The sequence below is a fragment of the Astyanax mexicanus genome, chromosome 2 (genome assembly GCF_023375975.1).
Source record: "Astyanax mexicanus isolate ESR-SI-001 chromosome 2, AstMex3_surface, whole genome shotgun sequence".
Classification (NCBI taxonomy): domain Eukaryota; kingdom Metazoa; phylum Chordata; class Actinopteri; order Characiformes; family Acestrorhamphidae; genus Astyanax; species Astyanax mexicanus.
Window position 1 is genome coordinate 12,921,694 of NC_064409.1, and position 72,089 is coordinate 12,993,782.

At 38.7% G+C, this 72,089-nt stretch overlaps 1 protein-coding gene across 1 annotated transcript; it reads left to right on the forward strand.

Annotated features, from left to right (window-relative positions):
- The first annotated feature begins 13,689 nt into the window (after positions 1-13,689).
- Positions 13,690-40,673, forward strand: LOC103041372 (leucine-rich repeat neuronal protein 3). Its single transcript, XM_007252707.4, has 2 exons — positions 13,690-14,034; positions 37,028-40,673. The coding sequence occupies exon 2, from the start codon at positions 37,394-37,396 to the stop codon at positions 39,515-39,517; it is 2,124 nt and encodes a 707-aa protein (XP_007252769.1). The 5' UTR covers positions 13,690-14,034; positions 37,028-37,393; the 3' UTR covers positions 39,518-40,673.
- The last annotated feature ends 31,416 nt before the right edge of the window (positions 40,674-72,089 follow it).

Consider the following 72,089-nt stretch of genomic DNA (forward strand, 5'->3'; position numbering starts at 1 on the left):
TGTTTTGCCATACTGTATCATTATTATTTTAAATAATCCTTAATTTACACGGCCAATTACCCAACCCACTCATTAGGACTCCCCCTATCATTAGTGATGCCCCAACACACCAGAAGGATGAAGACTAGCACGTGCCTGTTACGCAGCCTGGTTCTCCTTCCACACTACCGGACTCTATTTCCCAGAATTCCCCTGATTATGACATCAATAATAACCCTTCACCTTCACCCAATCACGTTACGCTCCGACGCTCTGATTCACTAAATTGTACTAAATTACTTCCGGTTCATTCTTATCTAGATCCTGTATTTAAGGCATCCGTTTGTAAACAAACACCGCGAGGTATTGCCGACTTATGTTGCGTACTAAGCGTTTTCCTGATTACTGTTTTTGCCTTCTCGTTACGACCCTGTTTTCGGATTATCGGTTTATGTCTTTTGTTTTGCCCTTATTGGATTTGTTGTATGGTTGGACTGTTTCTCGGTTTTGAACTCGGACTGTATTTTTGACTACGTCTCTGGTTATCGGTGAGATCATTGTTTACTTGGTTATTCTGTTAGCAGAACCTGTTAGCCTTCCTGCTAATAAACCTGTCTGTATTTTTAACTCGGCTCGCGTCACTCCTCTCTACCTGGCGTCACAGTGCCTCTTCGGATATTTGTGAAGTCAGCCACCGCTTATTTTAGAACTGCTGCTGATTTGCCGAGCATTGCCGAGTAGCATCACAGCGCAGCGACTCGGTTCTTATACATCAGCTCACAGACGCCTCGTGCTGAGCAAGTGTTGTGTTTAAACTCTGCCCACTTGATAACAGTGTTGTCATGTGGTTAGATCCCACTGTTCTGATTGTATAAAAAGTAAACTTGTCTTTACTTGATTTTATTAATATGATAGTGTTTTTATTAGTAGTGTGATTTAATGAATACATTTAATCAGATTAATCACAGCAATATTTTGTGATTAACTGTAATTAATCACACTTGTTCTTCTTAAAACGCAAGTTTTTATAGTGGATACTTAAACATTAATAAAATAATGAATGTAAGAGATGTAAAAGCTATATTTATATTTATATTAGTGCTGTCAGTTACAATACTAGTATATACTTATATGTTAGAAGGGAGATAAAACCAATGCACAATATATATATATTGAATTGTAACCCTTGTATGATGATACATATCACATACAGTACTGTGCAAAAGTTTTAGGCACCTGTGGGAATTTTAGTAAAGAAAAAGCTTCTTTTTTACATTACATATGACAGACGCTTTTGTCTTATCTGTGAAGTAAGTGTTATTAAGCTCAGTAAAACATTATCATTACAATAAATACAAAGAGCAATTTTACAAAAAGCAGAGCTTTTACAGCCCTGTTTCCCTTATATCATCTCCTAGTCTCTTCTCATCTGAGTTTAATAAGGTTTTTTTCTAGTTCTCATCAATAAAAATACCTGGTTTGGTAAATTGGTAAATGAGGTAAATCAGGTGAGCTGCTGACGGAACTGAACATATATATTTATATATATATATATACAAACTTAGGTAAAAATGAGAATTCCTTGTTACATTTTACTGTATGTATATTTATTTGCATCTGTTCAAATCATATGTGTTCCTTTTGTCAGGTAAAAACACTCATATTTCTGAGATAAATGGATTAGTGTATTTTTGCTTTGGCGCCCAAAAATTTTGCACATTACCGCACATGTACAAATCTCCAAACTCTTGCCAGCTCTTCCACAGCCCTACCAAACACATAACCTGAACATTTGCCATAACCTTACGGAATGGGTTGTAAAATGGTTGATATATTCCAAACAATATTAAGTTATGGACTCATTAGCATAATTATGGAAAGAGAAGCGTTCATTTGAATGAGTTTATGAAGGGCAACGGGTGTAATTTCCTCATTCGCTGGCTTCTGCTGAGTGGGAGGGTGGAGGGATATAAAAATAACTTTTAACTTGGCACAAGATGGCTTAGTATCATGGGAGTGTGGAAAGTTAATGAGAGAGTGTGTATCTGTGTGTGTGTGTAGTGTGTGTGGAGCAGTGCTGGCTGGTGGCAGGCACAACAGAGTCTTAACTAAACCAGCCCCCATGCAGCATCTTGTTTTCTGCACACCGGGATGACAGACATGCAGCTGTAATGCTCAGACTGAGAGTTGGTAGGAGAAGTGCTCGGCAAGTCCACTCATGTGCTTCCACTGGCACCTTATTCAGCTTATCTACAATTTCACAGCAATTCAGATGCAGTGAGAGGTGCAGTATGGGATTGTGTGTCCCTGACAGATGTGGCAGTGATGACGGAGCAGTGCTGTATTTCTCTGAATTATAGACTTTCTGCCTGCAGAAGTGGATTACGGTGATAAGACGATGTGACCGACATGCTGCGTTCAATTTTTTTTCAGGTTTTTAATACACAGCTTTACATTCTGAACTGAAACGTCCTCTATATTACTCTGACTCTGGAGTGGTTCACAGCATCCATTTCTGTTGTGGTAAAGTTTTGATGCAATATACCACATTTTGCCTTCAAAGGTAGAAACTACAAATTAAAATAATGTCATATAGAGTTTTTTTTTTTTTTTGCAGAATATATGCAGAACTTTCAGTCCTCGAATAATGCAAAGAAAACAAGTTCATATTCATAAAGTTTTAAGAGTTTAGAAATCAATATTTGGTGGAATAATAGAGGTGTGCCAAAAAATCGATTCACATAAGAATCTTGATTCTCATTTACTACGATTCAGAATCGATTTAAAATGTCCCAAAATCGATTCTGAGGGGCGGGTTTTAGACTGATTTTGGGCTGGGTATTTTTGTTGGACCTGGCAACCCTGGGGATAGCGCTTGTCCTTTCAAACGGAGATCTTCCAGACACACACAGAGCGTAGGTGTTTGAGAATCACCGGTAAGATGGCAGAACAAGCACTATATTACATTAGATTAACGTGTAGTTTCAATGTTTTATGGCAGAATGCTTCATAACAAGCATAAAAAAGATCGCTAGTAGTTAGTTTCAGTAACTGTTAGCTAGCTAACTAGCTAACTTTCCAGTTCCACCTTAAATAACGCTACAGGTGGCAGCGGGCTGCAGCATTTAAGGCGGAACGGAAAAATACAATAAGCTAATCAGAGCTAATTTCAGCTCCTCATCACAGAGGAATTAAGGAATGGACCATATGAATTAATTTCTCCACCTCCTGCCCCCTTTCTGAAGAAATACAACGACCTTAAATTAACTAGTTAATCAGCAGCTGCTCCTGAACTTTAGCACTCCACTGCTATCATCACATCAGCCCAGCAGCGTCACCTACACACCACCGCTAGTAGCCTGGTAATAAAGCAGTGTTATTTATTATTTATTTATTGTTCATTAACGTCATTGTGATATCCCAGTGATTCCTCTGTCACTGAGGACCCACATTCCTGCACATTTTATTGTTTTTGTAACACATTACCTGCTCCAGGACCAGTGTATATTATGGAGGGTTTTTTTTCAATAAGATTCATAAGCCAGAAGCAGAAATTTTTATAATTCAAATCGTTTTGAATCAAAAATCGATTTTGAATCGAATCGTGGCCCCCAAAATCGGAATCGAATCGAATTGTGAGATAGTAAACGATTCCCACCCCTATGGAATAACCCTGGTTTTTATGCATCTTGGCATGTTCTCCTCCACCAGTCTTACACACTGCTTTTGGATACCTTTATGCTATTCACTCCTGGTGCAAAAATTTAAGCAGTTCAGCTTGGTTTGATGGCTTGTGATCATCCATCTTCCTCTTGATTATATTCCAGAGGATTTCAACTTGGTAAAATCAAAGAAACTCATAATTTTTAAATGGTCTCTTATTTTTTTTCCAGAGCTGTATAATGTACATGTCATGGTGTGCACAGAATACAGACACTCGCAGATACAGTAAAATGGGTCATTTATTAAAACACAGGGCAGAGAGACGGGTAGTTGTACAAAAACACTTAGAACACCGGCAAACAGAAGCAACGTAGGAATAACCATACCATGAGTGAGAAACAGTTCAGAGTTCAAACACGGGGAAGCCAACATCAGAGATAATCCAATAATCAAAAAATGTGAAACAGTCCAGGTCATACACTGAAAAATCCATAATCAGAGATAATCCAAAAATCGGCGTTGAGAACAACAAAAGCAAGGTCATACACAAAATATCAGAGACAAGTAATAAGTAACGCTTTGTAATGAGGTAGAACCAACAAAACGCTGCACCAAGGAGTTTGTAAAGCGCCCTTAAATACCCTGGGGTAATCAATAGTCTGGGCTTCCTGTCGGAAGCAGGTGAGGTGTCACGTGCGTAGGTGTGTGCGTGATGTCAGCGTGTGGTGCGTTCTGGGTAGTGAAGTTGTTGTTGGCTGTTGGCTGTAAACATCCGTTGGAGCTCCGTTTGGAAGGATCAGGAGTGCCTACAGCACCAGACGTGACAGTACAAATAATGTAAACTACTGGATATTAAATATTTAAGAGTTTAGAGCTTATGCGATGCAATCTGCTGTCACACAGTAATGAGCACATATGCATAATGATAGATGTCAGAAATCGTTTAGTACTTAGAAATTGTGTATTGTATAATATTTAATGCTCTATTTTTCGTGTGGATATGATGAGAAAGATAAATAAGACATAGATTTGAATACAGCTTAAAGCTGTTGCTCCACTTCTAGCTAAAATAGATTCTTGATTCTGATTGTTTTTTCTTTTTTTTCTTTGACTATTTATTGCTATATTATCATGTTTATTGTTATTCCTCCTGGGCTGTATATTAGTATGCACTTTATTTTATATATTTAGATATATAAAGGTCTTTCCTTGTTGGACAACAGACTAATCTATAACGTATAACAGTTTGAGAACTTGAAACACTGTGTTTTTCTTGTCAAGAGGCCAAAAATACATTTTCAAAAATGTAACAATAGTCCTTTTTTTTATTATTATTTGTGTCTACCATGACTCCAGTAAACACCGCAGCATTATTTCAGCTCTGCTGTTCTCATCGTGCAGTCAGTCGTCAGATTTGTAGCTTTGCTTCGGAGAAGAAAGGCAAGTCTGTTCCTAGAAATAAGGCCCAGATTTTGACAGCCGGTCCAGACTGGCCTCTGCTGAGATGTCACACGAGGCAGAGTTTATGAAGTTGACACGAAATAGCACTCTGACAGATGCCTCAGATTTAACAAAAGAGAACCAGACGAACACCAAAAGAGCAGTTACTTTATATTTGCTGTAAAAGCATTTATAACTGTGGTACAGCACTCAATAAATTGCACTGGCCTCAGAGGTTCTGTCTGGCACAAAACGGACGACCGAAATGTCAACAGGACACCACCTCGTGCCCCTGCAGCATTTGCTAAAAGTTTTCATAAACAGAGAGAAGAGCTGGCTGGGAGAATAATTTCTCTGATATACACAATACATGAATACTTGCTGACGTTATCCAAACTATAGTTTCAAAGACAAATTCTACACATTTTTTACAGCATGGCAGTATCCTGCCATAGAACTGGAGAAAACATATATTTTAGTATGACCCTGTTTGGAGTGTCATCATGAGTTATATGTCTGTTTTTTCATGGAGAGTAATGCTGAAAGGGTCTCCCAGTAGAGGTCTGCATTTCCTGAGGAACACCTGGGACTCCCTGCACAGTCTCTGGGGCATGCGTGTAAAATACAATGGGCGTCCACTCAATAGCGTATCGCACAGCTTGATCTAGGGCGTGTTGGTGTGTGTTTGTTATTGTGTGTTTGGGTGCCAAAAATACGCCTTGAGTGACTCGAAACACTACACTAATACTAAGTGCTGATTCTCTTAATAAATCATAGGTGTGTTTTGGGAATGTAGGTGTAGGTTAATGTGAAATAAACCAATCAGTGTTCTAGTCGTTATTCCCTTTATGAGCCAGGTAAGCTCTGACTTTGGTACATTCATATCTTAACAGCACTGTTCTTTTGCACATCTCAGTAGAGGATACTGACCTGTGGGTTCATGCTGTAAAGATACACCAGCAGCTCATTTAAGGGAACAGTAATGTTATTTTATTCTTTATTTTGTTCATTGTTGATGCAAAACCTGTATTTGTGCACTGCAGTGCATTTATTTGTGTGTTTAAATAGCAGGGATGTACACACACTGAGTGCATATGATTGCGTGGCTGACTGTTGACTGTTGTCAGGGTTTTAATCACTCAGTGGTGCACCTGCATTCTGTTGAATCAGAAATCACCCTTTGTCCACTTTTGAAAAAAGAATGTGTCCCTTTAAAATGAAGACAAAAGCAGTATCTAAAACATTGCCTTTATGTGTTGGTGTCCAAAATTTTTTACTGAATTTTTAGCGAAAATTTGAGAGAAAAAATAAACTAAACAACCAACACAAAAACAATAAGATCATTCTAAATATGAATTATAGTGCTACAGAAAAGAAGTTGTGTGTGTAAATAGTCGGTCACCTTTTTATATATATAATTGAATGTTTAAAGGGGCTATTTACTACTGTATTTTCCATGCTGCTGGTTCCAATCCTGGATCATGGTGCTTGCCATCAGCAGCCAGAGTCTGAGCGAGTATAACAATGGCAATGCTCTGTCTGGGTGGGTAGATGCTGCTCTCTCCTCTCTTCACTATCATCCCAGTATGATGGTGGCTGATGTATCACAGCTGGGGATCTGGCGCTTTCCTCCAAGTGTGCATGCTTCCTAGTGATCAGCAGCAGTTCAAAATACAGTAAAAAGGTGATGGCTGACTTAACATTGTTGGAGGAGGCGTGTGCTTATCTTCACTCTGCTAGTGTTGTGGGAATTACTAGTGATAAGGATAGGGATGGAATAATTGACCTTCCAAATTTAGGAGAAAATGATGTATGTTTGAGATAAATGCTAAGAAATGACTGTCCACTGGCTACATTATTTTGGAAGAAAAAAGTTTATTTGTGAAGTATGTCAAACTGCAAGCAGGGTCAAGCCAAAATGTCATAGGGACACATGCTGCTGAATTTTGGCAGGAGCATGTTGGAGTGGGTGGAAGTGGGACTCTAAAGATATCATATCTCAGGGTGTGTTTGTTAAAACAGTGCTGGTTTGTTCGAATAAAAATAAATAAAAAAAGTACTTTTAATCACTAAAACACAGTCACAGTTTTCTCACCCTGGTGCCACATGCCAGCCCGAGTCATGTAGAGGCAAAAGTGACTTCTACTACCCGCAGACCTGAACTTTATGCCAACCCACAGGGTCATCAGGCTCCAGTGGCGCCAGACAAATCAGTAATTGGCTTTATTTTAAAGTCTTGAATTAAGCCACTGTATTTCTTGTGCACTGGTGACGTGATGTCATTCGACAAGTATACGCCTCAATACTTCTTTATTATACGCTATTGATTTTACATACATCTTTAATATATGCAGGGTAGACTGCTGTTTCACTTGTCATAGTGCTACACATCAAATTTAATTGGCCACTTGGAAGCTGACCAGTTCGGTTGGTTTCACTTGGTCTTGTTTTGTAGATGGTAATGGCTGCCATATAGCTGAATGGGCTGTGATATCTCTATGTGGAGCTAAGAGAGTAAACTCAGTAATAGGGTAGTTACGCTTTGGTACACAGGGACAACACAGCTAGAAGGCCCAGAAGTCCCAGACAGTGCTACTGATGTTGCAGGATGACCCTCACTTTTCTCTCATCATTTAGCTTGATGCTAACTAGTGCAGATGTCAGTTAGCTGATGTAACAGAGCTGGCAGAATTGGTATTCTCCCCCAAGTAACTTAAAATAATCTTCAGCTAGTTTAAAATGCTGCAGCCTGGGTCATTACTAAAACTAGCAAATTCGACCATATTAGCCCAGTCCTATTAGTACTGCATTGGCTTCCAGGCAAATTCCGCATAGACTATAAAAATCTCCTGTTAACGTATAAGGCCCTATACGGGCTCGCTCCTGATTATTTGCGAGACCTCATCTCCTATTATGGATGATGGAATAGATGGATGCCAGTGTTTCAGGGTGACTCCGTCTCTATATTACCTTCTGGTTCTCTGCCTTTAGTTAGGTTGTTTTATTCAGATCAGCCAGAGTCATTAGATCATCACACTCTGATAATGTTTTATAATCTCTGTTTTACATAAATCCAGTTAAAACTAATTCCATCTCTCTGCTTTTCTGTTTTCTCTGTCTATCTCTTTTATGTGTATCGAGGTGCCCTGTTTCTGATGTTGCCCAGCCTGGCTCTCCACTGCCCGCTAAATTAGTACCTGTTACATTAGCTATAGCTAGATTATCTTTCTGTACTGTTGTTTTGTTCTGTTATTTGTTTGTTATTTGTTTGTACTGAGAGGGTCGACCCAAAGGGGGATGGGTTACTTCAAAGGTTTCTTCCTCTTAATATCGTCACCACAATAATTGGCATGTCTGTGATGCTCCTCATAAGAGTCGTGGACCTTTTTTTTTTTACTCTGTAAAGCTTCTTTGTGACAACTTCTGTTGTAAAAGGCACTAAATAAATAAAATAAAAAATCAATGATATTGTAATTAGGGGTGGGACAATACATTGATATTGCGATCTATCGCTACATTATTGATTTGTGTCATTCAATAACAATATTTTTATTGAAACATAGGCAGTCTTTGATTTACTAAAGTTACTGATTCATTCCTCTATGTGGTAGCACTTATCAATTGAATAGTGTAAACATGCAGTGAGGAATAATTCCTAGTATTTTCTCCTTCTGTTTGGTTTGGTTTCACACAGGCACAAATCTAAATGCACCAAAATACAGACCAATAAACCATGCGAGCACATTGTCTCTCTTATGATTTTGTTAAAAGCTGTCTGGCATGGGAGCAAGAAAGTAAGTATGACGAGAAGATTCTAGGTCTTTAGGGTGATTCTAGAGGAGGTGGTCTCGGTCTAGTCCCAAACGAACTCTGGAGCAGTTATTTTGATCCGCACCCGAGTGCGATGACTGTTTTCACACATACTAAATGAAACCGCACCAAGGGTACAAGTAAACCAGAGTTTGCTGTGAAAACGCCCTAGACCTGTCTACGGTTAACACAGATTTATTTAACAGTTAAGCGGTTTAGGTAAATGATGGATGAGTTCTAGACAGTGCAGTTGGTGTTGCAGGTTGACCTTCACTCTCCTCCCATCATTTAGAGCAATGCTAGCCAGGTCATGCGTCTCATAGCTGATGTAACAGAACTTGCAGAATTGGCATTCTCCTCCAAGCAGGCAGATTTAACAGATTAAGTAAGAAATAATACTGTAGAAAGAGTTTTTTCTATTCCTTTTCCATATTTTTATGCCACCCAGTTCGTAATAAGTAACAATACAACGAACGAACAACAAAGGAGTTGTGAATAGCAATTAGCTGTACAGCTAACGATAGCCAGAGGCTGATAGCCTGGGGACAATTCTAGTTTCAGCATTGTGTAGCACCTTATTATTATTATAGCACACACATATTTAGTCATCTGTTAAGCAGATTAGGTTGATTTCATGTAGCACAATGCTAGTCATGCATCTCATAGCTGATGTATCAGAGCTTACAGAATCGGCATTCTCCTCCAAGCATGTTTAGCTGTCCAATACAATGTGTTACAGGCATGTTTAACAAATTAAGTAATGGTAGAAAGAGTGTTTTTTTAACCTGTTCTAGATTTTTGTGCCATCCAGTTGGTAATTGGTTACAATATAATGAAAGTGCAGGGAGTTGTGAATAGCAATTAGCTGTACAGCTAACGTTAGCCAGAGGCTGATAGCCTGGGGACGGTTTTAAAACATTAAAACTGTTTTAGTATTGTGTAACACCTCACTACTATGACTAAACACACATATTCAGCTGCTAAGCAGCTTGGCTAAATGAATTCAATGGCACCTTTAAGGAGAATTGTCTAAGAAAAATGGCTACAATAACCCTGAACAACTAAGAGGACACCAGTTTGTAAAACAATCTCTTAGAAATGCTCCAGGGACTGGAGGTGAACAGCCACTAATAGGAACAGATATCTATTTTCTTGCCCCCCATGCCCTTCATTACATTGCTCCAGCCTTCAGCAAGGTTTCTCCATGATGGACAGGTTGGTTAAGCCAATCAGGCACACACAGTAATTTTTTCACCACCCACATGTCTTAAAACAAGGCCAAGGCTGTGACCTAAATGGATTCCTGTTTATGTTTTAGGGCAATATCTTATCAGGTACATTGGTCATTGAGTATAAATTAAAAAAATGGAAGACAAGGGGGATTTTAAGGGCATTAAAATCTACCGCAATACATTAATCTTTTCTATAGAACAGTGTGGCTTACTACTTAAGAAAGTATTCTGAGTCTCTTTAATACTAAGCAAATTCATTTTAATGACATCTCACCCAATTACTGTATGTGTTTGTTAATGTTGATGATTGACAGTAAAAAAAGAACCCACATGTATTTATGTTTCTACATTATTTAAAAACCTAAGATGCTTTCTGAAGCCTAAGCTTGTAGTTTAGTTAGGACCGGTCCTGGTTATGACTGTCTTATGAACTCTTCTTTTCAGTACCTTATTGATCTCATGTTTAAATGTCTAACAAGATTCGTGGAGATGTCACACATAAACATCACATAATGATGTTGTGTCTTTTCTTAACATGCTAATAAATAATAATTATATAAATAATAATTTTACTAATAAAACTAAGGGCCATGAAGGATACACCAGTTGCATCCTCAAAATTCCTCTGTATAAAAAAGTGGAGACCAGGGTGATTTTGAAAGCACTAATATCTGTCACAAAACACTAGTAATTTCTATTGAACCATAATGTTTTGTGAGTCTCTTTAATACTAAGCAAATTATTTTTTTATAACATCTCACCCAATTACGTGTTTGTTTATGTTTGTGATTTACAGTGAAGAAGACCCCACATTTATTAGTGTTGCTACATTATTTAGAAACTTAAGATGCTTTTCAAAGTAACATTTTGATAACATGTTTGGAACAGTTTAACTGTTCATGATGGCTTCGTTGTGATTTTTTTTACCTATAATTTTGGAAAACTAAGGGCTATAAAGGATACATCAGACACCCGTTGTATCCTCCAAATTTTCAGTTTCTTTCTTGAATGCATACGAATTGTCTGACAGTTTGGAACAACTTTTCACTGCAGGATCTTCTGCTGGCATCGCAGCTGAACTTGCTTTGTTATCTGCCATTTTTCTATTATGCTGCATTCACGAGCATGTCAGGCGGTATTTTTTCTTGAAGGTGAAAGTCTTTCACACGACTTAATTGCATTCATGTTCATGTGTTTGTGTCGGAGATTTAAAACTTTTTAAGTAAGATTTTTATACTTACTAACATATACAGGTGCTGGTCAACGAATTAGAATAATTTGAAATAGTGCTATCATGAAATTCTTTGAATGCATTTTTTGTGTAGAAAGCAAATCAGGTGTTCACCGCACCTGTCCTACTCGTTAGACTAATCACAGAACTGTCACATTTAACTGTGACACTGTTGTTTTATGGAATTAGAATAATGGAGAAACCGTTTCATTGAATTAGAATAATTTTTATTATAATTACAATCATCACTTTCTCAGTATTTTGTGGCTGCCCCCTTGGCTTGTATGACTGCCTGAAGTCTCCGCGGCATCGATTTGACCAGCTTGTCGCAAGTTTCCGCACTCACAGCTTCCCAGGCAGCGGCGATGTTCTGCTTCAGTTGCTTCAGCGTAGTAGGCTTTCTGTCGCGAATTTTCCGCTTGACGATGGCCCAAAGGTTTTCAATGACATTGAGGTCAGGCGAGTTGGCCGGCCATGCCAAAACTTCAAGCTGTTTTTTAGTGAACCAATCTTTGGTCGACTTTGCCGCATGAGCCGGTGCAAGATCCTGTTGAAATATGAAGTCTTCTTCGCCGAACTGTTCCTCAACAGTCGGAATCAGGAACGTTTCCAGAACATCTTGATATACGGCAGCATTGACAGTCTTCTTGAGGAAGCAGAGTTTCCCTACACCTCGAGCGGACATGCATCCCCAGACCATAACGCTCTGGGAAAACTTGACGGATCTTTTCACGCACTCGTGGTTGTAGGTTTCGCCACCACGACGCCAGACACGAGGACCTTGGTCACCGAAGGAGATGCAGAAGTGTGATTCGTCACTGAAGACCACTTTCTGCCAGTCTTCAGCAGTCCACTCGCCGTGTTCTTTGGCCCACTTCAGCCGTTTCTCCATTTGTTTCTTGTTCAGCATCGGTTTTACTGCTGGAACGCGAGATTTGAAGCCGAGTTCGCGCAGACGACGGTAAGTGGTTGATCTGGAGACGTCAGCGCCGGTCTGCTTGTTCCACAAGTCGGTGAGCTCGGAAGTGGACTTGAACCGGTTGCTGACTGCGATCTTTCTCAGCTGCTTGTTGTCGCGAGCAGAAGTTTTTCGGACGCCGGAACAGTTGGTGCGCTTGCTGCAGTTTTTCTTGAGAGCTTTGCAGACGGAAGACTGGCTGATGCCGAGCTGCTCAGCAATTTTAGTTTGGGTCAAGCCTTGTTGGCGAAGGGCTTGAATTTGAGCCACTATTCCAGTTGAGAGGTCGCGCTGCTTACCCATGATTGATTTTACAACTTAGAAATTCTACTCAACCCTGACTTTATACTGCACAGTGAACACTCTTCACAGAAAACAAAAATTCGAGCATTTATTCTAATTCAATGAAACGGTTTCTCCATTATTCTAATTCAATAAAACAACAGTGTCACAGTTAAATGGCCTAAATGGGCCTTTTGGAAAGCTCAGCTGAGCAAATTTTTTTCCAGGTAACGAGTTCTGTGATTAGTCTAACGAGTAGGACAGGTGCGGTGAACATCTGATTTGCTTTCTGCACAAAAAATGCATTCAAAGAATTTCATGATAGCACTATTTCAAATTATTCTAATTCGTTGACCAGCACCTGTAGATAGATGTCTGTCTCGTAGCTGTCTAAAGCCCTATCCGGATTTGATTTGTTTCTCAGGGGGGCGCCTGTGAAAAATATTTCACACTTCTACTCAGTGACAAACAGCTATTTTATTAAATGTGAGGAGACAAAACTAACTTTAACGTAGGACCACAGAGGACCCCCCCCCCCCCCCCCCCCCCCCAAGAGAAAAAATTACCCCAGAACCCCCTGAAAAACTAATCCTGTCCGGATAGGACTTATCTCACTTTTAAAATGATGTCTACAATGCTGAAACATTTGATATTATTCTGTGTTAAAAAATGTAGTGCATTTTTTTGCATGAAATTTTTTTTTTTTTTTTTAACATTTATTAAACTCTGATTTTGCTTGAATGCTCCATATGAACTTTTTATTTTGGAAACACTGAGTTCTCTCTATTAGATATTCTCTTCTAATAATTTGAATAATGAAAAATAAATTATTTGTATTAGTAATTAATAATTAGTAATTACTAGTATGACAGAAGCTTCAGAAAGTCAATCCTATCGCTATATATTATAAAACTACGGTCCAGCATCCAATTGTAACTGAGGAGCTTATTTGTGAGTCTGAACTGCTAACCAATCGCAGCGCGGGTGGCGGGAAACGACCGGACAATCTAAACACGCGGGTGATAACTACCAGCCAATGAGAGGGCGGGGAAGGCGGGGCTTGCCTCAAGACGGGTGGGAAATCGCGCGGCTGCTCAGTGTGTACTGAGCGCCATCGCTATTGGCTGCGGTGATATTAACGACCGTTAGGCTCGCGGCAGCAGCATGTCAGTGTGGGAAAGCGATGGAGAGGGAGTCGCTCCTGTAAACAGCGGGGAGAGAGTGGAAAACGAGGCGGGAAGGATTGGAAAGAAGGCGTTTAAGTAGTCCAACGTCCTTTTGGGCTGAAGCTGGGCTGTGGAGAGTGAAAAGCCGAGACGGGTGTCGTTTCTTCGGCGGGAGAGAGAGGCTCGCGCGGCTGCTGCTGCTGCTCCGTGGACCTGCGCCGCACTGTATGAGGAGAAACGGAATACATCACTTCTCTGCGTTGAGTCATACCAGTAAGTTCAAAACCCACAAGCTAGGTTAGGGTTAACAGGCTATTTTTCTCCATTAATTCGTTTTTTGTAGATTTTTTTTTTACCGCATAGCTCTTGGGAAGTTCGAGAAAACGGCAAAAGCAACCGTCGTTTTTATTTAAATTAGAAACATTTTAAACGCATGCGTATAACCCAACTATATTATCTATAGAGCTGCGTATAGCTGATACAGACTGTAGCGTTAGGCAGTGTTAAAAGTCGAGGAGGGCTCTCTGCAGTAGCAGGTGAAGCTTAAGCATGTATATGGGTTGTCTGTGTGTGTGTGTGTGTGTGTGTGTGTATTGCGCGCGCGCGTGTGTGTGATAGCTAATACTCAGACCCGAGACGCGGAATCCGTGTCGTCTGCGCCACCCCGCATTACCTATCTATCTTCATATAGCCATAATCACGCATCAGTAAGGCTGCAACTAATTATTAGGTTAGTACGCTAGGTTAGTCGACTAATCTATCGATTATTTTTACGATTAGTCAAAGATTAAATCTGTCGTGCCCTCCATCTCTGCTCCCGTTTGGATAAATCTTCTGTTTTAGTTAGGACTGCAACAAATGTTTGTTTGTTTAATTAGTCGACTAATCTGACGATTATTTCTTTCCTAAAACAATTAGTATTTCTGCCATGCACTCATATCACCAAATTGATGTGGACACAGCTCCTGTTTCAATTCGGAATGCAACTAATGATTATTTTGGTAGCTAGTTAGTTAGCCAGTCGAATAATCAGACGATTATTTTCAATATTTTACCATTTTCCAATTTGTCAAGAAACTTAGTTAGTTAGTTAGCTTTCTCATTTGCTTTAAGGTTATAGCAGCAAAACAGTTGAACATTAGCTAGATTTAAATCGTACATTTGATCCAGCATCCATCAGATGTTTAAATGTAGAAAGAGTTGATATTTAGTGAGAAAAATATGTTTTTTTTTGTTTTATGTCTTGAGATATCAATTACCAAAAATGTAAATGGTAAATGATTTCACAGTACTTTTTTTGTTTTGTTTTGTTTTTTACTTTTTTTGTGCATAGCAGTTACAAAGTAACAAGTAGTTGACACTAAAATTTTACATTTGGAGCCGACAGTTTTTAAAATAACCGAAATTGTCAATTATGTTGACTAGTTATTGCAGCCCTATGCATCAAGCAACAGCTTTAATGGCTTACTTTTATGTCACCTACCATAGCTAACAATCTAAGGAATAATCATAATTAAACTTCAGCTAATAAGCTTTATTTAATTAAAAGCAGATCTGTAGATCTGTAGGGACTGCATACTGTAGCCCATAGTACTAGATCTATGCAGTTTGAATGCAGTGTGTTGAAGGCAGACCTTCAGGATGAGCAAGGCTTCAGCCTCTAAGCCTGATGCAGCCAGAGGCTCATCCTCTGAAGGAAATCAGCCCCAGGCATATCTTGGTATAGCTATCTAGCTATCCTTTCCACTTTAGTCTCAACCACCCTGTTGCAGCAGCCAGTGTATGCATCCGTCTGTACTACACAACCCCACACCCGCCTCCCAAAGGGCTCCATCTATTAATATTGGAGAACGTGTGCATCTCTTAACGATGAAGAGAATGGAGTGCCATTGCATTTCTGATCCATTCGCCTCAGGTTGGGGGGAGAGGGGGCTCTACAAAGTGAACGCATTTGCATTTATTGCTTTGGCATAATTAGTGGTGCCACCTCTTATGCATTCGGCACTTCACACAGCCTGTTAGCCACGTAACCCTACCCAAGGAGCCTGTCCTCCCACACCGCGTACTTACGGATTAGGTAAGAGCAGGCGAGCGAGTGAGCAAGCGAGCGACTGCAGGCAGCTGCAATGTGTGATGCCTCTCACTCTCTCTCTTTCCCTTTCTCTCTCTCTCCATAGGAAGGCCTTGTAGAGCTCTGACAGATGTGCAAATTACACGCAGAGCGATGTGCGTGGATTCTGTCAAAGCCATATGACCTCCTATAGCATCCAGGCCTTGTTCTGATTCTCCTTCATTAAGCTTTCATATCACCATATGCTTTGTGCTGCCACTGTTTGCTGGTATTGGATAAGTATGAGTGTGCAAAGGGGCATTCTCAGCATGTATAGACATATATGTGCACTATGTCTATGTCTAAATGCTTGTGGACAGCCCTTCTAAAGAATACATTCAGCTGCTTTGTGTTGAATCAATTGCTGGCACAGATGTGCAAGTGTACACGCACAGCTTGTCTATAGTATTGACAATAGAATTAGATTTTCTGAAGTAGATAAACATGAGCCCATTGCTGCTGTGATTATTGATAGGAGTAGGCTAGTGAGATTTAAATCCCCCCTAATACTGGAGCTGTGGAGATCAGTGGAATGTTGGTGCTCCATCCAATTTTCTTCTGCTTTTGGCAGAAGTTGAGGATGAAGTGGACTGACTGGTGGTGGTCCCTAAACATTCCTGAACTCACTAAAGCTCTTTTCAATACTGATTCCTGTAAAATCCTCCCAGCAATGCTCCCAAATCTAGTAGAAAGTAGTAGAGGCGGTAGAGAGAGTTACGCCAACAAAATCAGAATACTAAGGCAGGACTTTTTTATGTCCTTGGTTTTAAAAGAAACAGTGAATAAGCAGATCCCAATATTTTTGTGCACAAAATGAATATATAGGTTTGCTTGTGAAAAATGGCAATCATCAATCCTGCATCTCCTCCATAACCAAAGAACCTGATGAAGGACTACAGCATCGTGCCAGGATCCGCTGAGTAATCACAGGAGAACAACGTGGGCCGCTTTTAAAGATACAGATGCTGGCGGCCCGCCTGCTTTGCTGAAGCAATTAACAAACATTAAGGCACGCGACGCGTCTCTGGTACAAGCAGTGCCGAAGCATTTTTCAATCGATTTCAGCCTCTGGTTTGTTTGGTGAGCTTCTGAAAAGCTCATGCGCCATACAGTGGCCTCCTACCACACAGCACACACCACAAAAGCAGCGTGTGGGCGTGTGTATTAAGAGCAAATTTATAGAGTCCCTGAGTGTGAGTGTGAAGAGAAAGAAACCGCGTGGGCTTTCCAACCTACCACAGTAGCAGAAGGGGGAAAAACATGGATAGAAAGGCCTTGAAACGTGTTAATGTTCGTTAAATGAGCCTAACATGAAAAAAAGTAATAGCTTGAGCAATATGGTAATTTGAACCAGCCACGGCGTTGTAGACCAACACATTCACCGCACTGTGGATTTTTAGCACCCTGTTGTGTACTTGCTTGTTGTGGTAGACACTTTTCTTTAAGCAGCTTCTTGCCTCAGAAAGTAAATTAGAACATAAGAAGAGGCAAAAACAAATAAACCGTCCAATCAAACAGTCAAACGCAGAGAAAGGTGCCCTGTCATTGTTTCAAATGGTTTGCCATGTATTACAACAGAAGTATAGCTTTTTGATAAGAAAGGAGCGCGGTAGCAGCATATGCCGTTTGTTCTTCTCGAAGTGAATATAGAGCGCAAACATCAGAGAGCCACTGCTGCGCCTTCCATCTGCTCCTGGATCACACTGGTTTCTACGGTAGAAAGACGTACAGGGCTTGCTGTCTGCACAACGACGCTCAACCAGCAGCTCATTACTTAAGAACAGACTAAGCGGAGACGCCTAAATCAAACTCAAGCATGTGCTGGCTGGCACACTGATTGTCGCTCCCTCAAGAACCTTGAGCCTTGAGCCAATTATTTCCATTTACCGTGAACCGTGCTAAGCAGTACCACAGGGACATCTCATGGCTTTTGGTTAAACTGGTTGTTCTGTGTGCTGGATTAAATGTGTAAATGTTCTGTTCTTTGCCCTTGAATTTTGTTCCACACTTTTTTCAGAGAAAGAAAGATCTCTTGGGCAAACATAGTCCAGAAACACTGAGCTAAACATTCATGAATTAACAATATGGAATGATATATAATATTGTATACATTCTAAAATGAATAGACCTGTCCCTGAACTTGTCCAAGACTGTTGGAAAAAAAAATAGGACTGTCAACAATGTGGATTTATGATTGGAACCATAAAATAAAAATAAAGAGCTATTGCCAGCTTTCATTTCAGCAGTGTATAAAACAATTGATTCTGTCCACTGAGGCAGCATCTGCTTGCCCGTGACCTGTTGACCGGTTATATATTATTCATATCAAGATAGCTGTGAGCTTGAAATACATCTAGTATCTAAAATATGAGCTCAATTTAGCTCAGACTATAGACCAGGGATACACAACGATATCAGTTTTGGCAGATAATATTTAAGAAATGATTAGCATTGCACTTTTCAAATCAAATATTTGTTGTATATAGTATACAAGAATGTTGAACATGCTAAAACATCTGCCATGCAAAAATAGATTTTCTATTTGTCTGTCATTTACATCTATGTTTGATCTAATTCCATTTTTTATATATTGTTATATATACAAGATTTTGTATAAGCATAGGCAAATACACAAGTAAAAAAAACTACATTTGCTCAAAATTCCCATATTAGTGGAGCTCTCTTATGAACCATTTTGTCCTTTTCTGTCCAAGTAAAGCTTTTTAAATGTGGAATGTGACAGAATTACACAGTCTCTATAATGAAAAAAAAAAAACATAAAAATAATCGATTCCTTCCTTTTCTTAGTTAGAAAGTTAGAGCTTGTAATTATCATTTTAGTATCATCATTGCAATGTGGGCATGCACAATAATCACACTGCAGGATGTGCAATGTAATGTAAGGAGAGGTTCATTAAATATTACAACTTTTTTTCTGCTTGATGCAGAAAGAGATTTCACACTGTTTACATTTTCAGTGGAAATTATAAGTGTTTTAATTTAAACAGCTTTTTTTCAGTGATGAATGATGCAGAACAGAGGGTGTTTAAGTATAAATACACATAACTGTGCAAAAATTTTAGGCAACTGTAAACAAGTTTGTTAATAAGTGTTTATTTATAAACTAATATTAGACAAAATACTAATAACATTTGTATAAAATGTAGTAAATTTTATTTACTATTTCTGCATTCATTAAACCATCTTCAAAGCTCTTAATTAAGTCTAGTACCTGTTTTGGTAAATCAGAGCTCAGTCATTTTAAATTTGGTGAGCTACTGAAGGAATTGGATTAATGGAATGGGATTGACTCACTGGAAGGGGATGAATCCGTGTATCATTCGTTCATTTGATATTCAATTGAGAATCAAAATCGGAAAATTAAAAAACCAATTCGTTTTTTCGTTTTTTCGTTTTTGAATATAATACCAAAAAACGAATAACGGCTTGTATTTTGTATTTTTATTTGGTTATCCAAACAAAAATTGGAAATTTAAAAAACGGACCAGGAGCCGAATTTGATTTTGATTTTGAACTTGACCCATTTGTGTGCCCCGGAAGTTACTGATTTGTTTATTCTTGGTGGGTTTCTGTTGCGCGGGAGTTCACTGCAGTGTTATCTACACAGTCTGTATTGCTGTAGGCTTTGGATGGAGTTGAGGATGGAGAGTTTTATCTTGTTCAGAGGAACTAAACGCGTTGCAGTGAAAGAAGACGATATGACAACAGAAAAAATCGGCAGGATCTTTCAGGTGTTTGTCTAACGTTCCGTAGCTAAATGTCATATTTAGTTAATGTTATTCTGTGAATTGCCGCCTACATACTTTTTTATATACGTGACTAGCTGGCTAACTAACCTAGCTAGCTAGCTGGTTAGTCTATACATGGTGTAGTAAACTTCTTCCCTCACTGTTTTCATTTGAAAAGGTACACGGTCCCAGTGTCTACATCACTGATGACAACAACGTAGCTGTATTTCCTGGAGCTGATGGCAATCAAAATCAAAATCAAATTCGGCTCCTGGTCCGTTTTTTAAATTTCCAATTTTTGTTTGGATAACCAAATAAAAATACAAAATACAAGCCGTTATTCGTTTTTTGGTATTATATTCAAAAACGAAAAAACGAATTGGTTTTTTAATTTTCCGATTTTGATTCTCAATTGAATATCAAATGAACGAATGATACACGGATTGGGATGTTTAGGAGAAATCTGGAACTCAACCTATTCCCCCGCTAGCTAATAATATCTCAGTTCCTTTCTTACTTTCTTAGTAATTATTGTAACTTCTTGCTGTATTTATGTTTATTATGTATTATGTCTTATTGCTGAGAATTTCCCCTCGGGGATCAACAAAGTATCTATCTATCTATAAATGGCATTAAATAATGTGCTTAAACTTTTGCACAGTATTGTATGTACTAGTCTAAAATACATCACTGTTTAAATCTAGTGGATAGAGATTGTTAGGGCTGCGCAATATATTGTTTTAGCATTATTTTCCATGGCACCTTATGTCTGAATATATCTGCCCAGTATCATTTATTTTATCATTATTATCCATAGACAAAGTGCATTAGTAATATCATTACATGCTGGATCACTGGCTTTTGGAGAAATCTGGTCCTGGAGAAAAAAGTCCTGGGCTGGATAACACAGTATATTTTTAAATTTGGTCAGTGTAATGAAATTCCAGTATCGATATGAACAATATATAAGTCACAAAATAAAACGTCAAGAAGCAAAGAATACCAACAATGGATGTCTGAACCAACAACTTGTAATATGCTGTATAATTAACCTCTGTCATAGACAGAAGCTGAAAATAATGTATAGTTTAATATCAGAAATGGATTTATAGGGACTCATATCCCTGTTACTGAGGCATTTTATGTCACAATAATTCATTAATTAATTAGAACTGTTCTTACTCTGTGAACCCATACCAAGTTGTCGTAAGTGAAGCTCAAAGGGAAACATGTAATAAAGGTGATTTACATTATATGGGCCCTTTAATACTCTGAATTACTTAATACTTTAACTTGTTTTCATGCCTGCTGCTGTTGCTCGAGTGCAGCTGTGAAGAATTCCAGCGTGTGTATACAAAAGCGGAAACTCCGGACGACGGATGTGGAAGCTGCGAAGTGTGGGGTCCATCGGTTAATTTGGAACATCGATTCTGCATTAACCGTTGACTCACTGCTGATTTGCAAGCACACAGGAGCAGGTGCAGGGGGGGAGCTCTTCTTGCCTTGCTCAGGAAGCTTCATTATGCACACACGTTGCATAGTGGAACCTATTTAATGGACTCTCCTCTTATCTTGGAAATAGTGTAATGGTAAATCAATAAAGCGAAGGGCAGGGGGAGGACCACTGGCCTTACTATACCACCCACCGAGAGGCTTATCCAGTAGACCGGCAGGAAACTAGGCCCAACTCTGCCTGGCCAGCACAAATGCCACTGCTAACGCTTAGCACACGGAGAGAGAGAGAGGGAATATGGCTTCACTCACATGTCCAGATGCTGCAAATGTACTAGTATGCTGTTTAAATTTACAAAGTTTCCTTTTCGCACCAACAGCTTAAAAAAAAAACAAAAAAAACCCCTCTAAATATGAAGTAATGCAGCAGCATGGTTATATCCAAAAATATCATTAAATTACAAATGACATGAAGATGAGACGTTTGGATGTGTGTGGTATTAAGGTCCACTTATGGCATTTGTAAGAGTTTCTGTATTAAATCAGTCAAAGTTTCCAGCTTGTTTTAGAATTTAAAGATTTTGCACATGAGCTCTCGTCATGAGTGTTCTCGTTGGCTGATCTGTTTGTGTCACATTTAAAAAGCTAAGCAGACTGAAAGTGTTACTTATAATTATAACAGACTATAACAGACTTATAATTATAACACATCTGCATGCAGATGTATTTTTTTTGGTGACATAATGCATGCACTGTTTCTGACACTTGTACGTTTTGAAACTAACAGTGTTTAAACGATATACTTGGCGATATAGGAAACAGAAAAATAATTAATTAATTTCAGGAATGTAGTATAAGAGTATAACAGTATAATCATAATGTGGCAAAATAAATAATATAGCATAAAATAATATTATGCAGCAAAGAATATTGCAGAATATTTAGTGCATGCATATAAACTGCAAACTAAAACAATTATACAATAAATACACCTAAAGCTTCACAGTAAATAATAGACTGCTTTTAAGACAGAACATCTCTATTATCACGATATGGATTTTTAATATCATGATATTTCTGTCACGGTATATTGTATACGATATAATATTGCCCACCCCTAGAGGTTAAAGTAAAAGAAAAATTAGCCTTTTCATGACATGGACCCAACAAGTACAATGTCAGTCAAACAGTAGTGCATGTTACACTTTGTTATACCTAGTGTTACAGATCTTAAAGAACCACTGTGGTAGCTTTCAGTGTATTAAGCAGTTCAATATAAATATTGGCATTTCTATACACAGCTACCCTACAACTATTGAACAATGACTGCACACAGTCCTACATCTGATCCTCCATGATTTCATGAGTTGAAATGAAAGCAAAAAAATTATTGTATTAATGTATTAGTGTTGCAAATACTTGTTTACTTTCAGTTATTTCGCATAACAGTAAAAGTTAAATATAAACCAATGATAAAATATTAGATTGTTAACAGATGTGAGTCATAGCAATACTTTTAAATGCACTACATTTCCCATAATGCAATAGCTATTATTCAGATTTGCACACTGCTTCTCTGTAGTAGAATGTGCTCACACTTATAATGCCATGTCTGGAATGACACCGTTGTGGAATTCTGTTAACTAAAATATATAGTGATCTGGATTTTTACTTGTATGGAATATTAAACAGCGCACAGTTTCGAACATACATAATGCAAATCCAAATTTCACTTGATAATGGTTTAAAGCTTAAGGTTTCTGGGTTGGGCTTGGGTTTTTTGGGGCAGACAGAAGCTGAAACCATACAAAATAGTATGTTTTTTAAAAGCATCCAAGAAAGAGCCAAAAAAAGAGAGTGAGATTGGTTAACAAGCACTTGATCAAAATTTCGTCTGGACCATCTCTGCTATACACTGTTTCCTGTGAAGCAGGAGGCAATTCTGCTGCTGCCCTACTTTCTAGTTACATGTGACCTTTATGTCTGTGGAACAGATCTGAGCAGAGAAGGTGTAATGTCTCCCCCTGAGGATGCACCATATCCTCCTGTTACTAAGCCAATATCACACCGCTCCTGTATCACACCCAGCCGGACTGCTCTGCATGCTTTTTAAGCAAATTATCCTCGATTCACTTAAGACTGAATATGGATTACCACCGAGCCTCCAGTTGAACAAGCACATTTTTTTTCCTTTATCAAATCTATCTCCCACCTAAGTCCAAAGCAATAGGATTTAGGAGAGGTGAAAAAACAAGCTTCTTCTAGCTCCCCTAGAGGGCCCTCAGGGGCTCGGAATGGCCCTCTAGCACAGTGATTATCCCCAGCTGGTCCACAGGCCAGGATTTACAGCCCAGGATTGGCCAACCCAAAGCAAACACGGGAGCCCGCCTGCCACAGCTCAGCCTGAATTACTCTGGCAGGGTTAGCAGGTCTGCTGCCCACTCAGCTCTCTTATTCAAACAAGGCAGGATATCGTACGGACCTAATCGAGACAGCGCAAGCCGCCACATTATCAGTGCAGGCACAATAACACGCAGAATCTTATTCTCTAGCTCCACTAGCCCCTGGTTTCTCAGACTGATGCTCTAGTGCATCAGGAGTGCGATTAGAGGCATCCATCTTGAGATTCCATTTGCTCTGGTATTAACCGAATTCCTCTCTGTCTGTGAAACCATGAGTCGCTATGCAAGTTATTGCCACTTAAGTCCTACAAGCAACAATGTTGTTCCAAGGCCTTTAGTCTGTGTGTTCTCACCAAAGCTTAACTGAGTTAAGGATGATTTCCCTCATTTGTCTCCGGCCGCACTGTTTCATTTTAAAAGCCTTGACTGGCTTTAAATTGCACTAATATTTGAAACGAGAAGAAGGAGCCAGTGATTTAGCGATTCACAATAAGGGAATTCTTCTGATGCCAAAATCTGGATCTCTTTTTTTGCGTGTGCATAGGTGCCAATAGAAATATATTATTAACATTTAGAAAATGTAAATGTGCCTGGATAGTTTAATTTCATTGTTTAAATGACATTAGAAACTGTGCTGTCACACTAAAACCTTCTATCTTCAAAAAGGCAATTTAAAGGAGAAGGAAATAACCTTCTTAACTTGTGTGGAGGTCAGTGTAAGAAGGTTTTATTTTAAACATATAGCATTTCTTTTCGTTCAATCATTATGAGATGTGGCATAATATAAAGGCTGACAAAATTTAAACTATGTCCAAAAAGTCTAAAATTAGGGCTGAACGATTTTGGAAAATAATCTAATTGCAATTTTTTATCTATAAATTGCGATTGCGATTTAAAATGCGATTTTTTTTGTCTTCTCAAGTATTTTTCAACAACAAAAGCAATAAATCAATCTGTTTAATAATAAACAATGTCAGATTTATTTAAAGCACAGATAACAATAAAGCAAAAAAAAAAATATGTTTTTCCTTTTCATCATTTGTTTTTTTTTATAGAAAAATAAATATATAAATAGCTTTTCCTTTTCACCATTTTTTTTTAATTAGGAAAAACAATAGATATACAAAATTTAACTTACTGCTCTCCAGCTAGTAACATCATGAAAAATTAAAGTGCAAAAAACATAAAGAGAATCTGCTTTAACCAACTCGTTATTTTCTGTATTTGAAGATGCAGCACTGGTCGTTGGCATTTTAGCCTTGCAAATACCACACAAGGCTTTGTGGTGTTTTTTTAAATGCTGTAAAAGGTTTGTAGTGTTACCTCGCGTCGTAGCAACAGTAGCAAGGCACGTTTAGCACAGTACCTGACGTTGAGCAGCATCTTCTTTTTTAAAGCCAAAGTAATTCTACACAACTGATGTGTTCCTTCGAGCCTGGAGCCATTGTGCAACAAGGGCGTGTTCACACCTGTAGTTCGTTTCTAATGAGTTCGTTTACTTGGAGCGTTTTCTCGCTCTGTTCGGTCTGGTTTCCCACAGGCATAAATGTAAACGCACAAAAATGCGCATCAATAAACCACGCGAGCAGCCTGTGTCCTCTGATTGGTCAGAGCTGTCTGACACGGGAGTACATTAAATATAAATATACGAAAAAAGTAAATACAGCGAGAAGATTTTGTGTTCCAGCGCAAACATCTGTGCTTTAACACTGAACGCTGAAACGCTGCACTTTCAAACACAGTGTTTCTGCGCGCAGCGCAGATTTATACATAATAAACAGAGTTACGTGGCTGTGAGCTATGAATGCAGCGCAGATTTATACATAATAAACAGAGCAGTGAATGCAGCGCGTGCATGGACACAGTGTTTGTTCACAGCTGTGGTAATTAGCGTTATCTAGCTAATATATTTAAATTTTTAAACTATGCTTGCTTTTTTAGCAGTTTAGCTCAAATAAATGGCTTATATTTAATAGCTGGATCCGATCGAGACCGGATCACGTTCTCACCACAAGCGAACCGCTCCAGAGTTCGTTTGGTACTGGACCGAGACCACCTCCTCTAGCTGGTCTCGGTCCGGTTCTTTTGATCCGCACCCGAGTGCGATTACTGTTTTTACACCTGCTCAATCGAACCGCACTAAAGTTACAAACGGACCAGAGTTCATTTTAACCGGACCAAATAGTGCTGGTGTGAAAACGCCCTAAAGTGCGCTGTGTTGGCTTCACTTCTCCACCTCCCTGCCTTCTGCTCGGGTATGCTCCGCTCGTCCTCGGCTTGGCTCGCTCCCAAGTCACGTGACCAGTCAAATCGCAGCCAGTGCGGTTAGAGAATCGCGTTTTAAAATATCGCGAGATTATCGCAAATGCAATTAATCGTTCAGCCCTATCTAAAATGGAGGTGTTATTTTGTAACACATTTGTAGAAAGTGCATATTTAGCGGGCCAGCATTGTTGCGGGTCCAATTCCCCAAAAGCTTGTTAGTGTAAAGATAAACTGTCTCTAATATCTAACAGTCATCTTTGTTCTAAAATAATTTTGATTGACGCAGCCCTGGTCTTCCAGAGTGCAATAAATCCTTTTTCTCAAATGTATGTTTGAAGAATTGATCAAATCTCTCTGATGATGTTGTTTTTGTGTTGTTATATGCCAGTACTAATATGACACAGAAATCACTGTGCCTCTTTTAATCTGTAAAGCCTAATGTTAATTCCTGATACTGATCCAAAAGGAGTGCAGTGCTGAAATAAGAATGTATTTCTTAATGTATTTCATCATGTATTGTTTAGTTCAACAGAAAGTTGTATAAGGTTTTGTATCCATACTGATCTGTATGTGGCAGACTGTAGCAAAGCATGGACAGGGTAAAACCTAATAAACATCAAGCCACTACACTACTCCGCCAATCCCCATATGTTTCAATGTCAAAACATTCCATTTTCTAATATCTAATATTTCTACTCTAAATCATCTTTCTGTCTCCGTTGTCTGAAATTGTTTTTAAAGCATAATTTTCTTCTTTTAATAGTCACCACTGCATGCTGACTCTCTCCCAACAGCTCTGGGAAAGAAACTGGACTGTGGTAGCTTTGATTTGTCTCAGTGGCACTCAGGACTGAGCTCTGGTACTGTAAAAAGTCTCTGTTTGCAAATTCAATAACATGACAGGCAATTTTAGCTTGATTGCTAAAGAATAAAGTGGAATAGAATAATACTGCCATTGGCACGTGCTAAAAGAGTATATACAGTAATAAAAACAAGCATGCATCCCACCCAGAAAAATGTGCCTGGTATTGTGGGTACTATCATGCATTTAAAGAGAATCGCTATAGCACTGTAGTCTTGTTTGTCCTCCCTCCCCTCTTTGTATTTTCTCTTTCTTTTAAAACTACTTGTACAAAGCTTTGTTTTACAAAGGTGAGAATAAGCAAGTAGTTCACTGATATTAAGGCTGTAACATATTATTTGAGCTTGTCAAATCAAAAGTGGATTAGACAAGGATTATGTGTTATTTTTTGGTGTGTATGTGTGTTTGAAAACACATGGAACGTAGTACATAGTAACCTTTAGAATTTACTGCTTAGTTAACACACTACATGCTGTGTTAACTACCTTAGAGTAGTGCTGGGCGGTATGGCCAAAAATGCATATCACGATATTTTTCAAGATTCTGATGGTTTAATATTATTAATCTTTTAAAAATATTAAAAATATTTTTAATAGTCCCATAAACACTATAAATGGGCCTAATATACTCAATGTTTAAGTATTTAAAAAGATATTTCTCAAAAGCCCTATTGCACAAGTAAGACACAAGTTTAATATAAATTTACTATATGTTATTCCTGAAGCTATTAGAGGCATTTCAGTTTTTAAATCAGCCACAATTTTCTTCTTTCTCCAGTCAAAAAATCTGTTCAAATCATCCTTTAAGCTACAGTATTAATATATCTAAAATGGCTGTAGTTACTGCTCTGTTTTACCGGGATAAAAACACTCATACAGTAGGGGTGTCACGATCTCGATATTTTATCGAATCGAAATGAGGTCACGATCTCGAGTATCGAAGTCAAAAAGAGGATCGACGATCCCTCCCGCGCGCGCTACGCAAATAGCGCAGCGCGCTACGCAAATGGCGCGGCACCAACACAGCGCATCCTATTCATTTAAATAGAGATAGCCACTGCATGAGCGCAGTCGGCGGGAGTGTGATCACTGTTTTTATCTGTCCAACGGGGGAGGGGGGGCGGGGGTTGGGCGCGCAGGTTTTGTATCTGTATCTAACGGAGGGGTGGGTGCGCGCAGGTGAGAGCGTGTGAACTCGCTGAAATGCGTGTGTCAGTGTGACTTGAGAACACTGACTATAGATCACAGTGAGGTGGATTAAAAATCTTAAACTTATAATTGACTACACCTGTTGCTTTCCATTGAATTAAAAAAACATCTTTCTCTCAGATAAAGTAAACACAAGCGTGTTTCTGACCAAAATAAAAGCTTTTCAGGAGAGATATAAGTTATGTGTAAATATTTATAAGACAATACCCACATCACTTATCTAACCAGCCTGTACTGATTTCTGCCCCCCAATAATGCTTTCAATAACCTCTTGTAACCCCTGGGAGCCAGGGGTTACACTCTAATAGCCTTTAATAGTCTTCAGTAGCCTTTAAAAGACTTACCTGGCGGCCGTGGTGTGTCCACTAAACTCCGTAGTTATAAACATCCTGAGGTAATATAATGTAATCCGAGCAGTGCCTCCGTGTCGGCTGTTCTAACCTGCTGCTGTTAGCTGCTTGGGCTGAAAGATGAACTGTAGTGAGCTGTATTATCCGGTTAGTGGGGTTAAAACCTTTATTTGTTTACAGAAACAGTAAAAACGGACTGGCTGAGCTCTGTAGCCCGTGGCTGGGCTGTACTGAAGTAGTGACTGAGTGAAGAGAGCGGAGCTTGTGCTGCTGCTGCTAGTGGTTGGATGAAGAACTGCAGCTTCATGTAATGAGCAGTTTCACCAGCCATCCACACACAGCTCTGATAAACTGCTTGTTTTAATAGTGCACACTGTTGCTACCAAAAAAAGTCACTAGATGGCATTACCATATATATCTTAATAAATAATAATAATAATATTTATAATATTTATAATAATAATAATAATAAATATATTATTTAAATTTTATGAGGCATAAAATAATAACAAGAAAAAAAACAAGAAAATCGAGAATCGAATCGAATCGTGACCCTCAAATCGAAAATGAAATCGAATCGAGGATTTAGAGAATCGTGACACCCCTATCATACAGTGAGAAACAGAAGCAGGGGGTATTCTGATTTCTCTGCAGACAGAACAGCTCTAGACCAGCGTTTGACTCCACACGACTGCGTATTCTTTTCTGGCGGTTCTGTTCCGCACGGCGCTCCGCAGCGCCTCTAGCGGTATGGCGGTATGAGAGAAACACATACTGGTTCTAGTTCCCCGCTCAGTATACCGAATGAACCGATATACCGCCCAGCACTACCTTAGAGGGATACTGTACGACACTAGATTGACCAAACTGTAACTTTTTTCAACTGCTAGAATTAAATGAAAAGAAACCAGGGCTATTTCTATGTTTTGTTTTTTTCCCCTCTTGCACTATACTTAACCTGAACGGCAAGATCCAAACTGGGGTGCAAACTAAACCATCACAATTGAATCACTAAATACATGTAGAATTAATGTGATATAAAGCTGTTGTTAAGTATTTTAATGATGTGATGGAGGATGGACAGTTTGGACAGTTCTCTAACCATAAACACAACTGGGCTTTTCCTAAATTCATATCCTCTGTAAATATTTATGCGCGACTCTGAGCAGAATATGGATCAGAGTGACAGTCACTAGTTCTTGCTTTGAAATTCATTGGAGCTGGGTTTGTTGAAATGATGTGGAAATTCTGAGGCAATGCAGATGGCATTGTTGACTGAGGTCTGATGTAGTACAGTATTGTGCCAAATTATTCATGCTTCAGCAAGCTGCATTTTTATAATGCATGAGGTAAACGGGGCAATTTATTCACAATGTGAAATCACATCAAATGCTGCCTCTATAAAAGAGCATAACCTTGTTTAGTGGGGCAAGATACAAAGCACAAAGCTGCATGATTTAAAACAAAGAGAAAACTGTTGCATTTGGACTGAAGTGATAGATGCATTCAGACAGCGAAGTACACATTTGTTGGATGAAACAATAGTTATCAAAAGATGTAGCTAACCTTTGTACACATGACTTGACTTGAATTATAAAATATCTACTTTTGCTGCTTTTACATAGACAGTTGGCTATCTGAAGCGTGTACCAACCCACAAACTGTAAAATTAAACAGCTCTAACATTTTTTAGATGGCTTAGGAGAGTGTTTTGATTGGCTTGATTTGGCTTGGCTACAGTTATACTGCCCCATCTGAGTACCACCCACTACCTGTGTGAAGGCAGAGCTTTTAAAGGCAGCTACAGGCCTAAAATGCTTAGGTTATTGGGTGTGTGGTTTGTTGGGCTTCTTTGAAAATGTTAAAAAAAAAAAAAGTATACAACAGAAAATAAAAATAATCTACCTCATGAATGTATGTTAACAGTGATTTGGGTAGCTAGGGTTTTTACAGCAGACTGAGAGCTGTGATAGCGAGTAAAAAAAAAATGTGTCCGTGTGGTGCGGGAGACAGAGAAAGAAAGAAAGAAAGAGAGAGAGAGAGAGCATGTGACTGTATGTGTTGCGAGAAAGAGTTGTGAACCCAACCAGCTGTGCAGTTCACAATACAAATATTTCAGAGAGTGATGTCTGTTATGTTCTGAAAAACGTAATCACACTTGTGATTATATTGGGATAGCAGTTTGCCCTGAAAGTATGTTAAGCTTGAACCAAGATTATTAATTACGCACTATGGTTTTATGTGAATCAATAATTAAAATGACTATGATGATAAGATGACTTTGATGCTGACACTGTGGCCTGATGATCGAATATATGAATACAAGGTTATGCTGAGTGAATTTACTAAATTTAGCTAATGTTTTACAGCTGGGTATCTGTGCTTTCCTCTGAGTGCCGTTGTGGCTTAGGAGAGTGCTTGTTCTCACTCTTCTAGTGTTGAGAGCCTTGCAAACGATAAGGAGAAGTTTGAATAAGAGTCAAGGTTATATACCTCATATACCTTGATTCTTTAATGCAACCCTAAATCAGGAAAGGTATGTACTACGGGTGGGCGATATGGCTCTAAAATAATATCACGATATTTCAGGGTATTTTTGCAGATAACGATATACTTGGCAATATAGGAAAACAGAAAAAGAATTAGGAATATAGTATAATAGTATAACAGTATAATCAGAATGTGGCAAAATAAATCATATAGCATAAAATAATATAATGCAGCAAAAAAATATTGCAGATTTTTTTTTATGCATATAAACTGCAAACAAAAACTATAAACTAAAACAATAAATTATACAATAAGTAAACCTAAAGCTTCACAGTAAATAATGGACTACTTTTAAGACAGAACTCTATTATCACGATATGGATTTTTAATATCATGATATTTCTGTGTCACAATATATTGTATACACATATTGTATAATATATAATTATATATTATATAATATATAGTGTGAGACAATTATTAAAATGTTTAAAAGATTAGAAGAGCTACGTATATTTCTTTATGTACAGATTAAACGATTAAAATTATTTGCAATAAATGTGTAAAGAGCAAGGGTGTTAGCAAGCTTAAGCTCAACACCCATGGTTTTCAGTGCTTTAAATGACACTGCATCAGGAACCCTTATTTAATAACAGCAGAGAGCCATGCAAACGATAAGGGGAAGATCTAGTAAGTGGGTTGGTTGGTTGGGGGGTCTGTTAAACTGTAGGAAAGAGGTATAATATCACAAATGACACTAAATAATTTTTAGGTTTGTGGAAATATTTGTATAGCTTGAGTGATTTTGAAACAGTGCTCCACTTCTGAAACACCTGTGATACTTATTTGCTGCATTCATTATGCGAAATTCTTTGGCTTATATTTGTTTTGGGTTCATATTTGCTGCAAATTAGCACCATGCTGTCAACAGACACGAGCACTCTTACACACCACCCGTGTGACCTGAACCGCAGAATACAGCCAAAATGGAAACGCACCATTTGATGCAGGAAGGAAAATAGGCCGTCCTTGTCAATCATGAAAAATACATGCGTTTTCTGTTCCTTTCCGATATTTCGTCAGCTATTGTGGCTGACACACATACTGTTTTGACTCTGTGAGCCATCCTACCACCCCTGTGTGAAGACCCACATTACTGGAGGCTGATAAACGCACATACACAGGCATTGCTTACAAAATAAGCTTATTACAACAATTATGATGTGAGATAGGGAGTGTACGTGGAGATTCAGCAGCCCCTTAGGACAGCAGCGACACACTTCTCTGATAAGGGGAACTGCAGGGAGGATGCAAGCACTATTAACACCCACACACACACACGCAGGAAGTTCCAGTAATTAGGATTAGCATGTTTATTAACCAATACTGCAGCACATGCTACAACAGCTGAGGTCAGATTATCATTTCTGGTGCAATGGATTTGTAAAGGTCTCTGATTGTGCAAAAAGAAAGAAAGAGAAAGAGAGAGGCTTTATCAGAACGGTGTCCACGCTGGGTTTATTAAAGTGCCACAATTCTTTGAAAAATCACACTTCCTTTCGCTGTCCCTCATGTGAAAGCAATTTGTGGCTAGCCACAGTTGGGGCTTGAGGCAGAAGACCACTGCAGTCCTTTTGCAGCAGACGCAAGTTTTTCATCTCCATCTCTGGGCACCAGAGTGGAAAGAGGATGATGGAGCAAAGGAATGCTTCCTGGGTCTGTCCTCCCTCTAGTAACCCTGGTGATGAAGGGAGGTATCTAAAAGATTCGTTCTCAGGGGTTGTTTTTTCAGTGACAAGGAGAATTGCTTTCTTACAGTGGGGAGATAAACACAAACACAGAGAAAAGCAGCCCTGCACTGTAATAAGACAATGCCTTATTGCAGGGGTGTCAAACTAATTTTGGCCGAGGGCCACATTGGCATATTGGCTGTCCTCTGAGGGCCAGATGTAACTTATAAATGTAATAAAATGTAACCAAATGTAATATTAAATGAATGTAATTACTCCTTAATGTTAAATAACTCTCAATATATTATTTATTCAATCAAATATTACAGTTGCATGGAAAAAAATGTTTGCTTGTTGCTCTATTAACATAAATCCTTTTAATTTGTCATGTTATGAAATCCAAAAACTCCATCAATCAAGAACCAAACAATTCAAGTGAATAGAAATGACATCAAGTTATATTAACTTTGATCAAAACGTTTGATACTGAAATAAGGCTTAATAAATATAAAATCAAAAATTGTGAGCTGTGAAGAACATTAGCAGTTCCTCATCCAACCACTAGTCGGAGCTGCAGCAGCAGCACAAGCCCGCAGTCTTTACTAAGTCAGAGCTACAGGCCAGCCACGGGCTACAGAGCTCAGCTGAGCCAGTCTGGAGCGTTTTTAAAATGTTTAAGTTCTTCTGTGTATGAAATAAAGATTTTTTAACCCCACTAACCGGATAATACAGCTCTCTACAGTTCATCTTTCAGCCCAAGCAGCTAACAGCAGCAGTTTAGAGCAGCGTCACGGAATCACTGCTCGAATTACATTAAAAACAGGTCAGTTAGCGCGCTGCTAACCTCATATTTTTTTATTGGAGGTTATTGAAAGGGTTATTGGGGGCAGAAATCAGTAAAGGCTGGTTAGATAAGTGATTCACGTCCTCGTCCTTTGCTGAGGTGAAACTGCGACTAGCGCTGTCACAGTGATGTTTATTAATGTCATTAAAACAGATTTTGTCAGGTATTGTCTTATAAATATTTACACATAACTTATATCTCTCCTAAAAAGCGTTTATTTTGGTCAGTAACACTCTTCGTAACACAAAAGGCATACCGGTCTTTCGCCTTGAAGCACAGCCGTCCGTCTGCACCAACTTTTCTTTTTCTGGACATTATGGGATAAACATTTGTATGTCTCAATTCCATCCGCGAAGTTACGCCTTCCCTCCGGCAGGGTTTCCACATCAATGACTACACTGCCGTAGGGTTGTCACGATACCAAAATTTTGACTTCGATACCGATACCAACTGTAGTATCACGATTCTCGATACCAAAACGATACTTGGAAGAAAAAAAAAACAATAAAAATATCTGAACATAAAATGTTTATTTTTGATTGGACTGTATTGAACACTGAACAATCGGTGCAAACGTTTTTATTCTAAAATGAAACATTTGAACAAAAAACAAGTTTCGTTATTATAACCTTAACTATAACATAATTATCTAAACACTTCCTAAAAACTAAAACCTCTTCTTTTCTGAAACTACACTGTGGGAAGTTTCTTTGCATGTTTAAGGTTCTTAGCCAGGAAAACAAGTGTGTCCACATGGTCTTCTGTCAACCTTGTTCTCCTTGGACTGCAGATTAACCACACGTGCGTTATCACATGCAGCCTCGAAAATTACGCTTTTAATAAGGAGATAAAGTGGATATTATTTTTTTTTCTGCCTCAGTTTATTTCATGCGCTGTTTGTATATAATTGGGGATTGCAGGAGACTGGATTGATGGATTCTCTTAAGTCTGGTTTTGAAGGTAAGAGCGTGGGGGAGCCGCTGGTGGGGGTTGAGGGGGTGGAGGGAGTGACCTGAGGTAACCCTGCAGCGAAAAACAAGCAGCTTTTAACTCTGAACACGCGCTCTTTCAGCTCTAATTCAGGAACCGTACATCCTACAGTAAAACGGAGCGAATCCGGAGAGACAGACGGTTCGAATGGTGTATAACATGTCCGCATTCGATCAAATATGGACGTACGAGAAACGGAAATATGAAAATTATGATTTCATATTTTCAGAAGCAAGGCATATTTCGCCCTAAATGTTTATTTTCTGAAAGGAGATCCAGCTAAATAGGCTAGATAACTGAAAAGCCGAGATTCTAAGCTTTAAAATGGCATATTGGGTGTCTATATTGAACCTATAACTATTCATAAACACAGCCAGATATTAAATATTATAAATTTCTGGCCCGCCGGCGGGCCAGGGCTAGTAAATCTTAGTAAAGCTACAGACAGAGTGTATCTTGACTAACTCCACTAACCTGTCGACTTCTCAGCTCTTTGTAGAGATCAGGGTGCTTGTCTGCTAAATGCGTAGCCAGGTTGCTGGTGTTCCCTCCTCTGCACTGGATAGACTTATAACACCGTTTATAAACTGGGTTTGTGGTGTTGGTCGGATTCCCTTCTTCATCAGCGATGTAAGCAAAATTTGCCCACACTTCACTCCTCGCGCCCGTTTTGTCCACAATTCGCGGACGAGAGACATCTGTTATTTTAGACGTCGCCATTCTACACTCGCCGCTGCTCTGCTGGCTTGCGCGTGCGTGTGTCGCTCAAGCGAGTCAAATGAATCGATTCACACGTGAATCGATTCATTTGTTCAGAACACTAAGTTTATCTGAATCCTGCCACACCGACTGCTGCGGTGTGAATCAGTTTTCTTATGAACTGAATCAAATCGCGCCTACTAATTTGACTCATTTGAAGCTAGTGACTGGGCTATATAGTATCGAAAGCATCGAACGCTAAAGAACCGAATCGTTTGTGATGACGTAGTATCGAAAAAGAATCGAACCTTCGGTACACCGTGCAACTCTACACTGCCGTGTAGTGGCAGTCAGAGCCATAGAGAGATATGGCTCTGGTGGCAGTAAGCCGTAACTTTGCGGGTAATACAATCGACAAGCATTGTGGGAAATGTAGTTTTTGGTCAAAGAACGCTCCTGACCTATTTATTATAGACACTAAGATCTTACAAGGTCTCACGGGCCACATAAAAGGACGTGGCGGGCCACATCTGGCCCGCGGGCCTTGTGTTTGACACATGTGCCTTATTGTTTCATTTATAGCAGTGTAGTAAGATAGTTAGGTTACGTTTGATGCCGAACTAATCACAGTTACGTCCACTAGAACTAGTATGTGTCAGGGTGGCCAGTATATAATCAATCTGTCAACGTTAACCTTTATCATGACAGCATATCAAATACCTTGATTCTCAAATGCAACCCTAAATCAAGAAAGTAATGGGCTAGGGCTACACATCGTGGGATGTGCAATGTCACCCAAGGCAATAAAAACAAACACATCATGTTGCAATGTTCTGATTCTTGGCACAAGAAATAGATACACAGCGTTCTGAGTGAGCAGCGCCGGGGCTGATGCTGTCACAGGTCCTGCTTTGTTAAATATCACAATATATATATATATATATAAAAAAAATAATGCAATGTCAAATTTTTCTAGTATCGTGCAACACTAGTATGGGCAGCATGCAAAAGTAAATACATAAATCATTGTTTATTACATTTACATTGACTGTTATTTTATTGCAGATAATAAAGTACTTCATGTTTTGTCTGGTCAACTTCATTTTATTGTTATTTTTCATCCATTACTATGTTTCAGCCGGCAAAAGGTTCCTAAAAAATAGTTGTAGAAAGGTAATATTTATGGATAATGATGAGGTTAAAAAAATAATAAAGTGAATCAAACAAGGAATATTGGGTAACTTTACTCGTAAGTTGGTACAAAAGCAGGTTCAAAAAAAGCTACAGATTATCCACAATTGTGGGAAAAAATATTGAAATGTTTAAAAGATTAAAAGGGATTTGTCTGTTTCTTCATCTACAGATTTAACAATTCAAATAATTTGCAAGAAATTTGTAAAGGGAAAGGTTTAGCAAGCCTAAGTTCAACACCCATGATTTTCAGTACCTCAAATGGCACTGCATCAGGAACCGTTATTAAATAACAGCTGATAAAACCAATGCTCAAGGGATTACTTTGACAAAACCTTATCATGCATTTTTCAACAAGACTATGCAAAACCACATGCTGCACACATTACAAAGGCACAGTTGCAGATAAGGATGGTACAGGTACTGGACTGACCTAACAGCAGTCCTGTTCTGTCCCTTTTACAAGACAAAACATTAAATATCTTTTTTGTTTTATGTTCATCTGCCACTAAATAAAGTACAGTAAAAATAAAACTAATAGTAAGAAATAGTGTTTAATTGATTGTGTTTTCCAATCTTTCAAAACCTTCTGTAATTTGGGACTAATACATGTATGTAATGACAAAATTAATATAAAAATAAGAAAATGTAAATCAAATGCAAATGTGGTAAGGTATGCACCGATATAGAATATAGACCATAAAATGACTACCAAAGATGAGGTCAAGGAGACCCAAATCCATATGTAAAAGGCCGTTGAGGCACCACAGAATAAAATGTCATCACACATTATCATGCTTTAATGTGGCTTTTGTAAATGTCAGTATGCCTTAGTGATGCCCCTGCATTTTCTTGCTATATTAATCTCTCTCTCTCTCTCCCACCCTCTCTCTCTCCCCCTCTCTCGCTCTCTCTGTTCTTTAGGTGGAAGTGGACTGAAGCAATGATGGCAGCTCATAATCACCAGAGAGACTGTTCTACCACTGAAGTATTACAGAAAATTAACAGCCTCACTTCTGCTTAGCTGAAACACAACCCCCAGAGGCATATGCTGGTCATTTTACCTTTATTTATTTGGCCTGTATGCCCTTTCCTATATTGCAGAGACAAGGAGACTTAGTAAAGGGCCTCCCTGCATCAGCACACAGTAGATCAACCAGTCAAAGCCCAGGGAACACAATGTGGGATTAGATCTCCATCACCTGATCAACAAATGGTCCATTATTTTTGAAGAGCTCTGACCACTTAATTTACAAGGACCCATTATTTGCTGGAGGGAATCAGGCCAAAATGAAAGACATATCATTTGTGGATTATTTGCTACTGGGGTTTGCAATGACTACCTTTGTTCTGGCTGTGGAAGAGAAGGGCAGCTGCCCCAAGCTTTGTGAGTGTGAGATTAGGCCCTGGTTTTCCCCCAGCTCTGTTTATATGGAGGCTCCTACGATTGACTGTAATGACTTGGGACTTTTTAACTTTCCATTAACATTACCTGCAGATACGCAAGTCATTTTACTACAGACAAACAACATCGCCAGAATTGAGAAGCCTTTGGATTACTTGCTCAACATCACAGAGATTGACCTTTCTCAGAACAACATATCCTCCATAAGAGACATCAACCTTGGCCACCTCCCTCAGCTCTTGTCCTTGCATATGGAAGAAAACTGGATATGCTCCCTACCGGATAATGCCCTATCTCAACTCCTCAATCTTCAGGAACTGTACCTAAACCACAACCTTATTTCTTACATCTCCCCTGCTGCTTTCTTTGGGCTTCACAACTTGCTCAGACTTCATCTCAATTCAAACAGGCTTCAGAGCTTAAAGAGTGAATGGTTTGAGTACCTGCCCAATCTAGAGATCCTAATGATTGGAGAAAACCCAATCCTCTCCATACAGGAAATGAACTTTAAGCCCTTAAGAAACCTGCGCAGTCTTGTTCTTACAAGGATGAACCTGTCTAAGATTCCAGACGATGCACTGTCAGGCCTTGACAATCTGGAGAGCATTTCTTTCTATGATAATACTTTCCCTATGGTTCCTCATGGTGCCCTCCGACACCTTAAGAACCTCAAATTTTTGGACCTTAATAAAAACCCAATTGGACGAATTCAGAGAGGTGACTTTGTGGACATGCTCCATCTGAAAGAGTTGGGCATTAACAACATGCCAGAGTTGGTTTCCATTGACAGCTTTGCTCTCAACAACCTTCCGGAACTGACCAAGATTGAGGCTACCAACAACCCGAAACTGTCCTATATCCATCCCAATGCCTTCTACAAGCTACCTAGGCTGGAAACTCTAATGCTGAACGGAAATGCCCTCAGTGCCCTTCATCGGATCACTGTGGAGTCTCTCCCCAATCTACGGGAAGTCAGCATGCATTCCAACCCCATCCGCTGTGACTGTGTAGTGCGCTGGATGAATATGAACAAAACCAACATCCGCTTCATGGAGCCTGACTCCTTGTTCTGTGTGGAACCCCCGGAGTACGAAGGTCAGCATGTGCGCCAGGTTCATTTCCGCGAGATGATGGAGATCTGCCTGCCTCTCATCTCTCCAGATAGTCTGCCCACTCAAGTCGCGATAGACAACGGGAGCTCCTTGTCCCTGCACTGCCGGGCCTTTGCTGAACCAGAGCCAGACATCTACTGGGTTACTCCGTCTGGGCACAGGGTCCTTCCGAATGCTGTGGCGGAGAAGTTTTACATGCATCCCGAAGGCACTCTCGACATTTATGACATCACAGAGCGAGAGGCCGGACTGTATACGTGTGTGGCGCACAATCTTGTCGGTGCAGACCTGAAGTCCGTCTCTGTGGAAGTGAACGGATACTTCCCACAGCCTGCCAATGGCTCTCTCGATGTCATCATCCAGTCGGTGCAGGCCAACTCTGTGCTGGTGTCCTGGAAAGCCTCTCACGGAAGCCTGGCTCCAAATATCAAGTGGTACACAATGCCCAGCACTGACCATCCAACTGTAGCCTTCACAGCAAGAGTCCCATCTGATATGAGGATGTATAATCTCACACATCTCAGTCCCGCCACTCAGTATAAAGTGTGTGTGGATGTAAGGAGCACCCAGCACAAGCATAACACCCAGTGTGTCAATGTCACTACGAAAGGATTAGAGCGAGCTGTGGAAGACACTGAGAAGTGGGACACAGCAGTGATCGCCATCTTTGGCGTGCTTCTCACCACCATTTCCATAGCTTGCTTGCTGATTTGCATGTCTCTAAGGAACCACCACTACCTTTACGGGGAGTTAAGGAGATGTCCATCAAAGATGGCACTGACACCTGAGGCTGGCACGCAGTCTTCTTTTACAAGGCTATGGGTTTCTGGGAAGGGGATGCCGGCTGCTGTGGAGGTGAAAGCTACAGTCATAAATGTGTTGGACAATGCCTTCTAAGCAGCCCACTCAGAGGACTTCTGCAGAAACCATAGCAAGCTGACAGGGCATGGAAGGAGAAAAACGTACCGTTGCAAATGTGTATCCTCCTTTTGCCTTGACATACAAACAACTATTGAAATGGAAGAGGTGTCTTCACATTTAACCAGCGCTATAACCCCGATAATGACCAGTTCCAGGTGGCAGAGGAGGCAGAATTGTGGTCTCTAGGAGGAGGAAAGTCAAAGTCGAGACTCTTCTTTGAAAATGAAACATGAAGTATGGATTGCGATTATTCTGGGTCATTCACTGGGTGCAGGTGGTCAACAAATGGAAACAAAAGAAAGGTGTTATTTCTTATAAAATGACTGTTAATCATGTAAACAGTAGTGAAGCAGTCCTTGTGGTCCCAAGCAATACCGTCTGTGCTGTACAACATCCATAGACGCGTTAGAGAGGCCAATTCTTTGTAAAGGGGAACATCCAGTAGACTAGACAATTATAGTGACTATGGTGTAAATTTTTGATGAAATATATCTTTTTTCTATTTAATAGAGGATTTTGACTTTTCATGGCTACAATTGTTATATATTCTATCCAAAAATGTAACAGATATGTTCTGTGCAGTAGCCAGGTATTAATACCAGTGTGAATCCAAAATTAATTACAGTATGAAAGAAGTAACACACATAAAGCTATCAGATATCTCACTTCTGCTGTCTAAAACTGTACGTCATAAAGAATAGATTCAAAATACATGAAACAGCAGTACGCCGGCCACACAAAACATCAGAGAAGCATCTCCTGGTGTAGAATTTGGGTAAAACTTTGTTTAAGCCAGGGTAAGTGCCTACTTCAAGGAGAGTGTGTAAACTAGGAAAATGCCAGAATATCACTCACAGAATATAGCGGTTTCTTGTCAGACCAGTGCAGAACAGCGCAGAAGTTACGGCCGCAGCTTCACAAGCCAATCTCAGCTCAACCCTTCATTGGAAATACCGTCTCAGTACTTTAAGCATTCACATGGTTCAACAGCATTGCGTTCTTGCTTTGGGTGTTAAAGTTAAAAGCCATTTTTATATTGACTGTGCTGTCTGTGATACCTGCGCACATTAGTCAACAAGACTCTGTGCAAAGAAGAAAATACTGAATAAATGTCAACGTCTTTTTGCAATCAGGATGTTTCCTACTTTGCTTTATTTTGAGTGAAGTAAAAAGATCCTCACATATTTACTGCTGGATTCACATCATGTGTGTAAATTTGTTCCTATGCTTGTCTGAATGTTGGTGAATCTGGGTTATACATACCACCATCTGACATGGGATGTTCACGAATGTGCAGGTTTAGGCCTATAAAAAGATACTGTATTGTGATGGTTCTACTTTTTTTCCTTCATTCACACTGACATGGGATAGGTTTATTTCTTGTCGGTCGCTCATGCTGTCATTTGTCATTCATTAATTACTTGCATGCTCAATTTTCTAAGAATGATACATCAAAAACATGTACCTCAAAATGATTTAGTATATTAAACAGAAAAAAAAGAATTGTTAAGAGTAGGTATTAAATGTGTGGAAGGAAACAAAAGTTCAGAGAGCAGAAGCTGGAGACCTTGAGCCACCATATCTACAACTGATTTGAAAAGTTTGTTCGACCAATCAGTTTAGAATGTCGTTTTACCTTGTTATAATTTGCTTGCATAAAGTTTAGGAAATTTCAATTGATTTGTCATTCTGTCACCGGGTCGCTAATTCAAAGAAAGAAGGAAACATGACGAGTGCAAGGTGATGCAGTGGATTACAGTGTCAGTATAGCCTTCATAGCACTACATACAAACAAATATTATGTAGATTACTCATGGCATATTGGCTTTTATAAGATTTCTAAAGGTTATTTACTTTACCACACTGAATTGCTTCAGGTACCACTTTATGTACCAATTTGAGAAACACTGCTTTGTGAAAGAGCAAGCTATTTACATTAGATCAGACAATATATCCTGTTAAATGTGGTAGGTTTGTGTGGGTGGCCACCTTATTACTTTTTTCAAATGTAAAAAAAAAAGAGTTATCTTGAAACGATATAATTAAAATGTTCACTCTGGTAGAAATCTGACACTGTTCATTTTATTCTTAAAAGTTTTAGTAAGTAGGAGTTATAATAGACTGCAGTGCACTTAGCAGCATTGTAAGCTGTTTTGTCAGAGGTCTCAGTATGACGTTGTAGAGGTTCACAATGGTGTTCATCCCAGTCAGCTCAAGCATTCACACAGTTCCTGCAGATTGTGGTAGGTGTGGAGTGTTGATAGCCAATCCAGATCAGCAAGCTCATGAGATCTGCGGATGAGTACTGGATGATTGTACTGGAGTTCAGAAAAGGTACAAGGTTAATGAGATCTTGGTTGCAGAACCTTTTTAAAGTAACGTTGCGTATTGATGCTTGTATTGGACATCAGAGATGATCTGGCATTGTATGAAATTGCACTCCACACCTGGTCTTTGGATGCAACTGTTTTTTGACAAAGAGTGTGTATATATTTTTTGTTTAAATACTAATTGATCCCCAAATGTGCTGTTTTATGTTCATAAAATGTACCTTCTCCACTGACCTCACTCCTAAACAGAATTTGTCTTCTTTACTGTACCATTCCAAACCATTGTAGTAAACTACAGAGACTGCTGTGATGAAAATCCCAAAAGATCAGCAGTTCTATAAATACTCAGACCAGCCTGTTTGGTACGAATGAACAATAACTGAAGCTGCTGGCTCATATCTTCATGCTTTTATGCACTGACTGATTAGATTAGTACATAAATTGCTAGTTCTTTGGTGAGTCTATAACTAAAATACAGACAGATATGTCCAACAATCAATATTAAAATGCAACACTAATTTTAACACCACAGATTTGACTTTACCACTGACTGAACTTAACCCTCAAGGCACTGGCTCATTTTGCCCCATAGCCACCAATTTTGGAAAAGTGCTTAGTCTAGCAAAGCTGAGCTACGTCTTCTAATCTATTCATATATTCTTACACATTGCCAGTTCATCAGCAAAGAATTATTATTATTTTTTTAATTACTTCTGGTGCAATGCTGATTATATCTGAAATGCCAAAAAAAAAAACTAACCCAGAAGAAGTCAGCCAATAATAATGAAACATAGTGGGCATTCTTGCCAGAGTTTCATGGAAGGACAGAAAGTCAGTGGGTCATCTTCAGTAGGGCTGCGTATCATAAAAAAAAAAAAAAATCAGTATATTTTTTTGATACCCATTTATAAATTGCAGCCTCTAAAAATACAAAAAGCAGTATTTATTTCCTACACAGCGGTTAACAGCCGACGTGAGTAATCTCATCCTCATACTGCCTCTGTAAGAGACTCCATCTTTCTGGATCTTGTTGGAACAAACAGTGAACATGTTTGTGGCACTTTATTAAGAACAAAAACAACAGAATGAATTTAACTGCTTGAACTATACAAATATTACTGGATGCGTTTCAGGTTTTTAGAGTTCTTTTAAAGGAATATCAGCATTAGATTTGCAGAAATAAATTGTATTAGTGCTGTCAATAAAAAGTCATGATTTTTTTTGGCTGGAATTTTCCAGTATTATTGTGAGGAGACAGTAAAAAAAGTGGTGTGGTTGAGGTCTAACAGACTAGATCATTTTGAACTGTAATATAATATCTCAGAGTAGAGAGAAAGAGAGAGCAAGTGGTTGAGGGACAAAGCAACTGAGATAAAAGTATCAAAAACAGGCACCAAATGTTGTTGTTTTTTTTTTGACATTTTGGTACTCTTTTGGTAGTACAGAGACATTTTGTTTGGTGCCTCTTTGGTATTGGGTTTTCATACCCAGCCCTAGTCTAGTAATGAGTCCCTCTTTTGTCTTGGTCTTACTCATACAAAAGGCCTGGTGTCAAGGTGTGGGCGTCAATTTCTTGTTTGACAGCCCAACATTATGTTAATAAGCTCCTGCAACCTGTGTGTAACTTTTCTAAACACTCACAACAGGACAATGCTCATGCACATACTTCTGCAATCTCAAGAGCTTGCCTTGAGGACACAGATACTGTGCCATGGCCAGCTGCATCATCAGACCCATCCCTCATTGGAAATATGTGGCATGCTAATGTATGCACTATCAACATTCCAGTCCTACCTCAAAATCTGCAGGAACTTTGTGAATATTTGAGCTGCATGGACACCATTGGGAACTCATTATTAATCATTTATTGTTACTGGCAACGTTTATCTTTCCCTTTGAATAGCATTGCAAACCGACACTTCTTTCTGGGTGCAACTTTTTAAGCAATTATGTATGTGATTATGATTAATCTTTTTTGACAGGTAAAAAAACAGTTAAAATTAAATATATGACAAAAGAAAAATATAGGAAATGGATTTCACAACCGAATGGTAAAATAGTATACTGGTTCATCTTACCCTATTCTCCTCTATGACCTATAAGTTGCTGCAGTCATGAGTTTTAAACATTCTGTGCTCCGTCTAAACTAGTGTGTCCTCAACTGGAAATTAGCACAGCGTGTTTCACACCCCCATCTCTCCATTAAAGGCAATGCACGCGGTCATAAACGGAAAGACCCACGCATTCTGATTTACATTCTGAAATCCATTAACAAATGCCCCCGAAACCAGGAAATTATCTAGATTATCCTTGAAAAATGTATAGTGTCTCATTTTTAATCAATGAACGCCATTTTCATACTTGAAGGTTTATAAGCAGATATAAATTAGGCTGCCGTGTGCAGAGCAGAGCTTCAGGACCTGAAAGAGAGCTGAGTTCCAGGAATGTAATTTGATGGAAATGTAATCATTTGTATTACAGTCTTTTTATAATCCATCAACTACTGACAGATAACCACTACTCATGCCTGCATCTGCTGATCACTATTCCGGTCTGTTTTGTGTTTTTGATAAGTGGTTCCTCCCACTCTAATCCAGCAGATTCTACCAGCTTGCCATGGTTGGAAGCCTTATCATTTGCACCACCTGCATAAGGTGGTAGTGATGAGCTGTAGGGTTTTTTTTAATTAAAAATGGAAATAACGACGGTACCCTAACTGATTGGATAACCTTACATTTGATAGGATGTTTGTTAGATATATGGTGCTTATATAAAGGCAGACTGATAAATAGGCCAATTATAATTTTCAAATTGAAAAATGCTGTTATTAATGTAATACTGCCCCATTTTTATTTTCCTCCTCAAAAATCAGTTTATAAAACGTTATTCTGCTGTATCTTAAGAAGATAGTAATTCATTGGTTGACAGCCTTAACTGGAAGAGACCAGTTGTCTACATCCAGAAATGGGAATCCAGAGGAAAGAAGAAAAATCCACTTTGTTTTAGGTCCATTAGGCTGCACTGTAAGCCTTATGAAGGCAGAGCCACTTGGTCTGGTCTGTGCTGTTGCAGAATTTGGTTGCAAATTTGAGATGGTGCACAATTGTGTCTTTATTTCTAGAGAAGAGAAGGTAACGGAACCATTGGGTTTATGTTGTTCTTTGTTCACTTAGAGCTATAGTGGTATCTGATTGGTTGGAGTGCCTCCTGCATTATACTTTTCAGCCTAGATAGAAGAGTATTGTGTCCCATGACTTTTGCCATCTCTCATGGAGGCAAAGGAACACTTTCACAACCTTTTTCCCCAATATGTGTGTTTGCGAGTCCAGCTTGTCTGTTCACATGGACAATTCTAGCCAGATACTGCACTGTCCACTAGGGCTGCACGATTAAGTTGCAATTGTTTAAATTACATTTTTCAACAATATATATATATATATATATATATATATATATATATATATATATATATATATATATATATATATATATATATATATATATATATATATATATTGCGATATTAAACAATGCAGGGCCCATGACGTCACCAGCCCCATCCCCACCCGCATGCTGTCTTGTATGCGGACCAATCAAGAGCTGAGTCAGCGCTGAGCACTCAAAACCCAAGTAAAACTGCAAAACAACATTAATCGGCCCTTTAATCAGGCATTTAAATACCTTTTTAAAGGTAAATTAGAGCGTTTTCTGGGTTTACAAGCGTGAATTCAGCTGTTACTGGAAATATATGCGTAAAACTGTGCTGGACTGAGGTGCACAGCTTTCGACAAGTGCGTTTACAAGCAAGTGCCCAACCATGTGGATGGAGGCCATGTTGTTACCTCGTGTTTACTCCTGCCTTCCCCCCTCATGCTTCTCAGGCAGCAGCTGCCTGTCACTTACACAGACACAGAGACAATGCTGTGTATCTACTGAACTTCTTGTGTCAATCAAAACACAGCAACATGACGTGTTTGATTGAATTGCCTTAAGTGACTATTGTGCATTTGCACATCGTGATGACGATGTTTAAACAAAATATCGAGCAGCCCTACTGTCCACCGCGGGTGGTAATACCTTCAATGACATATCCCCAGTACACATGTGATACTGTGGATCAAGAAATGTTAAATGCCAGCACAACTTCAGACATGGAGTGTTCTATCCATTTGGCACCCACTGTCAATCCCTGTTCAAACTCACATGGCCTTGCCATGAGCAAGTCGTCCACTGAGATAACAAACACTTCATAACAAATCCCTGCAAAAGCAACCCTCAGAAAGGTCTGGTAAAGAACTTTCACATCAAAAGCTTTATGGATCTAGAGCGAGTCGAGTAGATGAAGCTAGAATTTGAGGTTTCAGCTGTTCTAACACCACAACAGAGGAGTGAAGAGAGGTAGAAGAAGAAGCTGCCTCAGAAACGTGTTGTACTTGTTTTATTAAGAACCTGAAAGCCTATTCCTAACGCAAAAATCACCGGCATGATGAATGGCTGTCAGAGACAGACTGACACAAAGGATTTATCAGACAGCCGTGCTCGTACATCACTGATGCTTTCAGCACTGCAGACAGGGCTTTTAGAGACTAGCTATCTGTCAAAGACAAGGGAGGCTAAAATATGTCCCCAGCCCTCCCCTGCTAGTGTCCAGGTAGGTAGCAGCTCTCCACACTTATTCACTCTCTCTCTCTCTCTCTCTTTCTCTCTCCCTCTCTGCTGCCATCTTGACGTCCACAATATGGAAGTGTGTTCTCAGTGCTCATGTTCTACAGTCTAGTTTTTTAGACATGAGAAAAAGAAAGTGTTTAAAAAATATATATGTCACCGGGGAAAGGACACACACCAAATGACAAAAGAACTTTTTCGGGTATTTTATTCTGATTTAGTTGTATTTAAAACAATAAAAATAAAATTAATACACTGTAAACCCTAACTTAGAACACAGTACAGTATTTGGTAGTGGCACTAATTACAGAAAATAGATAAATAACATTAATACCACATTAATACCATTAACAGAGCTCTTTTAATATTTGTTTTTAAGCTCACCTCGATTTACTCAGCTTTACTCAACAAGACTTGAGCATTTCATCAAGAGAACTTGGACAAACAGCTTCTGTAACCCAGAAAAATACAAGGCTTGAACACGAGGAGCACACTACCCCACAGAAACAATGCCATCTGCCCGCATCTGGTTGTGATTCATCCAAAATACATGTTTAGAAAGGCAAAATAGGCATCTACTACTGTTATAGGCCAACTAATCCTTATATTGTTCAGTATTTCCAGATTTTTACCTCTTATTTCATTAGGATGGCTCTGGATGGATCCTAAAATGGAGCACCACCATTCACTGCAGCTTGAGCCTCCTTCTCTACCATGCTCTTAGCTCCTCCCTTTCCTCTCTCAGGGTGACAACACTTCTGATTGTGTTTCTTACAGTTACAGACACACATTTTAAAGGTGTATTCTCAATTCACCACCTGTCTACATATATAACCTTCAGTGCGTCTGACCAGACGTCATGACGTTTTTGCACCACGGTTTGGCAGTGCTAGTGTATGCCTGGCAGGATAGTCAAGGGTGAATTGCCACTGTTAGAACAATGGTTCTTTTTAATGGTTATCATTTTAACTTTACAAACTCAAAACTTCATGGTCATCTAACCCCCCCAAAATGCATCAGAGAGGAGTAGCTGAAAGCCACAGCAGATCTGAGGTAAATTTAGTTTCAATTTGACATAAAGCAATTTAGAAATTCTGAATTTTGCTCTTTCTTTGCATTTATAACATTTTTTAACTGACATTAAACACAATGCAGCTGTTAATATTCTACCCGTTACCCACCCGTGCCCGTGAAAAATCACACAAATAGCACACTTTATTTTTCAATGCGCCTGTGAAAAAAATAACAACGTGGTGCCAACGAGGCTTCTATAGGAAATAAGCGCCAAGCTATTGGTAACATGAGACATTTTTTGCCAGTATGACAAAATAAAATCGCCCTGTGCATGGTAGGGGCTATCTTAATATCTATTTATTTCAGGTTGCTGTGCAGGAACATAGCAAATAAAAGGCTACTCAAAATAACCACTTATTCACGTGTTACTCATCCGTATTTAACTTACCCGCCCGCATACCCATCCATAAAATTTCGGTATTTGTAAAACCCACCTGTTTCAGCTAGAGGTGGGCGATACCGGGAATTTTGGTATCGATCCGATACCAAGTAAACGCTGGGCCAGTATTGCCGATATCGATACTGATACCAATACTTTTTAATATTTAAGCTTTATAGATCCAAATGATCCAAAAACCTAGGATATAATTTCACCAAACATTGTAAGTGATAACAAAATACTTTAGTATCACAATCAACATTTTTTGTTTAGAAACAATGGAACAGTAACAAAACAAAGTTTAAATATAAAATAAAAAAATAAAATAAAAATTCTCCCCTCACTAGACATCTTTTCTAGTTCTTTGTTTCTTTTTTTTTTATAGAATTGCCATTTGGAAAAACAATAAAAAATAAGGAATTGTCTTCCTTTCAGTGCAATTCAAATGCAAGTTTTTCTTAAATAAACAGAGTGTAAAAAAATATCACTCAACACAAATCTCCTGAGGTAGAGGCGTGTCGACTCGAGGAGAGCGCTGAGTGGGCGGGGCCAGGCTGAGCCTACCTCCATGGCGGTTTGGCTGGCTTTGCTGAGCCATGTGACGCATGTGCAACAACAAGAGACCAGAGAGTAGACTGTGGTGAATCTCGTGCGCAGCAGTCAGTGCGTGCGGCAGAGAAAAAAGCTTGAATATCGATATTTTTACACGAGTATTGCTCAATACCAATACCAGCGTTGGTATCGATATTATCGATATTTGGATCGATCCGCACACCTCTAGTTTCAGCATCTATTTGCCCGTGTCCGCGGGTACCCACAGGTACCCGACCCAGTGCAGGACTCTGCCCTACTGATACTGACAATTATAAAAAATGGTTCACAATAATTCAGAACTTGTACCCATTTGTCTCTTTCAAGTCTTACCGTTTCCCTCTCTGTACTTGGTTTTATGCCATTTAGACTCATTTGGATTATAGGGCTCTTCTTCTGTGCTTGTGCTTAGATTCCCCTATATTAGAGGCTTCTGGATTAAACTGAAATGAACCCAACATAAAAGAAGGCAGTGCGATGCCACAATTTAATCCGTGGAAGGGAAGCAAATGAAATGACGGGTTGTGTGATGAATGTTCAAATACATCCTAAACCACTGCACAGGGCTCAGGGTGAAGCACCGTGATATTACAGCATTCTTCTCTGCATATTAAGCCACTTCCAAAGGAACAATTCCGCCTAAGTACAAATGGAACTGGGCGCTCACCAATACATTTCACACAATCAGCAAAGAGCTCCGGACTGACATTTCACTTTGCTCTGTTATGCTATTTGGCAAGCAGCATATCACTGTCCTTACAAATGCTAACTGTCTAAAATACAGCATATCAGTCTAAACTACAGGCTCTTAAATTCAGCGCATGGACATAAAATACAGTATATCGTCGCTGTCCTATGAAAAACACTTATCTCCAATTTTTAGTTTACTACATAATTTGAACTGACAACCTGTCCCTTCAATTGTGCCAAAATTTTTTGATGAACGGACCAATAAAAACTCTTCAAAATTACCTCAAATAAACTAATTTCTTTTTATATTGACTTCCATTGAAAGTTTGCAGGTTTTTTTCTTCTCCTGCAAAGTTGCTGTTTTGGAGATAAGTGTTTTTCATTGGACAGCGACAATATAGACAAACTTTTTGAAACAGCTGCTCATTCATTGTTTATTTTAAAATCAAGACTATTCCCTAGTAAAAAAAAGGAGATTAAAATATACTAAGCATTATTATGCTAAAGTGCACTACAGTGTTCTTGTGGCCACATTATTAATCAGTATATTTAAAGAGTGCTAAAATAGAACAACTTTTTTTTGTCCTTATTAAACTTTAACTGTATAAAAATAGTACAAACGTCTTACTTCAAATGTGCTAAATCTACTTATCTGTACTAAAATGCAACTCTTTTTAGATATACTTTAGTAACATTTAAACATACTACTTCATGTATTTAACCCCACATACATTTAATGAGTATCACAACTGTATCACTATTATACACTGAGTATATTAGAAATGTACTTAGAATTGAGGCTATATTATGATAAAATATATTTACATTACAGTACAAAAAATGTGCTTCTTGTTCCTGTCTTTTGTAAGTAGCACACTTCTAGTATACTTCGTTGGGTATAAAAATATATTTTATTATACTCTACTACAATTTGTAGAGTGTTACAAATTTATTTTATATTTTCCTAATTATAATTACATTGAAATGCATTAAAATACATGCAAAAATGTATATATATTCTTTTTTTTTTTTTTTTTAACAATATAGTAATTTAATTTACTTTCTAAAAAGTTACATAATACTTTGTACTTTAAGTGAACTACTGTAACAGCTGTTTTTAACACAATTTGCTAAAAATGTACAAAAGTATATTTGGAAACAATTATTTTAGAAGTATATTGAATAACATTTAACTAAAAGTTTGATCAAATTTTACTTTTAAACATTTGATGGAAGCATAATATAAATGTACTTCTAATATTTTTTAGGTAAGTAAATAGTAAATCTGTTAGTATTTTTACAGTATGCTTAAACATTTCTTATCTATGTTTTAAGTACAATTAAGTATATATATTTTTTCACTAGGGTTAAAAAGAGTTTAAGAGCATTACTGTGAGGATCTGATTGTATTCAGCAACAGAGTATTAGTGAGCCCCACACTATAAACTGTTAATTTTTTTAAATCAATTTTTATCAGTGTAGTTGGGGTGAGAGAGGCAGTATATTTAAAAAAAACACTAAATTTTAAAAATATATCTAAAGCCCTATGTGGACGGGATTAGTTTCTCAGGGGGACGTCTGTGAAAAATATTTCACACTTCCGCTCAGTGCTAAAAATCATTTTTGAGGCTTTCTCGATCACATGACATCATGTTCAGTAGCTCCTCCACTTCCACTGCTGTTGTTTTTACATGGATCTCCGTGGAAACGTGCGCCCAACGTGTAATTACGGTGCGTGGCAGCGGACAAGTAGCTATTTTATTGAACGCGAGGAGAAAAAATCAGAGATCTGAGTCAGTGTGGGAATAAAATTACCTTAGGACCACAGAATTCAGCGAAATACAGTAGATAATTCAGGCTGTAATTCTCTCAGAGGATGTCGAATGAAAAAAACACATAAATATGGTCGTTCTGGACAGGAATAAAAACACAGAGCACCCCCCATAAAAGAGAAAATTACCCCAGTACCCTCCATGCATAGGGCTTAAGAATTCAATAATAATTGAATAAAATGTCACTACAGGACAATACAGGCATACAAATCTGCTCTAATCAAAATGAGTTTTTCTGTTATTCTGAATAGAATAAGTTCGAAGGTTAGAAAGCAAAGGCTCACAATACAGAACAACTTTTAAACAAACTAAACATCCTGCAAAATATCATTAATACCACTGAGCTTCAGATTGTAACAGCCTGTTCACCCCTATCAGGCCCTGAGAGAAAATAAGAGACTGTGCTCGCCGGTTGTTTATGAACTGTGCCCTACTGTACGTGTGAGTTATTACCCTATTAAAAGATCCAGATTCATACTGAGGCCCTTTCTGCTATAGGCCAGTTTTTCAATAAAAAGCAAAACGACAACAATCATTTATAATTCCTCTGCTATAGCACTCTGGGGGGTTTGTGTAATTATAGCTTTTATAAGGTACATGAATCTATCCTGATATCCTGAACTGGACAACCCTGTCGCTTTGTTGGCTTTGTTGTTTCCTTAACAAAACATCCCTTAGCACATCTGCCAAGTGACAAGATAGTTAAGAGCTCGATTTATATATATTCACTTTGTCACACACTAATGTAACATGTCAAACCATGGAAAAATGAAATAATGTCAACAGAAGTGTTAAAAAGTTTGTGAAGCCTTTAGAATTGTCTCTGTATGTTTCTGTATTAAATTGACCTACAACTGAATCAGACTCTCTCAAAAGCCCTAAAAATCGATAAGGAAACTGAGACCAAAATATTTCAATATTTTGTGGAAAGATATTTTTTTTAATAGTTTACTTATTTTCCGGTTTAAATGACAATTGTCATCTTTGAATAAACAGAAGTTTTAATGCACAGCATAATATATATATATATATATATATATATATATATATATATATATACCATCTGCAAAACATGGTGTTGGTATAACCATGGTTCAGACCGATTTGGCTGCATCAAGACCAGGGATGCTTGCCTTAATTGATGAAACAATCAATCCAGAATTATACAAGCTAATTCTAAAGGCACATTTTAGGATGTCTGTCTGTGAGCTGCATCTTTAGAGAATGTGGATCACACAACAAGACAATGACCCTTAGCACTTAAGTTGTTTTGCTATAAAATACTTAAAGGAGGATAAAGACGAATGTTTGGAAATGGCCAAGTCAAAACCTTTGACCCTTATCCAGTAGAAATGTTGTGGAAAAGTTCATAGAAGATAAACACATATTTTAAGCTGAAATTCCTCCAAGCTGATGTGCAGAATGAATCAACATCTACCAGTAAATTCAAGGATTCAATGAGATTTTATTGTCATTCGCATCACATGTGGTACATGAGGTGGAATGAAATTGTGATCTCACGATCCAGTTTACACCCAAGAGCTGTTATCAAAACAGATATATGTAGATAAAATAAAGAATACAATAAAAAATAGAATATACAAAATAGATAAGATAAATACACCCAAAAAATAAGAAAAATTAATAGAGAGAGTAGACAGGTTGCAGCAATAGGTTAAATACCAAGTATGTTTGGTTGCATTTATTGCTGGACACCAGATACTAAAAACAAAGGTTCATTTTTGTCAAAAAATAAATGACCAAACCTAAAAAAAAATCCTCTAGATTGTTTGATATGGTTTACCTTGTCTATTTTTAGGACTTGGGTGAATATCTTCTAATAGAACACTAATAAAATGTCCAACTGCTCATTAACGCTTATTAATGTCAAATTAGCCAATCACATGGCAGCAACTCAATGCATTAAGGCATGTAGGCATGAACAAGACGATCTGCTGCAGTTCAAACTGCTGAGCATCATAATGGGGAAGAGTGCCAGTCGGACTGGTCTGAGTATTTCAAAAACTGCTGATCTACTTGCATTTTCACACACAACCATCTTTAGGGTTTACAGAGAATTATCCAATAAAAAAGAGAAAATATCCAGTGAGCAGATATCAGTTCTGTGGGCGCAAATGCCTTGTTGGTGCCAGAGGTCAAAAGAGAATGACCAGACTGCTTTGAGCTGATGGAAAGGCAACAGTAACTCAAATAACCACTCGTTACAACCAAGGTCTGCAGAAGAGCATTTCTGAACAACAGCACAACACGTCCAACCTTGAGGCGGATGATGAGCTACAGCAGCAGAAGACCAAGACCACATCGGGTGCCGCTCCTGCCAGCAAAGAACAGGAAACTGAGGCTACAATTCACACAGGCTCATCTAAATTGGACAGTAGAAGATTGAACAAATGTTACCTGGTCTGATGAGTCTGGTCGATTTCTGCTACGACATTTGGACCAGAATTTGGCCACAGTGTACCTGTAACTTCTGATGCTACTTCCAGCAGGATAATGCTCTATGTCATAAAGCGTGAATCATCTCAGACTGATTACTTGAACACGACACGTCTCCACCACAGTCACCAGATCTCAATCCAATAGAGCACCTTTGAGATTCACATCATGGATGTGCAGCCGACAAATCTGCATTATTATGTCAATATAGATCAGAATCTCTGAGGAATGTTTCCAGTACCTTGTTGAATCTGTGCCACAAAGGATTAAGGCAGTTCTGAAGGCAACCCGGTACTAGCAAGGTGTACCTAATGAAGTGGCCGGTGAGTGTAGATTTGTATTGCAGTAATGGCGTACATTAAATCACTTACAGGAGACAATATAATTCTATGCACCAACGCACACACACACACACACACAGTGCTAGACGGCTGTAAATTCTTTTGTCAGTCTTCATCTGTATGATTTATACAGAGCCCACAATTGCCCCCCCCCCTGCCTGCGTTAGGCCAGGCTATATCCATGTCTGACTGGTGACCGTACCCTGTGTACTTCTTGAAAAGAAGAGACAGCACGTCAAGGCAAATATGCCTGTGCCTGTCAGCGAGAGGAGAGGTCCAAAAGCATTTGTCCATATTCCTCTGTTGTGTCTGCACCACCCCCCCCCCCCATCGCTATATCCATCTCTATAACCATCACTCTCCTGCACCCCCAAGAGAGGAGACAGAGAAGGAAGAGTTGCTTACAAACACAGCATCCGCTGAAACAGTATACCACAGTTAAAGGACTGATATTTATTTTATTTGCTTATTTGCCATACAGGATGCAATCAAATATTTTTTTAGACAGCAAAGCTTCAGCTAGTATGTTCTTAACATTTTCTATGACTGAGCAGAAACCGTGTTTGTGTTTTAGCCTCTGGTCCTGCCAGCTTTTTAAAAAGGTGTGCCATTTTTCAAAAAATCTCCATGAGTACAACACATGTGAATACTAGCAATGCATTTATAATTAAGATAGAGATAGCTTAGATCCCAGAAGGACTACAAGACAGATTACATGCAGTCTATTTTTTAAGCACTGAGCTTCAGCTGGGATTAACAAACCTTAACTAACATCATAATCGAGAGCTTAACTTTATACTATATATACTTTATGTTACTATATGAACTGCTGTCATTCGCAATTAAAGAATAGAGTAGATTAGCCACATCTGTTTACTACCTTGCTGCAGCCAGCATGACAGAAATATACGTTAGAAATCGAACTCTATATTTGACTCTATATTCATTTAATTTAGCAACAGACTTAGCAACAGATTATAGTTTGCCATTGCAAAAGTTCTTGAGTTTGTCTTCTGCTTGTTTATGTAGGTTTAGTGTCCTCAACCTGGCAACACACATACATTTCATGTCTTCTATGTAACATTGTGGTTTCTCATGGTTATTTAAGGCTTTATAATAAAAGTCAATATGAGTCCTAATGTCAGAGAGTATAAAATATTAAACGACAAATAAGTTTTTCTTTTTTATTGTATTTTATTTTATTTAGACTTAGTTTGCACAGTATGGTCAGTACAGTATCAAAAAAATCTAATTATATTAATATTTCACAATGTCACGACCAGACACGACAGACACTCGCAGATACCAAACACACCGTTAAGAAGCTAGGCATACAGTAGTAGTAAAGGACAGGCAGGGTCAGTAACAGTAAGGCAGCAGATATAAACAACATACCAGATCGTAGTCATGCAAAAACAGGGTCATCAAGCAGGAAAATCAAACAAAGAGAGGACAAAGGCAAAAGAGCCGTCAAAAATGGTTGGCAATGGAAGGCAAAATTCAAGAGTAAGAAACAAAAACAAGTCAGTAACAAAAGGCAATAAACAAGGGAAATGCCTAGTAGAAAAGCTAGATAACTAGATTTAATACTCGGCAGGGAAAAGAAATGAGAACACTGAGGGGTATTTATACTGGATAGGCCAGGTGGAAACAAACAATCACCAACTGGGGGAGTGAGAACATCGTAACGGAAGTGCGGAAGTGAGTGCATGCTGGGAATTGGAGTCTTTGTGTAGTTCAGAGTCAGGAGTGGGCAGACTGACAGCGTCAGAAACGTCATGCATCTCAAATTAAGACATATTTGAGTTATGTGGAATCTGTTGAAAATAATACCTAGGATGTGTGACAGTCTCCTATACATTCTGAGTAATTTGTAGGCAAATTAAAGTACAACAAATTCTAAAACAAAACAAAAAATGGCTAAGAGATGTACATATACACATATACACAACGTACAGCATCTCCTATTGCCTGATGACATCAATTCACTACATTCAAGTTGAGCAGAAAAGAAAGAACACTATAGGCTTCAGTAGCCTGGCAACTTCAGTGCATGATGATGTACAGCAGCTACACCACAGACGTAATCTTTTATACTGTTCATAATAATATCAGACTGTATCAACAGAAAAGAAAAAAAATAAAGCTCTGGAAAAAATGAAGAGACCGCTTCTGTTTCTGAATTAGTTTCTCTGATTTTGCTATTTATAGGTTTATGTTTGAGTAGAATGAACATTGTTGTTTTATTCCATAAACTAAGCACAACATTTCACCCAAATTCCAAATAAAAATATTGTCATTTAGAGCCTTTATTTGCAGAATAGAATTTGTATGGCTGAAATAACAAAAAAGATGCAGAGCTTTCAGACCTCAAATAATGCAAAAAAAAAGTTATTCATAATCATATTTATAAAGTTGTAAGAGTTCAGAAATCAGTATTTGGTGGAATAACCCTGGCTTCATACATCTTGACATGTTCTCCTCCACCAGTCTTTATGCCACTCCTGGTGCAAAAATTGAAGCAGTTCAGCTTGGTTTGATGGGTTTTCAAAGAAACTCATCATTTTTAAGTGGTCTTTTTTTCCAGAGCTGTACATTGTAATATACGTTTTGACCATATTCCGTTTGTCCAGCTCAAATATACTGTGATTGGGGGAGAAAACGGTCCAAGAAATCATCTCCCACACCATTACTCTACTTCCACCATTCTGGACTGTTAACACAAGGCAGGTTGGGTCAATGGTGTCTAGCTACTGATATTAAATACTGACCCCACCATCTGTATACCTTGATACATTTTTATACAGTCTCCAAATACATGTTCATATTCTGGGAATAACATACCAACATTCCCTAACCACCAAACACTGACGTCTCTAACCATCTCATTAACATTCTCAACCCCATGGTCTAAATGAGGGCCACATGTGATTCCTGCGGGAGCTTTCTGCCTAATTGGCACATGGATTCTTTAATGGATCATTGCTTTCCTGATCATTGATTGATTGCTGGATTCTTTGTCTTTGAGCTCAGGTGTCTGTGAGCTGAGCTCCATGAAGGCAGCTGAGGAGCCTAATCAATGGAGGGTCTAATGAGGTATCCTCTCACGTGCTGCACTCCCAGAAAAAGGAAGAGGAAAAGAGCAAAGAGTTCTTTTCATGTCTGGTGATCATGCTGACTTCAGAACAGCAGTCTTTAAGATCCGGCCAGCGTGTTGCAGTCTAGATACAGGCGTCATGGTTCTTTTACCTTTGTGTGTGAGATAGGAAAGCTTACTGGTGTTGGATATGCTGTTACTCTCACAGTATGAGCGTTTGCTTTACATCCAGGGCCGGTTCGAATGAATCTAAGAGTTCTTAAAAAACTAAGCTTTTGAAAATCTGCTTTATATACTATGAAAATGTTTTGGGGACATTGTTAAACAAATACAAATTGTAGACCTCAATTATAAAGTCGTAATATTTAGAGAATAAAGCGGCACATTATCAATAAAGTTGTGTTGTAACGGTTAAAGACTTTTACCTGGTGTCAAAAAAATGAGGGACGTTGAGGTTAAGGTAGTCGTTATGGCTTTATTCTCAAAATGCCACACTATACAACTTTATTCTCTAAATATTACGACTTTACTCTCAAAATATTACAACTTTACTCTCAAAATATTGACTTTATTCCCAAAATGCCATACTATACAACATTATTCTCTAAATATTATGACTTTACTCTCAAAATATTACAACTTTACTCTCAAAATATTGCAATATTGGTCTCTTGTGCTCCTCCCCTCTGTTTACCTGTCATGTGTTTCCCAGCCATGTGCTACTGTTGTGTTTTGGTCCTGTCTCCGCCCTAGCCCCACCCTGTCATTAGTTATTTTTAACCCCGCCCCCTCTTGATTGATCCTCAGGTGTTTCCAATTTCCTGTTCCTGCCTCGTGTATATAAGCCCCTTTGTTTCAAGCCTTCTTTGTCTAGTCATTTGTTGGTTTGTTTGCTGTCCGTGTTCAGCTTTGTCTCATGCTGTTTTTTTAGTTTCCTGTTTTTTAGTTTAGTCTTCTGTAGTTTTGTATTCAGTGTAACTTTGGTTTATTTTGTTTGTTTGTTTGTTTGTTAGGTTGTTTTAGTTTGTTAATTTAATAAAACTATAAATATTTCTGCACTTACGTCCAGCCCTTCTCACTTGTGTAACAATTATTCTCTAAATATTATGATTTTACTCTCAAAATATTGACTTTATTCCCAAAATGTCATACTATATGTTATTCTCTAAATATTTTGATTTTACTCTCAAAATATTGACTTTGTTTCCAAAATTCCAAACCATACCACTTTATTCTCAAAATATTACAACTTTATATTAACGTTATTCTCTAAATGCCATAACAAACAACTTCGTTCTTTAAATATTACCGTCTACTTTTAATATATTATGACTTATTTCCTAATATGTCATATATATATTTTATATATATATTGTAAATATTACAACTCTCCAGTAACTGTTTATCTTCTGCACAGTACTGATTACATTCACCTGTTTTCAATCACTCAGTTTTTGCAAAGTATTGCCAACCATTTTTGTTTATTTTACGCTGAGCAATTGACAAGTCTTGATTTCCTCATTGTATTTTAGTTGACCCTTTGCTTGTGCTTGGACTAACATCCTGCACTGTACACTCTCACACAGCTCTTCATATTAACCCTCATATTCTCAAAGTTTTACTCCCTCAAGTATCTGGTTAATTCCTCAATAATTATTATATTAAAAACAAGCTAATATTCATCTTTTTTTTGTTGTGGTGATATGTATTTTCCTGCTGGATTTCGTGTGTTATTTGCACATTGGGAAGCACTATTTTCATCCACTTAAATGCTTAAAGCCAGGCGGACACTGTGCGATTTTTTTTATCGGATGCGTTCTGGAGAGCTCACACTGCACGTTTGAATCGTTTGTCGTGTATGAACAACGCCTGCGATTCATCTGCACACACTGTACGGTCCAACTGACCTGCTGCGGCGGGGGAGCTTACACTGCACGTCTAAACGCAGCCCGTAGGCGGAGCTTTCTTTGCGTACAAACTCTCGCTTCAACACAACATGTCGCCTTGCAAAAGAAAGCGCTTAGCTTTGCTTATTTGTGCCCTGTTGTGCGCTGAAAGTCCACGGAAGAGACGTACATGGACTCGCAGGTGGCTGAGGCGACGTGGACTCTACGGGTTGTCCGTTTTACAGAAGGAGAGCGCATAGAAAAATGACTGCGCGTCAGGCTGAGAAAGAAACACCAGCAGCTTAAATAAAATAAAATGATTTTATTTTTTATTCTGTTTATTGTTTATGTAAAAACTGGTTTTGCAACACTGAATATTACACAAGCAATCGGTTATTCACACTGGATAGGGACCCTCATTTACAGTGCCGCTGAGCATTAACAGTTTAAAAGGGATTAAAACAATATATAAAAAATAGAAATAAAAACTGACATTTCTTATAGACGAATAAAATATATACGTAAAAAAGGAAAAATAGGACCTTTTAAAAAGATCATAAAAATTGACATAAAAGGTAAAAAAAATTATATCTTATGAAGATATATATTTAATGATTTGATTAATAAAAGAAGAAAAAAAATTTAAAATGAATAAATATAAAATATAACCCAGGCTTTCTGCAGAATATTCAAAGTTTCAGTTAGTTTCAGTTTCAAATCATGAAAACAGCTCACCAAAACCTCAAACTATTCTTTATATTTGACAATATTTACTTACAGGTCCTTTGCTTGTACTTACAGGCCCTTACTTATTTTTATTCAACTGAACTGAGTTTCATATTATCTGTAGCCTCGCGCTGAATTCAGCTCCGCGCTGCAAAAGAGAGCGAGAGAGAGGCGCAGCGCATTTTGTCCGATTTATCTTTATTAATTATCAGTACATTTATTAGCTTTAGTAAGTTTAATAGCATTAATTTTACTACACTTCTCCGACCTTATTTATTAAAACGTTTATTTTAGAAGACAGAGGTTATTCTGCGCGCAATGCCACGCGCAATGCCATGCGCTGCGCTAAGCTGGCTTTGCGTGGCTAATATTCTGGAGCACTGGACGAGATTTTAATTAATAAATTAATATATTTATAATTTTTATAAATTTGCACTGGCGAAAAGAAACGAATTATAAAATATAGCTTTATATTTCTGTGTATGTTTTAAGTTTTATATAATTGACGGGCAGCACCAGATGTTGACAATGTGCTTTATTTTTCAGATATAATAGCAAAGTGAAATAAAATAAATTTATGTTTGTCAAAGTTATTTTCTCTTTTAATTTTTCTTTTCAAAAACTCCAGCTATTGACTGAGAATAAGCATCTGTTGAAATTCTTAAACAGCAGAATGCCTGTGTCTGCTATATTAAGCTATAAGTCTGTGTACCGAACATAAATATAAATCCTTATAACTGACAGAAATAAATATGACTAATAATAATTTATAGTTACTGTGCAGATTTTTGGGAAAACAGGTCGTGACGTTAAGAAATCGGCCCGCAAAACAGCTCACACTGTGAGACAAGCGACCAAAATTTCTGGCATGTCAGAAATCCCTGGTCGCGTCCGACTGCCCATTCGCAGCTCGTATGGGCAATTAATCGGACATCGCTTCCCCTCTCACACTGCACGACGAACGACGCACGATCAAGCTAAAATTCGGCCCGATCATGAAATTCAGTCGCATCCGACCAGATCGGGCTTAAAATCGGGCTAAAATCGCACAGTGTCCGCCTGGCTTAAGAGCAGCAATGCCATCATACAGTTTAACAATCCTGTTGGACATTTAATCTCTCACACTGCCACAACTCTACAGTGACCGACACTGTGATGGGTCAAATTACATGTTTGTGGTTTGCGAAGACCCCCATTACTGTATGATGGGCTTTATCCAATATGACCCGGCATCACCGTAATTACTGCTTTGTGACATATTCATTTCTGTGATGGTAGAAGAGATTTTCCTGCAAATCTGAGCCAAGATCTGCCTAAGGATGCTATAGAAGCATAGAAGTGATTTTGTAGAAACCAGTAGTGTGTGACTAGAGCTGCAGAGAGAGGACTACAAATAATCACAAAAACACTCAAATATACAATACAGAAACCATTAAACATACACGCACAGATCAATGTTAGTCAGACACAGCTATCTAGCTGCCCTACAGCTACAGTTCCTTCACATGTTTTAAATAATGCAGGTTTTTTTTCCTCTGCATCTCCAGCAGCATTTCTTTTAAGTCACTTCATCCACACAACATGCAAACATGACTCTTAAATATTAAAAATGCATTAAAAATGATCTTAATAACTTAATATCACACACAAACTCAGAACCAGATCTACAGGACTATGCAAAAGTTTTAGGCACCAAGGCAAAAATACACTAATCCATTTATCTCAGCAATATGAGTGTTTTGACCTGAAAAAAGCACCACATATGATTTAAACAGATGCAAATAAACATACATACAGTAAACTAAGTATGTTATATCCTGTGAGCCAAGCTGAAGAACAAAGTTTAGAGATTCCAGATTTCTCCTGGATGCTCCTCAGCCAGCATGTGTATAATATATTCAGTTCCGTCAGCAGCTCACCTGATTTACCACATTTACCAAACCATTTGTTGATATGATATGATGAGAACTAGAAATAACTCAGATGAGGAGAAATTAGGAGATGTTTTAAGGAAAAAGCTCTGCTTTTAAAACAATTGCTCTTTGTATTTATTGCAATGCTTTAGTGTTTTACTTAGCTAATAAACACTTCACAGATAAGAAGCTTTTTCTTCCACACTGCCTTTCTTTCTTTCTTTCTTTCTTTCTTTCTTTCTTTAGAAGTGCTGCAAGCTTGTGAACCTAGGTCACAACATACAACAGTGTGGGGTCATAAGGTATGCAGGTACAGGGGTGGGACAATGAAACTGAAACACCTGTCATTTTAGTGTGGGAGGATTCATGGCTAATTCCTGGTGGCCAATCTTCATTAATTGCACAATTCACCAGTAAGAGCAGAGTGTTGTGCCCAAAAGATGGGTGACATACCAGAGTTCAAAAGAGGACAAATTGTTGGTGCACGTCTTGCTGGCGCATCTGTGACCAAGACAGCAAGTCTTTGTGATGTATCAAGAGCCACGGTGTCCAGGGTAATGTCAGCATACCACCAAGAAGGACCAACCACATCCAACAGGATTAACTGTGGACGCTGTATCCAAAAAACATAAAACCACGGCTGCCCAAATCATGGCAGAATTCAATGTGCACCTCAACTCTCCTGTATATAAACTGTCATTATGAGCCTGAGCCCGACCCGCCCCATAAACTGGCTGTTTTCGGGCTGATTAAATGAGCGAAATATGATCAGAATTATGTAAATGTACACATAGAAGCATAGAACTATTAATTAAATTTAATTTAATTAAAATGATTTTTAAGAACAGCTACACACATTGCTGCAAGTCAAACGTGGAGGAGTTCACGTGTGAGAGAGAGAGAGACACAGACAGAGAGAGAGAGAGAGAGAGAAAGAGAGTGAGATTTCCGTGTTCTGGTGTGAGCAACTCACAGGTAAAAGTCCTCTTTTATCTCCTTGTGCTCATATTCTAGTCCCATACATACATACATATTTTCTGGAGCCCGACCCGACCCGGCCCGAGGAATGTGGTGGTAAATCTAACTCTAACTGTCGGTCAGGACAATAAATTATTGTGGTCTAAAACCAGGTGTTTCAGTTTCATTGTCCAACACCTGTAGGTCATGTGTCCTCCAGACGCATCAGATCATTAGGTTTAATGACTGCTTTCAGGATGTAAAGAGAATTTACTATACCTTGAAGTGACTGTGATCTATTTTCTGCCATGTTGATTAACAGTAGTTAATCAAACAGGTATGACATGAACGGCAAGACGTGTCCAACCATAGCAACCAAATCAGAATTTGTATTACTGTTAGAGATTTTTTTCTTCTGCTTTAATAAGGACTTCCATTATTCGATTCGTCTATCACAAGACAAATGACCTGAATAGCCTTCATCCCCGACTCTACAGATGCGCCATACCATAGCACGTGGCACACAGAAAGATTGGATATGCCGTATTCCTTTACTTCATTACACGCTTCCTTGCAAACTACAATAACAATATTGCCTGAGAAAAGTGTTTGATGTTCATTATCCTTTCGCTTGATTTCTTCCTCCATTTCTTTCCCCCTTCACTCTTTTTGTCTCTGCCTTCCCAGCTGCTTCCTCTCATCCTAGATAAGACAAATCCCCCAAATTAGACCAGATCACTGCAAAAATGAGCCGCAATTTCATATTGATGATAATTGCATTTAACATTAATTATCTATTTAGATTACTTTGCAATTCAGATGAGGGGAGCGGGTTAGTGCGCCTTGCTAACCGGGGACAAGGCCGCCTTAGCAGTACTTTCAGCCGTTCCTCGGAAGTTAATCTGAGACGAGGTGAAAATGATGTGTGACCAATTTTACTATTCAATCATGTGAATGCTGAAGGAACAATCAGCCGGCAAAAAGAACTATTTGCTGCGAAACCATTTCCGCCAAATATACCGCTAATGATGATATCCACTTACAAATTAGCTTAGATATGGCGGGCTGAACTGTTAGCCAGCCAGCGTTATGAAGTACGCTCCACTCATTTGCCAGATGAATATATATATATATATATATATATATAAATATTTTGGCAATCTATAGCACACTGGACAATTTCATATCGCACTACTGTATTTGGGGCGTGGCGGTGGGTGGGTATTAGGTATCGTGAAGATGCCTAATAAGATGCCTGAAGAAAGTGAAAACATGAAAGTATTGAGATAACAATAAACGTGGGATTTATTGCACAGCCTTTGCACAGAATTTTTTTTTTATATTTCCAGCAGAAAGGCTTGGAGCATTAAAGCAGCACTAGGTAGGATGTAAAATTACAGCTTGAAACTCACTGCAGCGCTGCATTGAGGTGTAATAGGAGGAATAGCGGTACTATCGTGTCTGTGCCGGAGCTCCTCTGAGCTCAAACCAGACTCTGTAAGTTTTCCGAGGCGGCCAACGCTCGCGAGAACTGCGACCTGCTTTCCGACCTTTAGTTCTAACAGTTCTACAAGGACTACTGGTTCATTCTTTACAAACTAACATACAGACACTCTGGCAGAAGCTGGAAAGAGACCGAATATGTCTGTGAAAGCCAGAAAACAAGAAAGAGAAACTAATCCGCCTGAAACATTTATTACACTCTGCAACTGTAGGGGGAGGCCACGAGCACAAAATCTCAATCCTACCTAGTGGAGCTTTAAGCTCTGAATAATGTGCCACAGTTTCTCATTCAGTTTAATGGGACTCTTTTCTGCCAATATTCTGTTAAACTCGTCCAAACTCATAAACTCACAACAGGTGATAGGAAGACTGCATTTTCTGGCAGGGGAAGGACATGTCCCATGACACTGAGCGGCAACTCACCCACTGAAAGAAGTGGTTACGCCACAATTTAGCAAACAATGCTACATCCCTGCATGTTAGAGACATATGGTTGCATAGCTGATGAATGAAAGGAGCTCATTCTGAGAGTTGTCTTCTGCTGCTGCTGCTTTGCTTCTGCAAGAACATAGATGATAATGAGAGCTGTCCATCTCTGTCTGTCTGTCTCTCTCTGTCTGTCTGTTTCTCTCTCTCTCTCTCTCTCGCACCCTCTCAGGCCATTAGCAGGAAGCCGAGCAGGCTCAGCTGAATGGGCACGGATCCCCACACTTCAGCCAGCACCATCATTAAAACCCAACCGCAGCTGACAACTGTAGAGTCTTTAAGCCTTTGAATGGGCGCAGTAATGTCTGCCATCTCAGAGCTAGCTGGCGAGATGTGAGAGTTGTCTCCACAGAACTTTCAGCATGGGTTAACAGGATGACAGCATGACGTGGTGGGCCATGCAGATCATGAGGAGACTCAATCAGGAACATATTCTCCTCTGCAGCCAGAGACACTCGCTCCACCGCCCGCAGCAGCCGGTCTGAGATAACCAGACTATAACTTTAACGGACAGCTAAAGACAGAACTTACAATATAATAGGGGTGTACAAGTGCGTGTGTGTGTGTGTGTTTGTACCGAAGTGTCACAGTATGAAAGTCATACAGAGAACACAATATACTGTATTTTTCACACTATAAAGCGCACTTAAATCCTTTATTTTTACCAAAAACTATCAGTGCATCTTTTAATCCAGTGCACCTTATGTATGAATTCTAACAGTCAGGTTGTAAGGACCAGTAAAGCCAGTCCACTAGGCTACTGAAGTAAAGTGTTATTCAGGAGGTTCAGTTTAGTTCTTCAGCACCGAGGCTGGAGCAGTATTAGCATTAGCCGCTAATCGCGCTAGCTCTTTCGCCGATCAGAGGTGAGTATATCAGAGTGTAGCCTGCTTGTTTACCGTGTTAAAACAAGCTACCTGGGACAAACCACTAGCTAATATCACCCTGGCTTACCGAAACTCTCAAGGGGTCTCAGTGTGGTGCACTCAGGCTGCATTTACTAGCTCTAATAGCAGCTAGCACTAGCAGTTAGCCACCAATGCTGCTGCACCCAGCCTTAGTAAAAATCTGGAAATCTAAGTTTACTGTAAATAAACAGAAGCACTTTACTCACCCAAATTAACACATTTTTTTAGGAGAGAGATCTGTGTAGATTAACATCCAGCACTTGTTTGACTTTAAGAGATTTTTTTTTAAATTAAAGTTTTGTTTACTTAACTTACTTAACGGTACCCCCACCACCACCCAGCAGCGAGACATGCTGAATTAGAAGAAAAACAACCGAAGCTGGAGCAGTATTAACATTAGCTGCTTACCGTGCTAAGCACTAACTCTTTCGCCATTCAAAGGTGAGTATTATCAGCATCTGGCCTGCTGCTCACACTAGTAACACACTGTAGCAAAAACATTCAGAAAAAAACAAAAACAATCGCTCTGTCCCTTTTGTCATATAATGGGCACAGTGGATGAATGCTGATGCACACAATATGGATTAAGCTTCACAAGCATAATTTCTACCTGCAAAACTTAGGTTTTGTTTGGTTAGGATTTGCTTGGTATCATGGTAATTGTAGTGTATTATTATGATGATTGTAGTCTTGATGCAGCCTATTCTCTCTCATCGTCGCTGATACACATAGACAGAAAAGTTCACTTACACTATATAGACCAAAGTATTAGAACAAGCCCAATTTTGGCCATTGGGAATCTTTGTGCCATTTGGATACAGTTTGGGACACTCTTTTTGCTTAATCTTAAACCATAAGTAGTTACTGCATCTGTGTAAGCAGAATTCATTTGAAATCATCATGGACTTTCAAGACATGAGCATTTGTGTTGGACAAAAATAGGCAATTTTCATTTTTTTTTCAATTATTAAATCTATAAGAGGTTATTTAATTTGCCAAAAAGTGAAAAATATTGGGTCCATTTTTGTAGCTCAAATATCTTCTGTCACATGAGCCATTAACCACCAGGGTATAGCATATTTAAAAAACAAAAAAACAAAGCTAAAACAGAGAGACCCTTTAAAAACTTTTTAAAACTGTAAAAAGTTCGTTAGTGTATGTAGGTGTTTTTTTTTTTTTGTCCGACCTCATACCATACAATTGTACAGTTATATACTAATAATAATCCTACAATAAAACTAAATCAATTGTTCACACCGACACAAACCAGTGCAACATATGAAATAGGCTAGTACAATAAACCTCCATTATAACTACTTCATACCGTATTCTTTTTTTTTTTCAATTATTTACGCACTTTAAATTCATGACATGTGTGAGATCAAGCATCAAATACCATTACGACACACAATCCAAATCCAAATGTCATTAAAATACCAGCCAGCATGCATCTAGCCTCCTTCACCCCCGTCTAACGAATACAGTCATGCATTATTTTTTAAAAACACTTCCTGCAGCTCGTAAGAAGGGCGCAGGCAGTGATCTGCATATGATTATGAAAAAAAAAACAGATATGGAAGCGTGAAGCTCTGAGGTACTTTAAAAAGCAATCCCGGCAATGTCACATGACACACCGCTCTCTCAGCAGAACAAGGCGAGTTTATTTACATGACCTGCGCAATCATGGCGGCATCAGAAATATTGATGACCCCGGGCAGAAACCAGCCTGTCTGTCACAGCAGAATACTGCCAACACAAGTACCCCCGACCGCGAGCCGGCACCGCTGGCACAAGCACATCAGGTCACAGAAATGTGAGTGCACAAGCAGAAAAGCCAGACAAATTGTTCCGAGTCAAGTTTGAAAGAAAGTGCATTCGTCTTGTGCCTTGGCAGCTTGATGATTGAATTGTGCATAGGCTCTGAATGTGCACGCAAGCTGCACAGATTGCCACCAAATATATACTTCTGAACATCTCTGCTGCGCAGAGAGAACATTGTCTAGTTGAGCATCAAAATTCCAGCAAAGACCCAAAACACGATATGCCTTAGGAGTCTTACATAACCCAGCCTGGAAGGAAGCACATTTAGGGGCAATAAAACGAATTATTTGCAACATTTTAATTATTTTGAATTGTTTTGGTTATTTTGAAGAATGCCTTGATGAACAGGGCTGGTTTTAGCCTGCTATATTAGGGTAAGCTAGCAAAAATGGTAGGTGGGCAGAAAATCTATCTACCTAACTACCTACCACTCAGAGCTGCATAACCCTATTAAAACTACTACAGAAATTAACTTTGCATGCCAATTAAAAGCAAAGTGAAAGACCTTTAACACCACTAACTGGATAGCACCCTTAAGAGTACATCGATCAGCTCTGTACAAAAAAAAAGAGTGTCAGAACACAAAAGAGGTGTCTTCTATGTTTTTACTAGAATCAAGCATTAAAGCTAAGTTAAGATCTATTTCTGAAGCTTTCAGAGTTTAGGTACATATGCTTCTAAACATCCCAACAGCATAGAGTCTTCTGAATCTTTTGAAATGGTACCCAATTCTTTATAGAATTATTTCAAGCAGTGTTCCAAATTACTGTTCCTCTCAATAATTGGCTCTTTGTTTTGTAAATGGTATATGAGTGTGAATGAGCAAAAAGAACTAATTTAAAACACACTTTTAAAAATAATTATATCAAATTGGTTCTCCTCATTCTGTTAGACTATAGAACTTCTACCACTTTTACTTCCTAATAACACGTTTAACTGGATGACTCTTTAGAGAGCCATTTAGTAAACGACCTGTCTAAAAAGGTCACATAATATAAGAGAATATAAAGGTACTCGTACAGATCCTGAAACTGGTGTGAGGCATTAACACAAGGTGAAGGTCCTTTAAACCTGTAAAGGATTCCTTGTGAGCGCACATTTCACATGGCAGATGTTCTGAAACTGGTCCTCATGGACCCCCAGATGGTCTAGATATTTATTCCAACCCAAATGGCAACACATAGAGCTAGAGCAGAAATGTGGACCATCTGGGGGGGTGAGACCAAAAGCAGTTATTCTGTTAAATGACTGTAATAATGTCTAAAGTCTAAAACCCTATTATCTTGGATTTAGTTTAATATGAGGAGGTGGGCTACTGTAATTATTACCACTGATTTCCTGGTGTCCGAGCGCTCCATGCCAGTCAATTTGTGATTTTGCATCACTAAAGATAAAGAATAAAATTTTATGCATGAAAAAAATTGCCATTTATAATATCACACTTGGCACTCAGTGTACTTTATGTTTGCAATTTAATTGCAAAAAGAAAGTGCATGAGTGATTTGCACGGAATTGATTAGACCTTTCAAGGAATAACACTAAACAGGGACCAATATTATGCAAATTATGTTGTAGGAACATCTCAAAACATTGTGAAATTTTGTTATTGCTTTAAGTGTTTTTGCTTTCATAATCCTCTTGTACGCTATCAGTGGTCACAGGATGCTGTTGATGACAGTGCATAAATAGAGTAGCTACTCCCATCTCGGTCATTTATGCAGAGGTTTCTCATTGTGTGTAAATAAATCGGTCATATATTTTACAGACATCCTGTACTGATATTACATTTGAATATGGCTTATGTTTTATTTTTTCTAGAACCATAGTCGAAACAGTTTAAGTTTAAGCAAAGAATAATTGTGGAACGTACAGTAACCTCCTTTTTTTTCACTTAAATATATGGCGGGAAAATATTGAAAAATGCTGATATTGCATTATTAAAAAGTACAGAATTTTTCACAGGATTTTACCAGAAGGCAATGATCCTATGTGTTATAATAATTCAATACAATATATATAAAAAAAGAAATATCGCAATACTTAGTATATCAATATTTTCTTGCTCATTTAATAACAGGGCAGATAAAGGGCCATATTTTAGCAATCTATGGGCGAGCCTTCAACCGTGTACCACATACAAAACATGCAAAAAGGCATGCACTATTTCTCTTAATTAATAATGGGTGTGTTTTGGGCATAATGTGAATAAACCACTCAGCGTGCCATTCCCTTTAAGAGAATACTCCCCTAATGAAAGGGCAGATAAAGGGCCATTATTTAGCAATATATAGGCAGCTCATTTACGGAAACAGCAATGATATTTCATTGTGTATTCTATTTTAATTTGATGTAAAAGTGGGGTTTGTGCACTGCTGCATGTCCTTGCATTCATTTTGCACACGTTGCACGTCTGCGTTGACAAAATAGCAATGAACGTCTAAATGATCAATGTTTCAGAGTTCAAATCTGTCAGTGGCACAGCTGTGTTTTCTGTTGCCAAGATAGCAATAGGCTAGAAATGTACCTGAACACACCTCACTTCCAGACCACTACCCCCATCGGCGTAGATATATTTGTAAGCTCTGCCGCTTTGTATTTTTACAATGCAGGTGCTAGTCTAGGCGTGAAAATAGACGGGGTTAGTGGGGTTTAAGATAGCAATAAGCATCTTGATGCATTTGCTCTATATTTTTCAGATGCTCTATTCTCAAGATAGAGCCCATGATCTGGAAGTCTGGAAGATATGTTATAAATAATGAAAAAAGTGGGATTTTTTTTTCTTTTGTACCAAGCAGAATAAAAATACATAGGTTTGATATACTGTAATTTGGTAGCGCACCTGACATTGCAGGCTCTGCGATGCGCCATGCAATACATTTTTGTGCATCCCTACTTAAATTTGTCAGTGAGATTCAGAGACTCATTTTCATCAGATGAATTAAATGAGTCTGTGAGCGTCCAAGACGAAAATGAAAATGCTAAAAAAAAAAAAAAAAAAAAAAAAGTAAACCGTCAACAATGGCAGCTGATCAAGCCGTGTGCAAAAAAAAAAGGCACTTGGGCTTCCTATTAGATTCATTAATTCTCAGCCAGGGTTGACATTTCCATTTGTGCACTTCAGTTGACAAAATAAAGCAGGCCTGCTCTTTTTCCTCCTGCCGTGGCGTAATCACTTTTCCGTTGCACCCACTGCTGCCTCCCTCCCTCCTCACGGCCTGGATGGAGAGAGAGAGAGAGCCGAGTCGAGTAGAGCCAAGCCGAACCGTGATTGACTGGGAAACACACAGGCATGGGGAGGAGGGGGTTTTGAGGATTGACTGGGAAACACACAGGCATGGGGAGGAGGGGGTTTTGAGGATGGTGGTGGGAGGGTTCTACCACTTTGCCTCATTACAGCACAAAGCAACCCCCACCTCCTTCTCACTCTCTCCCACACAAACAGAGCTCCGCTGCCATTTCCTTCAGAGATCACTCTGTTAAATGACCCCTAGCAGGTCGGCGTATTTGTTTTGCACCTTTCCTTCCGCCTCCACCTGGCTGGAGGTGTGGAACGAACGAGTGGCTCCAGAGCTCTGTGGGATCGCCCAGACCACTCCACAGCGCTGCTGACCACCCCTGCACCTTCCACATTCTCAGGCTCAGCCATGTAATTTGAAGGCAGCTTGTGACTTTTAGTGTTCGAGGGGTCAAATAAGCTCTTTACCAGAGTTTCTAGATGAGAATAAATTATACAAATTGAGCAGGGGCCGCTAGATGACGGAGACGGCAGTGTGGCGCGCTCTGCTCCACACCCCGGTGACCTTGCTTACTTAATGATGTCTCCCACGAGCCAAACGGAGCCAAGCATAAAGCTATTACCAGGCTAACCCCGTCCTCTCCATCACGCGCACTCAAGGTTCCTCCGTGCACAGATCACGCTGTTTTTTTTTTAAAACAATATCAGCTCCCTCCTGCTGCAATGACATTTAATCAATCGAAATCATATTTTGGACCAGCAGCGAGGAAGTCTCCCCACCCTAAAGGGATTAGCTAAGCTACATTTTAGCAAAACGGTGCCCGTAATTTATAGACGCGCGCTAGGCGGGCTTATCAAAATAAAATCCAGCCAAATTTCCACTGACAGTCATGCTAAATTAGGCCTCTAATCAATAGTCACATATGACGACTACAACACGCTACAGCATGTACTGCCCTGCATGATGCACATGTTAATTTACTCGTCTACAGCTAATGTAATCACATGCAAATTAATGTTTGCTCCTTTTGCACTTGAGTGCCCAGCTGCAGTGTGCTCTTATACAGTATATTAAAGGCTAAACTACAGTTGGTCACTAATAATACACAATATGAATACACAATTTGCTATAAAAGGGTATTTAAAGCTGTCATTGCAGAAAAATGTATAAATAATATTACTTAATATATAATTTGGTAACACTTTACTTGGATGGTCCATTAAAGTGATAAGTGAACTTATATTCACCAATCATTTAACTGAATGTCTATCCAACTGTATCGAACAGTTTCTCTTTTCCTCCTTGGTGAAGCTGTGTGATCCAACTGTTATATTAATACCATTTTAACGGTCATTTGATTGTTTTTTTGTCCATTCATTTGTTTTGTTTATAAATACATTTTTCCTTTGAATGTGGTTTGGTTTGTTTAATTTCATCCCCTGACGTGTATTTGTTTGTTTTTTTTTCTCCAGTAATACAAGTCTTAGTAATTTTCTTTGGTTGTGTGAAAAATTTAGTTTTTTTTTTTAATTCGTTAGATTATAAATTGACTTTCTTTTCTTTTTTTTTTTACAGGCGAATAATAAAAGTAACGCTATAGTTTTACCACTTTTACTGGTAACTAGTTACTTTTATAGTGGAGTAACTCCGTTATTA

Excerpts from the sequence above, each read along its gene's own strand:
- LOC103041372 (XM_007252707.4), top strand. The coding sequence starts at position 37,394 with ATGAAAGACATATCATTTGTGGATTATTTGCTACTGGGGTTTGCAATG.